The sequence below is a fragment of the Pseudophryne corroboree genome, unplaced genomic scaffold, assembly GCF_028390025.1.
Source record: "Pseudophryne corroboree isolate aPseCor3 unplaced genomic scaffold, aPseCor3.hap2 scaffold_550, whole genome shotgun sequence".
Classification (NCBI taxonomy): Eukaryota; Metazoa; Chordata; class Amphibia; order Anura; family Myobatrachidae; genus Pseudophryne; species Pseudophryne corroboree.
Window position 1 is genome coordinate 351,918 of NW_026970150.1, and position 70,033 is coordinate 421,950.

Consider the following 70,033-nt stretch of genomic DNA (forward strand, 5'->3'; position numbering starts at 1 on the left):
GTATGAGAGCGTCAGTGTGCGGACGTATGAGAGCGTCAGTGTGCGGACGTATGAGAGCGTCAGTGTGCGGACGTATGAGAGCGTCAGTGTGCGGACGTATGAGAGCGTCAGTGTGCGGACGTATGAGAGCGTCAGTGAGCGGACGTATGAGAGCGTCAGTGAGCGGACGTATGAGAGCGTCAGTGAGCGGACGTATGAGAGCGTCAGTGAGCGGACGTATGAGAGCGTCAGTGAGCGGACGTATGAGAGCGTCAGTGAGCGGACGTATGAGAGCGTCAGTGAGCGGACGTATGAGAGCGTCAGTGAGCGGATGTATGAATGTAAGAGCATCAGCGCGCGGTTGTTTGAGAGCGTCAGCGTGCGGATGTATGAGAGCGTCAACGTGCGGATGTATGAGAGCGTCAGGTAAGGATGTATGAGAGCGTCAGGGTAAGGATGTATGAGAGCGTCAGTGTGCGGACGTATGAGAGCGTCAGTGTGCGGACGTATGAGAGCGTCAGTGTGCGGACGTATGAGAGCGTCAGTGAGCGGACGTATGAGAGCGTCAGTGAGCGGACGTATGAGAGCGTCAGTGAGCGGACGTATGAGAGCGTCAGTGAGCGGACGTATGAGAGCGTCAGTGAGCGGACGTATGAGAGCGTCAGTGAGCGGACGTATGAGAGCGTCAGTGAGCGGACGTATGAGAGCGTCAGTGAGCGGACGTATGAGAGCGTCAGTGAGCGGACGTATGAGAGCGTCAGTGAGCGGACGTATGAGAGCGTCAGTGAGCGGACGTATGAGAGCGTCAGTGAGAGGACGTATGAGAGCGTCAGTGAGCGGACGTATGAGAGCGTCAGTGTGCGGATGTATGAATGTAAGAGCATCAGCGTGCGGTTGTTTGAGAGCGTCAGCGTGCGGATGTATGAGAGCGTCAACGTACGGATGTATGAGAGCGTCAACGTACGGATGTATGAGAGCGTCAACGTACGGATGTATGAGAGCGTCAACGTACGGATGTATGAGAGCGTCAACGTACGGACGTATGAGAGCGTCAACGTACGGACGTATGAGAGCGTCAACGTACGGACGTATGAGAGCGTCAGTGTGCGGACGTATGAGAGCGTCAGTGTGCGGACGTATGAGAGCGTCAGTGTGCGGACGTATGAGAGCGTCAGTGTGCGGACGTATGAGAGCGTCAGTGTGCGGACGTATGAGAGCGTCAGTGTGCGGACGTATGAGAGCGTCAGTGTGCGGACGTATGAGTGCGTCAGTGTGCGGACGTATGAGTGCGTCAGTGTGCGGACGTATGAGTGCGTCAGTGTGCGGACGTATGAGTGCGTCAGTGTGCGGACGTATGAGTGCGTCAGTGTGCGGACGTATGAGTGCGTCAGTGCGGACGTATGAGAGCGTCAGTGCGGACGTATGAGAGCGTCAGTGCGGACGTATGAGAGCGTCAGTGCGGACGTATGAGAGCGTCAGTGCGGACGTATGAGAGCGTCAGTGCGGACGTATGAGAGCGTCAGTGCGGACGTATGAGAGCGTCAGTGCGGACGTATGAGAGCGTCAGTGCGGACGTATGAGAGCGTCAGTGCGGACGTATGAGAGCGTCAGTGCGGACGTATGAGAGCGTCAGTATGCGGATGTATGAGAGCGTCAGTGAGCGGCTGTATGAATGTAAGAGCGTCAGCGTGCGGATGTATGAGAGCGTCAGCGTGCGGATGTATGAGAGCGTCAGCGTGCGGATGTATGAGAGCGTCAGCGTGCGGATGTATGAGAGAGTCAGCGTGCGGATGTATGAGAGCGTCAGCGAGCGGACGTATGAGAGCGTCAGTGAGCGGACGTATGAGAGCGTCAGTGTGCGGATGTATGAATGTAAGAGCATCAGCGTGCGGTTGTTTGAGAGCGTCAGCGTGCGGATGTATGAGAGCGTCAACGTACGGATGTATGAGAGCGTCAACGTACGGATGTATGAGAGCGTCAACGTACGGATGTATGAGAGCGTCAACGTACGGATGTATGAGAGCGTCAACGTACGGACGTATGAGAGCGTCAACGTACGGACGTATGAGAGCGTCAACGTACGGACGTATGAGAGCGTCAGTGTGCGGACGTATGAGAGCGTCAGTGTGCGGACGTATGAGAGCGTCAGTGTGCGGACGTATGAGAGCGTCAGTGTGCGGACGTATGAGAGCGTCAGTGTGCGGACGTATGAGAGCGTCAGTGTGCGGACGTATGAGAGCGTCAGTGTGCGGACGTATGAGAGCGTCAGTGTGCGGACGTATGAGAGCGTCAGTGTGCGGACGTATGAGTGCGTCAGTGTGCGGACGTATGAGTGCGTCAGTGTGCGGACGTATGAGTGCGTCAGTGTGCGGACGTATGAGTGCGTCAGTGTGCGGACGTATGAGTGCGTCAGTGTGCGGACGTATGAGTGCGTCAGTGCGGACGTATGAGAGCGTCAGTGCGGACGTATGAGAGCGTCAGTGCGGACGTATGAGAGCGTCAGTGCGGACGTATGAGAGCGTCATTGCGGACGTATGAGAGCGTCAGTGCGGACGTATGAGAGCGTCAGTGCGGACGTATGAGAGCGTCAGTATGCGGATGTATGAGAGCGTCAGTGAGCGGCTGTATGAATGTAAGAGCGTCAGCGTGCGGATGTATGAGAGCATCAGCGTGCGGATGTATGAGAGCGTCAGCGTGCGGATGTATGAGAGCGTCAGCGTGCGGATGTATGAGAGAGTCAGCGTGCGGATGTATGAGAGCGTCAGCGTGCGGATGTATGAGAGCGTCAGCGTGCGGATGTATGAGAGAGTCAGCGTGCGGATGTATGAGAACGTCAGTGTGTGGATGTATGAGAGATGCAGTGTACGGATGCATGAGAGCGTCAGCGTGCGGATGCATGAGAGCGTCAGCGTGCGGATGCATGAGAGCGTCAGCGTGCGGATGTATGAGAGAGTCAGCGTACGGATGTATGAGAACGTCAGTGTGTGGATGTATGAGAGATGCAGTGTACGGATGTATGAGAGCGGCAGTGTACGGATGTATGAGAGCGGCAGTGTACGGATGTAGGGATGTACAGCAGCGCCGTAACTACGTGTGTGCCATTGGTAGTAGTGCCGCTGCAGCAGTCCCCTCTCCTTCAGCATTGGCTGCCCGGCGCTGCTGTGAATGCTGGGATGCGCTTCCCTCATCCCAGCATTCACAGCGGCGGCCAGCCAATACGGAAGGAGAGGGGACTGCTGCAGTGGTCTACTACCAATTACATAGCGCTGCAGCGGCTCCTGTCCCCCTCCCTCCTCCTCCTTCTTCCCAGCAGCTGCCCGGGATCTGCCACCACGAGGAGCCTGACTGCCAGCGAGGAGAGATGGTAAGTATTTATCTCTCTCTCTCTCATATGTCCTAGAGGATGCTGAGGACTCCAAAAGGACCATGGGGTATAGACGGGATCCGCAGGAGACATGGGCACTTTAAGACTTTAAATGGGTGTGAACTGGCTCCTCCCTCTATGCCTCAGTTAGATTCTGTACCCAGAGAGACTGGACACACACTAGGGGAACTTTACAGAGTTTCTCTAGAAAAGACTTTTGTTAGGTTTATTATTTTCAGGGAGCGCTATTGGCAACAGGCTCCCTGCATCGTGGAGCCGCGCCGCCGTCCCCCTCACAGAGCCTGAAGAAAGAAGCCGGGTGAGTAACAGAAGCAAAGAAGACTTCAGTGAAGGCGGCAGAAGACTTCAGATCTTCGGAGGTATCACGCAGCGGTCACGCTGCACGCCATTCCTCCCACACACAAGCGGCACTACATGGGTGCAGGGCGCAGGGGGGGCGCCCTGGGCAGCAATTAAACCTCTTTTAAGGACAGGCACAGCAGTATACAGTGCATAGGCACTGTATACAGACCCCCGCCAGTATAAATAAAAGGGGGACACTAGCGCGCCATTTAGGGGGCGGGGCTTCGTCCTCCAGCTCTAATCAGCGCCATTTTCTCTTCACAGCAAGCTGCAGAGACGCTGGTCATGGCCCTTCACTTCTGTCACAAGTAACAGGGTGCAAAAACAGGGGCGGTGCACAGCAAATTTGGTGTTGTATATATTTATATATAAAAGCGCTGCTAGGTCTGGGACATTGTATATTCCTTCAGACCGGGTGAGGCGCTGGTCGTCAGCTGGCATACTTTCTCTCTGAAGGACCTTACTGTGGGTCTGTCCCCTATAGCCCAGTGTGTTAGTGGGTGTCGGTACGTGTGTGTCGACATGTCTGAGGCTGAATGCTCTTCCCAGGAGGAAGCTGGTGTGGGGGCGGAACAGAATGTGGGAGTAAATCTGTCCGCACCGCCGACTGCTGATTGGGTAGATATCTGGAGTGTCTTAAATGCATGTGTGGCTTTGTTGCATAAAAGATTAGATAAATCTGAGTCTCAGAACCAAGCATGGAGACAATCAATGGGAGATGTTTTGTCACAAACTCAGACCCCCTCGGGGTCACAGAAACGATCGTTTACCCAGATAGCAGACACAGATACCGCCACGGATTCGGACTCCAGTGTCGACTATAGTGATGTCAAATTGAATCCTAAACTGGCTAAGAGCATTCAGTACATGATTGTGGCAATAAGGGACGTATTACATATCCCTGAGACAAGGGTCTGTATGTATAAGGGAAAGAAACCTGAGGTAACGTTTCCTCCCTCTCATGAACTGAACACTCTCTTTTTGAAAGGGCTTGGGAAACTCCTGACAAAAAGTTACTGATTCCCAAGAGAATTTCTATGGCATATACTTTTCCCTCTGAGGATAGGATAAGGTGGGAGTCAACACCCACGGTGGAAAAAGCTCTAGCACGGTTGTCCAAGAAGGTGGTGCTACCGTCCCCTGACACTGCAGCCCTAAAGGATCCTGCGGATCGTAAGCAGGAAACTACCTTGAAATCTATTTATGTCACTATGGGTATGCTGCTCAGGCCGGCCGTGGCATCGGCATGGGTGAGTAGCGCTATTGAAAAGTGGGCAGATACCTTGTCATCTGAAATAGACACCATGGATAGGGATAGCGTGCATTTGAAGCTGGGTCATATTAGGGACGCAGCGGTCTATTTAAAGGAGGCTGCGAGAGATATTGGCCTCTTGGGATCAAGGGCCAATGCCATGGCAATCTCAGCTAGGAGAGCGTTGTGGACTCATCAATGGAATGGTGATGCTGACTCTAAAAAGGCTATGTAGGCTCTGCCCTATAAAGGTGGCGTTTTGTTTGGTGAAGGCCTCGCGGACCTGGTATCTACAGCTACTGCGGGTAAGTCATCTTTTCTACCTTTTGTCCCTCCACAGCAAAAGAAAACGCCTCCGTATCAGATGCAGTCCTTTCGGTCTAATAAATTCAAAAAAGGACGAGGGTCCTCCTTCCTTGCCGCTAGAGGTAAGGGAAGGGGAAAAAGATTGCCGGCTGTGGCAAGCCCCCAGGAGCAGAAGTCCTCCCTGGCTTTTACCAAGTCCACCGCATGACGCTGGGGATTCGCTGCGGGAGTCCACACCAGTGGGGGCACGTCTTCAGCTCTTCAGTCGGATCTGGGCTCACTCAGGCATGGATCCTTGGGTGCTGGAAATTGTGACCCAAGGGTACAAACTGGAGTTTCAAGACGTGCCCCCTCACCGATTTTTCAAATCGGTCTTGCCAGCTTCTCTTCTGGAAAGGGAAGTAGTGTGCGCTGCAATACAAAAGCTATGTCAACAACAAGTCATTGTCGCGGTACCCCCGTCACAACGGGGAGAAGGGTTTTATTCACGCCTGTTCGTGGTCCCAAAGCCGGATGGCTCGGTCAGACCGATTCTGAACTTAAAATCCCTCAATCTGTATTTGAAGGATTCAAATTCAAAATGGAATCTCTCCAAGCAGTGATATCCAGTCTGGAAGGGGGGATTTTATGGTGTCAGTCGATGTTAACCTACATGTCCACATATATCCTCCACATCAATCTTACCTGAGGTTTGCTGTTCAGGATTGTCATTACCAATTTCAGACGTTGCCGTTTGGGCTTTCCATGGCTCCGAGGATTTTCACTAAAGTAATGGCGGAAATGATGGTGCTCCTGCGAAAGCACGGTGTCACAATTATCCCGTACTTGGACGATCTCCTGATAAAGGCGAGATCAAAGGAGCAGTTACTAAGAAATGTTGCGCTCTCCCTGACAGTGCTGCAACAACATGGTTGGCTCCTGAATTTGCCAAAGTCACAGTTGGTTCTGACAACACGGCTGTCATTCTTGGGCATGATTCTGGACACGGACCTGCAGAGAGTTTTTCTCCCGGTGGAAAAAGCTCTGGAAATCAAGAACATGGTCAAAGGGATTCTGAAACCGGCAAGAGTGTCGATTCATCAATGTACTCAGGTGCTGGGGAAGATGGTGGCGGCCTACGAGGCCATTCCGTTTGGCAGGTTCCATGCCAGGGTGTTTCAGTGGAACCTGTTGGACAAGTGGTCCGGGTCTCACCTGCACATGCACTGGAAAACAAGCCTATCTTCCAGGACCAGAGTTTCTCTCCTGTGGTGGCTCCAAAGTTCTCACCTCCTAGGGGGACGCAGGTTCGGGATCCAGGATTGGATCCTGGTGACCACGGATGCAAGTCTCCGAGGCTGGGGAGCGGTCACACAGAGGGAAATTTTCCATGGAAAATGGTCAAGCCAGGAAGCTTGTCTGCACATAAACATTCTGGAATTAAGAGCCATCTACAACGGCCTTCTACAAGCGGAACATCTCCTGTTGGACAACATAACAGCAGTGGCGTACATAAACCACCAAGGCGGAACAAGAAGCAGAGCAGCGATGGCGGAGGCCACAAGAGTTCTCCGCTGGGCGGAAAAACATACAGGCGCTCTCTCGGCGGTCTTCATTCGAGGCATGGACAACTGGGAAGCAGATTTCCTCAGCAGACACGATCTCCATCTGGAGAGTGGGGTCTTCATCAAGAGGTCTTTGCAGAAGTGACAAGTCATTGGGGAATTCCTCAAATAGACATGATGGCGTCTCGCCTCAACAAGAAACTTCAGAGATATTGTTCCAGGACGAGGGACCCTTAAGCCAGTGCGGTGGACGCCCTGGTGACGCCCTGGGTGTTTCAGTCGGTCTATGTGTTTCCTCCACTACCACTCATTCCAAAGGTGATAAGCCTCATAAGAAGAACAGGGGTTCAGGCGATACTCTTTGTTCCAGATTGGCCACGGAGGGCCTGGTATCCGGATCTTCAGGAACTGCTAATAGCAGATCCCTGGCCTCTTCCTCTAAGAGAGGATCTGTTACAGCAAGGGCCGGTTGCGTTTGACGGCATGGCGGTTGAACGCCAGATCTTAGCCCGGAAGGGTATTCCCGGTGAAGTCATCCCTACACTGCTTAAATCAAGAAAGGAGGTAACGACGAAGCATTATCACTGTATTTGGAGAAAATATGTGTCTTGGTGTGAAGCCAAGAAGGCTCTTACGGAAGAATTTTAGCTGGGTCGTTTTCTACATTTTTTGCAGGCCAGTGTGGATGCGGGCCTAAAGTTGGGCTCCATTAAAGTCCATATTTCGGCCTTATCGATTTCCTTTCAAAAAGAATTGGCCTCCCTTCCGGAAGTTCAGACTTTCGTGAAGGGTGTACTGCACATCCAACCTCCATTTGTGCCCCCGGTGGCACCATGGGACCTTAACGTGGTGTTGCAGTTCCTTATGTCACATTGGTTTGAACCTTTACAGAAGGTTGAGTTAAAATTCCTCACTTGGAAAGTGGTCATGCTATTGGCCTTGGCATCTGCAAGAATTAGTGGCCTTGTCTCACAAGAGTCCCTATTTGATCTGCCATGTGGATAGAGCGGAATTACGAACTCGTCAACAATTTCTACCAAAGGTGGTTTCTTCATTTCACATGAACCAACCTATTGTGGTGCTTGTGGCTACTGAAGCTTTGGCTGATTCAAATTCTCTCGATGTAGTCAGAGCTTTAAAGATTTATGTCGCCAGAATAGCTCGTATTAGGAAAACAGAGCCACTGTTTGTCCTGTATGCTCCCAACAAGATTGGGGCTCCTGCTTCTAAACAGACTATTGCACGTTGGATATGTAATACGATTCAGCATGCGCATTCTATGGATGGATTGCCGTTACCGAAATCGGTGAAGGGCCATTCTACCAGAAAGGTGAATTAGGATGGAGGCTGCGCTCACAATAGGAAAAAAGCTGCTATGAGTGCTGCTGGACCTGGAGGCGTCCTTCCTCCTATTGACTTGTATGATTTGGGATGGTCAGCGCGCTCTGGGGGGGATATAAGGGAAAAATGGGAATATAGGGTATTGCGGGATGGGAGTGGTACTTGGATAAGTGATTGTGTTGACTGTTTGCGTCTGATTGTAGGTTTTGCACCAATGATCAATCTGATATGGTTTCTATCTGAACTCTTTATTTGTAAATTAGATATGATTAGGTCAGCATCCTAATTTCAATATTGTGTTTGGTCCTTGTCCCACAGTTCCTTCACCACTGTCAGGTGTGTCCTGCAGACTACCCGTTGCAAGGTATACCTTCCTATTGGTATACCGATTGGACCCCAGCTCAGGTAAATGTCAGGTGTACCCTGTGGGTCACCTTTACCATAGGTGTGGTGGATGCCTATGTGCCCTCTGAACTGCGTCCTATTTGAATGTTTGGGGTATGACTAGTGCGGCGTCCCGCCTGTCAGTCCCCTCTCATGTGCGGCTCTGGGTTGTGTGGTCATAGGCTGTGTGTCTTACACTTACCGCCGGGGGCAGGTAACTACCTGCCGCCGGTGACCGCGTCTCTTCCTTCCACAACCTCAGGCCTGGTCCTCTGTGTCCGCGTCCTCCGTCTCCTTCAGTCCGCTGCGTCTTCCTTCTCCTTCAGTCCGCGCGCTTCTCCTGCAGCAGCCGGTCTCCTCCGTTCCCGGGTCCCGTTCTGCCACTTCCTGGTTCGCGCGTCACGTGCGATGTCACGTGAGCGCGCTGTCTGTGGTGAATGCCGCTGTGTCACCTTCTCCAGCCGGAGAAGGGAAGCTGTAAATGGTAATGGTGCGCGAACCAGGAAGTGGCAGAACGGGACCCGGGAACGGAGGAGACTGGCTGCTGCAGGAGAAGCGCGCGGACTGAAGGAGAAGGAAGACGCGGCAGACTGAAGGAGACGGAGGACGCGGACACAGAGGACCAGGCCTGAGGTTGTGGAAGGAAGAGACGCGGTCACCGGCGGCAGGTAGTTACCTGCCCCCGGCGGTAAGTGTAAGACACACAGCCTATGACCACACAACCCAGAGCCGCACATGAGAGGGGACTGACAGGCGGGACGCCGCACTAGTCATACCCCAAACATTCAAATAGGACGCAGTTCAGAGGGCACATAGGCATCCACCACACCTATGGTAAAGGTGACCCACAGGGTACACCTGACATTTACCTGAGCTGGGGTCCAATCGGTATACCAATAGGAAGGTATACCTTGCAACGGGTAGTCTGCAGGACACACCTGACAGTGGTGAAGGAACTGTGGGACAAGGACCAAACACAATATTGAAATTAGGATGCTGACCTAATCATATCTAATTTACAAATAAAGAGTTCAGATAGAAACCATATCAGATTGATCATTGGTGCAAAACCTACAATTAGACGCAAACAGTCAACACAATCACTTATCCAAGTACCACTCCCATCCCGCAATACCCTATATTCCCATTTTTCCCTGATATCCCCCCCAGAGCGCGCTGACCATCCCAAATCATACCAGAAAGGTGGGCTCATCTTGGGCGGCTGCCCGAGGGGTCTCGGCGTTATAGCTTTGCCGAGTAGCTACTTGGTCGGGTTCAAACACTTTTGCAAAATTCTACAAGTTTGATACCCTGGCTGATGAGGACCTCGTGTTTGCTCAATCGGTGCTGCAGAGTCATCCGCACTCTCCCGCCCGTTCTGGAGCTTTGGTATAATCCCCATGGTCCTTTTGGAGTCCCCAGCATCCTCTAGGACATAGGAGAAAATAGGATTTTAATACCTACCGGTAAATCCTTTTCTCTTAGTCCATAGAGCATGCTGGGCGCCCGTCCCAGTGCGGACTCTGGGGGTCATTCCGAGTTGATCGCTCGTTGTTTTTTTTCCGCAACGGAGCGATCAGTCGCTAACGCTGACAATGCTAAATTCCTTTGTCGTATAAACAACCCTTTATGAAGCTAAGAACACTGTACGCTGTTTACTTAAGAAGTACCGTAATGGTACGCTAGTTGCGTAACGATCGCTCAGCCGTAGGCGAGACGCTCAAGCGTCACGTTCGCTCACGGCCCAGGGATCACAGGACAGAATGATTCGCTATGGCGTAGCGGTTCGCTCGAGACCTCGAGGAGATCACCAGCGGCGCAGACGCTCACAACGCTATACCTTTATGATAAAACCTTATACCAATGAAATACACTGAATACCTTAATGTGAGTACAGGGTGTAAGTGCAACCTTGTGTAACCTGACTAACTACAAAGCTGCTTGAGCGTCACCGACGCTCAAGTGAACACTTAACACTATAGGAAATACACAGATGCTGGTTTAGGTTCCAAAGCCTATTAACTGTATTATATCTAATATACTTGTAAAAGGGGATAACAGTACAAATGATACACTACAATATAACAGAGACTTCCTAACCACAGAACTAAACAATAAATACAAAAAGACAATACTACACTGACCTAAATGCAATACAACACAATACTATCTAATACAATACAATACTAGCCTAGTCTAGGGGAGATATGAGAGAACAGAACAGAGAGAGAGAGAGAGAGAGATGAGATGAGATGAGAGAAATTGGCTCACAGAAAGACAATGATAACGGAGAGAAACTTACGCACAAAGGGTATGATCGCCTGCGCCTCGATATCCAGCTCCCGGCTATCAGCAGATAACCGTTGATGAGAGAGTGAGAGCTGGATGTGGTCGGCCTGCCTATTTATGCCCCACACACAATGCAATCTCCTGGTCCTACAATCCCATTGTCCATTGGCCGAAGGAATTCGGCCCTGTATCATAACAAAAGGTCATAGGGTGATTCATACAGGTGGGCTGTGACGATTTCCAACAGCTCAGGTGGGTGGGAAACTGGGTTTCCCGCCGCATACCTGAGTATGTGTAAATAATAGAAATGGACATAAACTTCTTATGTCCATAACTATTCGCACGAGCGATTAATACGCTCCAAACCAACACCGGAATATTGCTAATTAAATACTCTTCCGATGGGTACCAAACACTGCTGTATGATTCCTGTTAGACCCTTTGTACGATATAAAGAGGGATTCCTCAGCTCTGGGACATTGTATTTTAACCAAACTTTCAGAATCTATCAAAGGGACCATGATCTATAAACTACATTAATTGTGAACATTTGTAACGAATGAGTCGCACGCTACGACTACATAAACTCTACCGTAAATACGCATACCGCGCCTGCGAGTGCACGTTATTGCGGGTATGCGAATCCACGGGAGAGCGCATGCACGCGCAGCGCGGACCAGTGTGCGGTGCAAATATGGCAACGTGCATTGAGACATTTTTCTGACTTTGACAGTCCACCCTTTGGCAGTCAATAATAACTGCCACAAAACATTTAAGGAGAAAAATGTAAGTCAGGGGTTAATTGATTTCCATGGTTGGGTAGGGGAGGAGAGAGGAGAAGGTGTGAAGAGGGTATGACCTAGTGAGATAGCAGAAGCATGTGTGTATGAATCCATGTTTGGGGGGTCATGTATCATCGTGCCGTACGTGTTGTAAATCAAGCTTCGAGGTATTGCGAAGTATACATTTGAATTCCTTCTTATCCTGTGGTACAGGTCTGTGGATGGGCTGTCAAACTCTACCGAGCTCATTTCGGCTGTGGTTGTAACAAAATGGGGATGCACATTTTAGTTGATGATACATGAATGGGGGAGGTATGTGGTTGCTGATATCTGTGCCTGTATTCCCTATCGTCTATGTGTGTCATTACCTGAGGGTTGTAGAGATGAAGATAAAGAACACTTACGAAAAATGCAATAATATTCTATGTCAGGGAAATGTACATCTGTTGTTGAAGTTGTGTTCGGTATCTGTTGAGAGTCGTCTTCTTTGCGCTGTTTTGCTCCTTAGGCATGAGCAACAAGCTTTGTCAGTGCCATCAGATTTACAAAAAATGTTGGGCTAGCGTGAGTTTAAAGATACTAGGGAAACTGGGGATCCATGGCAAAGTTCATCAAGTGTCCATATTTAAAGTTGTCAAATCTTCTTCTTTGGTGCTTGTCTGTTGTCTGTATACATCTCGTCTCGTCAGCTTCCTCGTCCAAGGGGGTCTTTGTATCTTGGAGAAAAGCAGAAAAACAGGTGAAAGAAACGGACCGTATAATCGCATTTTCATCACATCCTGGTTTCTATCATTGGGTCATAAATCAAATCCAGGTTAATTACAGTTTCCTCACTCCTCAAGCTCATCACTTTTGTACTTTGTTTGCACCTCATTAAAGCCTGCCCGCATCTAAATATCAATCCAATCGATATAACGACACCCAAGATACATAGTAGAAACTTTCCAACATCCATTATGACTCCTTGAGCCCAGTCTCCTAAACCGGAGAACCAATTTCGCGGGTTCAACCATGACACCCAACCAGTCAGCTCATTACCTACAGCAGCAAGGGTGAGATTGTGTTTTCGACGAAATTCCCACTTCAATTGGAGAATATCGTCCATCTTTTGGTCTATGACCTCTACCGGATCCTCGGTGCTATTTGTGATATACGTGCAACACTTTATGCCGTACTGTGTTGCCAATGTAACACAATATCCGCCTGTTACTGCTGTAAGGTAATTAAGAACCATCCTATGCTGAACTAGTTCTGTTTTGTAAGCTTGAAGTTCTCTTCCAGTGTATCTAAACGTGTCATCATACATTTCGGTGATATTATCTAACAAATTGGCGAGTGCGGAAATGTATTTATAATTCATCACTCCTCGAGCGGTACGAGCGAAATCTAACGCTACCAGAACCTGAATCCCGGTGGATTCATGGATAAGATCAGAGGCCGGATGCTCTAACCTTTCTGACAGTTGTCTTTTAACCCGGTGCTTGTAGTGAGTGTGAGTATAAGGAGCTTGGGCACCACGGTGTATGTCCTTCATTTTGTCATGTGTAACAGTCATCACTTCAGGCAATACTTTTCCAATATAACACAATCCTTCAGAGTTTGGGGCAAGCCACTTGTACGCCTTTCTCCCGCATATGAAATATGCATCATCGGGGAGAACATAAGGGACGGAGAAGGACATGACCATGTTACAAACCTTCCAGGTGAAATCTCCTGACCCTAATTCTTCCATCTGCCTAATGCACGTATCAGTTTGTATGACATGTGCACAGTATCCTGGTGATACCTCTCCAACTCTAGTAATCCTATTTCCTAAGGTATATCGATACCGAAAAGATTTTCCTCTACTGGCTATGTGGCGTACCAGCTCTGTATCTGTAGGCATTCTATCTGCTCTGTGTGAAAAGGTCATGGTAAGGTTGCTCCATGACACTTCCCAATTTCCCGGTTTTCTGGGATTGGAGATGTTAAAACATATGAGGGACCTATCCACATGGTATTGGTGGAGCTTCAAACTAGGAGGGCTGGAGATATTAAACCTCCGGTCCACCGGTCTCCCACCACTTAGCTCAAGTACCTCCCCTAACGTTAAAGGAAATGGTACTAGCCCTGATTTGCTGTGTCCCTGAGGTACTTGAGAGCATACCCAACAATCGGTCTTATTTAACACATTACCCACTAAGGAGTGATAGTCACTCAATGGATGCCGGTCCATATGGATATTAAAACTGGATTGGCATTATTGTTACAGAGCCTACGGATACAGTTTTCTTTTTAACTAACAATCCTTCACAATTGTTTACAAATAACATGGTTGTTAGATCGTGCCCGGTACTCGCCTTTGCTTGGTGATTGGGTTGCTATTGGAAATTTACACCTCCGTCTCAGTCATCAGGACCTTTCTGGATCCTTTCTCGACCTCACTGGTACTCTCACCGAAACAGACTGCTCTGGTCAACATCATGGTTAACGGGAAAATCCATATCACAGTCTCTTGGGGCAAGTCCATCTTACAGGAGGAGAAAAGAAGAAATTTGTAAATGGGGTATAAGAAAACAGTTTGAGGGGGAGAGAACTTGTTACGATAATAAGTTCTCTCGTCTTGTCGTTCTTCTTGTTCTGCTGTCCTCTCAAAAGGTGCTGTCTCTTCAGTCTTCCGAATGAACCTTCTGGTGATGTAATCTTTCTTCCTAACTAGCGATCTTTCTGTGTAGAGCAAAAATCTGGCATTACCATTGGTCCAACTGAGGGGTGACATACCATCTTTAAATCATGGAAACATGAGTGAGAAGAGAGAGAAAATAAAAAACAAGAGATAGAGAACAATTCATGTGCATATATACATTACATAACTCGACAATAACCATCAATAAGAGAAGAGAAACAAAGCATTTTTAAACATTGTCAACATTAAGAAAACATTGTCAGACTATTAGGCTGTCGTATCTACGTGTCTAATGGTTTCCTTGAGCAGTCCCTCCCCACCAGCACTTGCATTATTCCACTGTCTGTATCTGGCCAGAATACATTGTGGTGGATAGGTCATGCTGGGGTTTGGTAGACTTCTGCAAGGACCAAGCGAATATGCAATGTTTGAATTCTTACCAATGATCGTCAGAGATGGGGATAGAGAGAGAGAGAAAAAACATTTTTCACAAATACATTTACAACGTTTAACCTGGTCATTCCTGTGTCTTCAGTGAATGACCTCCCAATTTACTAACCATTACCTCAGGCTTACCATCAGTCCTAATGATCACCTTTCCTAACTATATATTATGGGTGTGGCCCAAAATTCTTCCTATATGATCCCTGCTTGTAATTTGGTGTGTCATAACTTTTGCTCATTTTCATGTCTAGGGGGTCTGATTTTATGTGGGCTGTTGCAGTTACTGGCATAATGCCCTTCTCTTTTGCACAGATCGCAAATCCTTAAGTTCCTCCATGTGCCAATGGCCTGGGGTTTTGGTTGATTTGATGCCTCCTCAAACGCTCGGATGTTCATCATCATCAATCGTTTCCCCTGTACTTCCCTGATTCTTTGGTTTTTATGATTATGGTGTTGTTTTTCTCTTGACCTACAATCTCTTGCAATGTGTCCCTTTTTATGACAACTGTAACAGACTTTCATATCTGGATTTCTCGCAGGGGTGTGTGGCTTTTGTTGGGGTGGTCTTGTGGTTTGGGCCTGAATATTTGCTGCCATTAACTTATCTTTTAGTGACTCTCTGTACCTGGTGCTATTCTGATCATGATTAATGACGGCCTCTCTTAGTGCGGCCACCGAGATCTCTCTCCAGTTTGGGTTGGTGGTCTGTACCCTTGTTTTTAATTCATCCTTTAAACCATTCATTAATACCTTAACCGCTATTCCTTTATGTTGTGCATTTGTCTTGATGTCTGCGATCCCAGTGTTCCTAGCCATTATTTGCAGTGCTCGATTGAAATAATTAGAAACATTTTCCTTTTCGTTTTGCCTTATGGAGAAAATTTCACTCCACTTGACAGTGGTTGGGAAATATATTCCTAACTGTCGGTTAATCTGCCTAATACATTCCTGATTGTGTTCCTCCATACAGGGTACCTCCATGTTTAATTTACAATCAGCAATGAATTTTTCAGGGTCAACCCTGGAGGGCAAACATGCCCTCAGCACTGTCCGCCACTCTTTGTTGGTGGGTTCTGTGGCGTTTCCTAGTTCTTTAATAAACCTTTGGCATTTGGCTAGATTTTTCCCAGGATCAGGAAATTCGGACATAATTGATCTCAATTCGGTCCGGGACAAGAGACAGCGCATTGCACTGTCCTTGACGGGAATGATTCCCTGATCGTCAGTCTTCCCATTGGGGACTGAGATCACCCTGGCCAGATCGAGCTCAGTTACATCATCTTGTGTTGGTCTTACAATATGGGGTACCTCTGTTTGTGCGTGATATGAAACATTGTACGTACCTGTGGACACGACCTCACCTGACCCTCTGTTAGGGGGTTCGATTATTGCCTTTACCAATTTGGTCGCGTCCACCTGGATGTCTTGTAGGATGGCTTCTGGAAGAGGTGCCGACATCGTTCTGGGCTCACTTTCTTGTTTGTATTCCTGAGGGAGGTTTGACATGGGGTGCAGCTTGCACAGGTTAATAGTTGTACATTCAACAGTATTACAATAATCATGGTTACATTTATTACACTTATCCTTATAATCTATATTACAGTTGCTAAGAGCGTTTTTATTGTTCCACCTTTGTGCTTTTCTCTCCACAATCAACTCCTCTCCTGCTGCCATATCTCTCCTCTCAAGATAAGAGTCAGAAAAGTCAATAGACTCTTTTTGTAATTCACTTTCCTGTTGCCATAACTGTAAATATTCATAATGTTTATTTTGTCTCTTCGTTGGTTCAATGAGACTTATCCTCCTCCTTAAATTTTGTAACACGTCTGGACTGAAGCTACCTATTCTTGGGAATTTGTCCCTGTCTTGTACAGTCATTCTCTCCCATTCATCACATAAAACTTAAGCGTGATTTCCATATTTCTTACACATCACATATCGTGCCGACCCGATGGATCGGTTCTCTGAATCAACCCGAACCGAGGTTGATCGCCCCCTACCTGAACAACTGGCCCCCATAATCTGCAGGCGTTGCTTATTCCTCCTTGAATATCAAGGCTTTCAGCGAACCCTTACAAACAAACCAAGAAGTCCTTGGGCAGGCCGGCGGTGGTGGTTTATCAAGTACCCCACTTACTTCTCGCCCACGTTGGCCTGTGCTGCAATCACTGTAGCCAGAGCTGCTGTACCCAACCTAGGGCCCCTGTAAACCTTTATTTACTGGGGCGTGCTGGACCTACCAGTCCCCAGTAAGTATCGGTTGTTGGATAGTTCCCGAGTGACCAGCGAACTTCCCTTCCAAAAATAAAAAATTACACAAATCACGTCAGAATGTACAAATAGCGTTTGTGACCACTTTACTCTAATGGTATTAGGTCAGATTACTAACTACTGCACACAATTACGTGCGGTCCAATCGTTCAGTACACGAGCACTACTTGTCATGTACTGAAAGATCAATGGAATCTATGTTTCCGGCTGCGATTCCTTCAGCCAGAGCTTGTATGGCCTATATGGGTTCTGCACCAACACCCCAGGCGTTGTGCCACTGGACTTTTATAGCGGACCTTTTACCTTACGACCTCCTGGTCTTGTTACCTTATGACCTCCTGGTCTTGTTACCTTATGGTCCGCTATACTCTAATGCTCAAATATTATTTAACCAGGGATGCCTCCCTGGCCACCGTATATGTCACTTACACGTATGTCCCTTGACGAGTACCCGGCTTTCCTTTTGGTTCCACCTTAAAGTTATATAAACTTTTGTATACAAAACACACTCACTCAACACAAGTACACTTTTGTTTCTATATCTATTTCTGCGCAGAAATTGTCTTTAGGCCAAAAGTGTTACCAATTAGGAGCAGGATCTGTTAAACTAAATTTCAGATTTTCCAAAAATAGATTTGCGTTATTTACCGCTTCGCGTTATCTACCGCTGTGCGTTAATTATCGCCTTTGCGTTACTTCACTTTATCACAACTTGAGCTACGTGGGCGTAACCGGACGCTACGTTGCGTAATGAACGCTGCGTGCGTCTGCCTTTTGGATTGCGTACGCTAGTCTTTGTTAGCGACACGTGTACGCAATGCAAAGGATCCACCGTAACACAATATTTTTTTATCAATGTAAATGATCCCTGATCATCTACCGCAATCCACACTGACTGCCTTGTATCTCAGACAAACCGTGTGTTTGTTCTATACTTTAACTATCACCTCTACTATGAAATAACAGCAAATCTCTTTTTAGCACTTTCTATCAACTATAAAATTGGCAAACAGGAATAGTGATATACGAAAATGAAACAGAAATGCAGATATATGCGTGCGTACGCAAGACAAAAGAAAAATAAACAGTTTTAAAAAAGACACAAGCGTTTTGTTCTTACTTCCGGTTCCCGGATTCCTTCAGCATTCTTTATCTAAGCGAAGCAGACGCTTATCCCGTCAGCACTGTGAGACAACCTCCCACCCTTTGCTGGAGGGATAATGTCTGCTGATCTACCTAGTGCAGATATGAGAAGGATAGGACGAGTCCCCAATTGACAATGCTAAATTCCTTTGTCGTATAAACAACCCTTTATGAAGCTAAGAACACTGTACGCTGTTTACTTAAGAAGTACCGTAATGGTACGCTAGTTGCGTAACGATCGCTCAGCCGTAGGCGAGACGCTCAAGCGTCACGTTCGCTCACGGCCCAGGGATCACAGGACAGAATGATTCGCTATGGCGTAGCGGTTCGCTCGAGACCTCGAGGAGATCACCAGCGGCGCAGACGCTCACAACGCTATACCTTTATGATAAAACCTTATACCAATGAAATACACTGAATACCTTAATGTGAGTACAGGGTGTAAGTGCAACCTTGTGTAACCTGACTAACTACAAAGCTGCTTGAGCGTCACCGACGCTCAAGTGAACACTTAACACTATAGGAAATACACAGATGCTGGTTTAGGTTCCAAAGCCTATTAACTGTATTATATCTAATATACTTGTAAAAGGGGATAACAGTACAAATGATACACTACAATATAACAGAGACTTCCTAACCACAGAACTAAACAATAAATACAAAAAGACAATACTACACTGACCTAAATGCAATACAACACAATACTATCTAATACAATACAATACTAGCCTAGTCTAGGGGAGATATGAGAGAACAGAACAGAGAGAGAGAGAGAGAGAGAGAGAGAGAGATGAGATGAGAGAAATTGGCTCACAGAAAGACAATGATAACGGAGAGAAACTTACGCACAAAGGGTATGATCGCCTGCGCCTCGATATCCAGCTCCCGGCTATCAGCAGATAACCGTTGATGAGAGAGTGAGAGCTGGATGTGGTCGGCCTGCCTATTTATGCCCCACACACAATGCAATCTCCTGGTCCTACAATCCCATTGTCCATTGGCCGAAGGAATTCGGCCCTGTATCATAACAAAAGGTCATAGGGTGATTCATACAGGTGGGCTGTGACGATTTCCAACAGCTCAGGTGGGTGGGAAACTGGGTTTCCCGCCGCATACCTGAGTATGTGTAAATAATAGAAATGGACATAAACTTCTTATGTCCATAACTATTCGCACGAGCGATTAATACGCTCCAAACCAACACCGGAATATTGCTAATTAAATACTCTTCCGATGGGTACCAAACACTGCTGTATGATTCCTGTTAGACCCTTTGTACGATATAAAGAGGGATTCCTCAGCTCTGGGACATTGTATTTTAACCAAACTTTCAGAATCTATCAAAGGGACCATGATCTATAAACTACATTAATTGTGAACATTTGTAACGAATGAGTCGCACGCTACGACTACATAAACTCTACCGTAAATACGCATACCGCGCCTGCGAGTGCACGTTATTGCGGGTATGCGAATCCACGGGAGAGCGCATGCACGCGCAGCGCGGACCAGTGTGCGGTGCAAATATGGCAACGTGCATTGAGACATTTTTCTGACTTTGACAACGCGCATGCGCAATGTCCGCAGTGCGACTGCGCCAAGTAATTTTGCTATGCAGTTAGGTATTTTACTCACGGCATTACGAGGATTTCTCTTCGTTCTGATGATCGGAGTGTGATTGACAGGAAGTGGGTGTTACTGGGCGGAAACTGAGCGTTTTATGGGTGTGTGTGAAAAAACGCTGACGTATTTTTGAAAAACGCGGGAGTGGCTGGAGAAACGGGGGAGTGCCTGGGCGAACGCTGGGCGTATTTGTGACGTCAAACAGGTACGATACTGACTGAACTGATCGCAATGGCAGAGTAAGTCTCGAGCTACTCAAACTGCTAAGAAGTGTGCTAATCGCAATATTGCGAATCCGTCGTTCGCAATTCTAAGAAGCTAAGATTCACTCCCAGTAGGCGGCGGCTTAGCGTGTGCAATGCTGCTAAAAGCAGCTTGCGAGCGTACAACTCGGAATGACCTCCACTATCTGCAGTTCTTGCTATAGTTATTGCTTATGTTACACAAAAGTTGTGTTTCAGTTGTGATCAGCCTGTTGCTGATTTTGGTTCATTCCGTTAACTGGTATTTGGTTATGTAGTATACTGAGCACCACAAGACAATGAGCAGTGATACGGAGCACTGATGAGATTACTAGAACTGACACTGAGCAGCCAGATGCAGCACTGGACTATTAGTAATGTTCTGTAGTATACTGAGCACCACAATGCAGCACAAAACAATGAGCAGTGATACTGAGCACTGATGAGGATACTAGAACTGACACTGAGCAGCAAGATGCAGCACTGGACTATTAGTAATGTACTCTAGTATACTGAGCACCACAATGCAGCACAAGACAATGAGCAGTGATACTGAGCACTGATGAGGATACTACTGAGAACTGACACTGAGCAGGAGAGACACACTACAATTTCATCTTGCGCCTCTTTTTTTATTTATCTTTGCATCATGTGCTGTTTGGGGCTATTTTTTTAAGTGCCATCCTGTCTGACACTGCAGTGCCACTCCTAGATGGGCCAGGTGTTTGTGCTGCCCACTTGGGTCGCTTAGCTTAGTCATCCAGGGACCTTGGTGCAAATTTTAGGACTAAAAATAATATTGGGAGGTGTGAGGTGTTCAGAATAGACTGGAAAGGAGTAGAAATTATGGTTATTGAGCTTAATACTATAGGATCAAAATTACCCCAAAATTCTATGATTTTAGCTGTTTGAGGTTTTAAAAAAAAATCACCCGAATCCAAAACCCAAAAGGGTGGTTTTGCCAAAACGCGTCCGTATCCAAAACACAACTGCGGATCCGAAACCAAAACCAAAACATGAAACACGAAAAATGCCCGCTGCACATCTCTAGTTAGGGGAGAAGCATGTAGCCTTGTAGACTATGCACAGCTATATCTAGAAAAATATACGATCTAATCTTTAACCAACCAATGCAAGAAAGTATTTAATGTGAAAATACGAAACACTAGACTAATTGGAGGTGCGCCCTAAAGCAAATTACAATGTTAGGATTAGGGGGTTCGGAAAGACCTCTAGTGTATACTAGAGATGAGCGGGTTCGGTTTCTCTGAATCCGAACCCGCCAGAACTTCATGTTTTTTTTCACGGGTCCGAGCGACTCGGATCTTCCCGCCTTGCTCGGTTAACCCGAGCGCGCCCGAACGTCATCATGACGCTGTCGGATTCTCGCGAGGCTCGGATTCTATCGCGAGACTCGGATTCTATATAAGGAGCCGCGCGTCGCCGCCATTTTCACACGTGCATTGAGATTGATAGGGAGAGGACGTGGCTGGCGTCCTCTCCGTTTAGACACTTGATTTACTAATTTTGGGGAGCATTAGGAGTACTCAGTAGTGTACAGTGCAGAGTTTTGCTGATAGTGACCAGTGACCACCACTTTTATTTATAATCCGTTCTCTGCCTGAAAAAAGCGATACACAGCACACAGTGACTCAGTCACATACCATATCTGTGTGCACTGCTCAGGCTCAGGCCAGTGTGCTGCATCATCTATATATATTATATATCTGTCTGACTGCTCAGCTCACACAGCTTATAATTGTGGGGGAGACTGTGGAGCACTACTGCAGTGCCAGTTATAGGTTATAGCAGGAGCCAGGAGTACATAATATATTATATAGTGAGTGACCACCAGACACACAGTGCAGTTTATTTAATATATCCGTTCTCTGCCTGAAAAAAGCGATACACACAGTGACTCAGTCAGTCACATACCATATCTGTGTGCACTGCTCAGGCTCAGGCCAGTGTGCTGCATCATCTATATATATTATATATCTGTCTGACTGCTCAGCTCACACAGCTTATAATTGTGGGGGAGACTGGGGAGCACTACTGCAGTGCCAGTTATAGGTTATAGCAGGAGCCAGGAGTACATAATATTATATTAAAATTAAACAGTGCACACTTTTGCTGCAGGAGTGCCACTGCCAGTGTGACTAGTGACCAGTGACCTGACCACCAGTATATAATATTAGTAGTATACTATCTCTTTATCAACCAGTCTATATTAGCAGCAGACACAGTACAGTGCGGTAGTTCACGGCTGTGGCTACCTCTGTGTCGGCACTCGGCAGCCCGTCCATAATTGTATATACCACCTAACCGTGGTTTTTTTTTCTTTCTTTATACATACATACTAGTTACGAGTATACTATCTCTTTATCAACCAGTCTATATATTAGCAGCAGACACAGTACAGTGCGGTAGTTCACGGCTGTGGCTACCTCTGTGTCGGCACTCGGCAGCCCGTCCATAATTGTATATACCACCTAACCGTGGTTTTTTTTTCTTTCTTTATACATACATACTAGTTACGAGTATACTATCTCTTTATCAACCAGTCTATATTAGCAGCAGACACAGTACAGTGCGGTAGTTCACGGCTGTGGCTACCTCTGTGTCGGCACTCGGCAGCCCGTCCATAATTGTATATACCACCTAACCGTGGTTTTTTTTTCTTTCTTTATACATACATACTAGTTACGAGTATACTATCTCTTTATCAACCAGTCTATATATTAGCAGCAGACACAGTACAGTGCGGTAGTTCACGGCTGTGGCTACCTCTGTGTCGGCACTCGGCAGCCCGTCCATAATTGTATATACCACCTAACCGTGGTTTTTTTTTTCTTTCTTTATACATACATACTAGTTACGAGTATACTATCTCTTTATCAACCAGTCTATATATTAGCAGCAGACACAGTACAGTGCGGTAGTTCACGGCTGTGGCTACCTCTGTGTCGGCACTCGGCAGCCCGTCCATAATTGTATATACCACCTAACCGTGGTTTTTTTTTCTTTCTTTATACATACATACTAGTTACGAGTATACTATCTCTTTATCAACCAGTCTATATATTAGCAGCAGACACAGTACAGTGCGGTAGTTCACGGCTGTGGCTACCTCTGTGTCGGCACTCGGCAGCCCGTCCATAATTGTATATACCACCTAACCGTGGTTTTTTTTTCTTTCTTTATACATACATACTAGTTACGAGTATACTATCTCTTTATCAACCAGTCTATATATTAGCAGCAGACACAGTACAGTGCGGTAGTTCACGGCTGTGGCTACCTCTGTGTCGGCACTCGGCAGCCCGTCCATAATTGTATATACCACCTAACCGTGGTTTTTTTTTCTTTCTTTATACATACATACTAGTTACGAGTATACTATCTCTTTATCAACCAGTCTATATATTAGCAGCAGACACAGTACAGTGCGGTAGTTCACGGCTGTGGCTACCTCTGTGTCGGCACTCGGCAGCCCGTCCATAATTGTATATACCACCTAACCGTGGTTTTTTTTCTTTCTTTATACATACATACTAGTTACGAGTATACTATCTCTTTATCAACCAGTCTATATATTAGCAGCAGACACAGTACAGTGCGGTAGTTCACGGCTGTGGCTACCTCTGTGTCGGCACTCGGCAGCCCGTCCATAATTGTATACTAGTATCCAATCCATCCATCTCCATTGTTTACCTGAGGTGCCTTTTAGTTGTGCCTATTAAAATATGGAGAACAAAAATGTTGAGGTTCCAAAATTAGGGAAAGATCAAGATCCACTTCCACCTCGTGCTGAAGCTGCTGCCACTAGTCATGGCCGAGACGATGAAATGCCAGCAACGTCGTCTGCCAAGGCCGATGCCCAATGGCATAGTACAGAGCATGTCAAAACCAAAACACCAAATATCAGTAAAAAAAGGACTCCAAAACCTAAAATAAAATTGTCGGAGGAGAAGCGTAAACTTGCCAATATGCCATTTACCACTCGGAGTGGCAAGGAACGGCTGAGGCCCTGGCCTATGTTCATGGCTAGTGGTTCAGCTTCACATGAGGATGGAAGCACTCAGCCTCTCGCTAGAAAAATGAAAAGACTCAAGCTGGCAAAAGCAGCACAGCAAAGAACTGTGCATTCTTCGAAATCCCAAATCCACAAGGAGAGTCCAATTGTGTCGGTTGCGATGCCTGACCTTCCCAACACTGGACGTGAAGAGCATGCGCCTTCCACCATTTGCACGCCCCCTGCAAGTGCTGGAAGGAGCACCCGCAGTCCAGTTCCTGATAGTCAGATTGAAGATGTCAGTGTTGAAGTACACCTGGATGAGGAGGATATGGGTGTTGCTGGCGCTGGGGAGGAAATTGACCAGGAGGATTCTGATGGTGAGGTGGTTTGTTTAAGTCAGGCACCCGGGGAGACACCTGTTGTCCGTGGGAGGAATATGGCCGTTGACATGCCAGGTGAAAATACCAAAAAAATCAGCTCTTCGGTGTGGAGGTATTTCACCAGAAATGCGGACAACAGGTGTCAAGCCGTGTGTTCCCTTTGTCAAGCTGTAATAAGTAGGGGTAAGGACGTTAACCACCTCGGAACATCCTCCCTTATACGTCACCTGCAGCGCATTCATAATAAGTCAGTGACAAGTTCAAAAACTTTGGGTGACAGCGGAAGCAGTCCACTGACCAGTAAATCCCTTCCTCTTGTAACCAAGCTCACGCAAACCACCCCACCAACTCCCTCAGTGTCAATTTCCTCCTTCCCCAGGAATGCCAATAGTCCTGCAGGCCATGCCACTGGCAAGTCTGACGAGTCCTCTCCTGCCTGGGATTCCTCCGATGCATCCTTGCGTGTAACGCCTACTGCTGCTGGCGCTGCTGTTGTTGCCGCTGGGAGTCGATGGTCATCCCAGAGGGGAAGTCGTAAGCCCACTTGTACTACTTCCAGTAAGCAATTGACTGTTCAACAGTCCTTTGCGAGGAAGATGAAATATCACAGCAGTCATCCTACTGCAAAGCGGATAACTGAGTCCTTGACAACTATGTTGGTGTTAGACGTGCGTCCGGTATCCGCCGTTAGTTCACAGGGAACTAGACAATTTATTGAGGCAGTGTGCCCCCGTTACCAAATACCATCTAGGTTCCACTTCTCTAGGCAGGCGATACCGAGAATGTACACGGACGTCAGAAAAAGACTCACCAGTCTCCTAAAAAATGCAGTTGTACCCAATGTCCACTTAACCACGGACATGTGGACAAGTGGAGCAGGGCAGGGTCAGGACTATATGACTGTGACAGCCCACTGGGTAGATGTTTGGACTCCCGCCGCAAGAACAGCAGCGGCGGCACCAGTAGCAGCATCTCGCAAACGCCAACTCTTTCCTAGGCAGGCTACGCTTTGTATCACCGCTTTCCAGAATACGCACACAGCTGAAAACCTCTTACGGCAACTGAGGAAGATCATCGCGGAATGGCTTACCCCAATTGGACTCTCCTGTGGATTTGTGGCATCGGACAACGCCAGCAATATTGTGTGTGCATTAAATATGGGCAAATTCCAGCACGTCCCATGTTTTGCACATACCTTGAATTTGGTGGTGCAGAATTTTTTAAAAAACGACAGGGGCGTGCAAGAGATGCTGTCGGTGGCCAGAAAAATTGCGGGACACTTTCGGCGTACAGGCACCACGTACAGAAGACTGGAGCACCACCAAAAACTACTGAACCTGCCCTGCCATCATCTGAAGCAAGAAGTGGTAACGAGGTGGAATTCAACCCTCTATATGCTTCAGAGGTTGGAGGAGCAGCAAAAGGCCATTCAAGCCTATACAATTGAGCACGATATAGGAGATGGAATGCACCTGTCTCAAGTGCAGTGGAGAATGATTTCAACGTTGTGCAAGGTTCTGATGCCCTTTGAACTTGCCACACGTGAAGTCAGTTCAGACACTGCCAGCCTGAGTCAGGTCATTCCCCTCATCAGGCTTTTGCAGAAGAAGCTGGAGGCATTGAAGAAGGAGCTAAAAGGGAGCGATTCCGCTAGGCATGTGGGACTTGTGGATGCAGCCCTTAATTCGCTTAACAAGGATTCACGGGTGGTCAATCTGTTGAAATCAGAGCACTACATTTTGGCCACCGTGCTCGATCCTAGATTTAAAGCCTACCTTGGATCTCTCTTTCCGGCAGACACAGGTCTGCTGGGGTTGAAAGACCTGCTGGTGACAAAATTGTCAAGTCAAGCGGAACGCGACCTGTCAACATCTCCTCCTTCACATTCTCCCGCAACTGGGGGTGCGAGGAAAAGGCTCAGAATTCCGAGCCCACCCGCTGGCGGTGATGCAGGGCAGTCTGGAGTGACTGCTGATGCTGACATCTGGTCCGGACTGAAGGACCTGACAACGATTACGGACATGTCGTCTACTGTCACTGCATATGATTCTCTCAACATTGATAGAATGGTGGAGGATTATATGAGTGACCGCATCCAAGTAGGCACGTCACACAGTCCGTACTTATACTGGCAGGAAAAAGAGGCAATTTGGAGGCCCTTGCACAAACTGGCTTTATTCTACCTAAGTTGCCCTCCCACAAGTGTGTACTCCGAAAGAGTGTTTAGTGCCGCCGCTCACCTTGTCAGCAATCGGCGTACGAGGTTACATCCAGAAAATGTGGAGAAGATGATGTTCATTAAAATGAATTATAATCAATTCCTCCGCGGAGACATTGACCAGCAGCAATTGCCTCCACAAAGTACACAGGGAGCTGAGATGGTGGATTCCAGTGGGGACGAATTGATAATCTGTGAGGAGGGGGATGTACACGGTGATATATCGGAGGGTGAAGATGAGGTGGACATCTTGCCTCTGTAGAGCCAGTTTGTGCAAGGAGAGATTAATTGCTTCTTTTTTGGGGGGGGTCCAAACCAACCCGTCATATCAGTCACAGTCGTGTGGCAGACCCTGTCACTGAAATGATGGGTTGGTTAAAGTGTGCATGTCCTGTTTTGTTTATACAACATAAGGGTGGGTGGGAGGGCCCAAGGACAATTCCATCTTGCACCTCTTTTTTCTTTTCTTTTTCTTTGCATCATGTGCTGATTGGGGAGGGTTTTTTTGGAAGGGACATCCTGCGTGACACTGCAGTGCCACTCCTAGATGGGCCCGGTGTTTGTGTCGGCCACTAGGGTCGCTAATCTTACTCACACAGTCAGCTACCTCATTGCGCCTCTTTTTTTCTTTGCGTCATGTGCTGTTTGGGGAGGGTTTTTTGGAAGGGACATCCTGCGTGACACTGCAGTGCCACTCCTAGATGGGCCCGGTGTTTGTGTCGGCCACTAGGGTCGCTAATCTTACTCACACAGCTACCTCATTGCGCCTCTTTTTTTCTTTGCGTCATGTGCTGTTTGGGGAGGGTTTTTTGGAAGGGACATCCTGCGTGACACTGCAGTGCCACTCCTAGATGGGCCCGGTGTTTGTGTCGGCCACTAGGGTCGCTAATCTTACTCACACAGCTACCTCATTGCGCCTCTTTTTTTCTTTGCGTCATGTGCTGTTTGGGGAGGGTTTTTTGGAAGGGACATCCTGCGTGACACTGCAGTGCCACTCCTAGATGGGCCCGGTGTTTGTGTTGGCCACTAGGGTCGCTAATCTTACTCACACAGCTACCTCATTGCGCCTCTTTTTTTCTTTGCGTCATGTGCTGTTTGGGGAGGGTTTTTTGGAAGGGCCATCCTGCGTGACACTGCAGTGCCACTCCTAGATGGGCCCGGTGTTTGTATCGGCCACTAGGGTCGCTAATCTTACTCACACAGCTACCTCATTGCGCCTCTTTTTTTCTTTGCGTCATGTGCTGTTTGGGGAGGGTTTTTTGGAAGGGCCATCCTGCGTGACACTGCAGTGCCACTCCTAGATGGGCCCGGTGTTTGTGTCGGCCACTAGGGTCGCTAATCTTACTCGCACAGCTACCTCATTGCGCCTCTTTTTTTCTTTGCGTCATGTGCTGTTTGGGGAGGGTTTTTTGGAAGGGACATCCTGCGTGACACTGCAGTGCCACTCCTAGATGAGCCCGGTGTTTGTGTCGGCCACTAGGGTCGCTTATCTTACTCACACAGCGACCTCGGTGCAAATTTTAGGACTAAAAATAATATTGTGAGGTATTCAGAATAGACTGAAAATGAGTGTAAATTATGGTTTTTGAGGTTAATAATACTTTGGGATCAAAATGACCCCCAAATTCTATGATTTAAGCTGTTTTTTAGTGTTTTTTGAAAAAAACACCCGAATCCAAAACACACCCGAATCCGACAAAAAAAATTCGGTGAGGTTTTGCCAAAACGCGTTCGAACCCAAAACACGGCCGCGGAACCAAACCCAAAACCAAAACACAAAACCCGAAAAATTTCAGGCGCTCATCTCTAGTGTATACACTACTATAATAAGAATTTACTCACCGGTAATTCTATTTCTCGTAGTCCGTAGTGGATGCTGGGAACTCCGTAAGGACCATGGGGAATAGCGGGCTCCGAAGGAGGCTGGGCACTCTAGAAAGATCTTAGACTACCTGGTGTGCACTGGCTCCTCCCACTATGACCCTCCTCCAAGCCTCAGTTAGGTACTGTGCCCGGACGAGCGTACACAATAAGGAAGGATTTTGAATCCCGGGTAAGACACATACCAGCCACACCAATCACACCGTACAACTCGTGATATGAAACACAGTTAACAGTATGAAACAATAGAGCCTCTCAACAGATGGCTCAACAATAACCCGATTTAGTTAACAATAACTATGTACAAGTATTGCAGATAAACCGCACTTGGGATGGGCGCCCAGCATCCACTACGGACTACGAGAAATAGAATTACCGGTGAGTAAATTCTTATTTTCTCTAACGTCCTAGTGGATGCTGGGAACTCCGTAAGGACCATGGGGATTATACCAAAGCTCCCAAACGGGCGGGAGAGTGCGGATGACTCTGCAGCACTGAATGAGAGAACTCCAGGTCCTCCTCAGCCAGGGTATCAAATTTGTAGAATTTTGCAAACGTGTTTGCCCCTGACCAAGTAGCTGCTCGGCAAAGTTGTAAAGCCGAGACCCCTCGGGCAGCCGCCCAAGATGAGCCCACCTTCCTTGTGGAATGGGCATTGACAGATTTTGGCTGTGGCAGGCCTGCCACAGTATGTGCAAGCTGAATTGTACTACAAATCCAACGAGCAATAGTCTGCTTAGAAGCAGGAGCACCCAGCTTGTTAGGTGCATATAGGATAAATAGCGAGTCAGATTTTCTGACTCTAGCCATTCTGGAAACATATATTTTCAGTGCCCTGACAACGTCTAGCAACTTGGAGTCCTCCAAGTCCCTAGTAGCCTAGGCACCACAATAGGCTGGTTCAGGTGAAACGCTGACACCACCTTTGGGAGAAACTGGGGACGAGTCCTCAATTCTGCCCTATCCATATGGAAAATCAAATAAGGGCTATTACAAGACAAAGCCGCCAACTTTGATACTCGCCTGGCAGAAGCCAAGGCCAATAACATAACCACCTTCCACGTGAGATATTTCAGATCCACGGTTTTTAGTGGTTCAAACCAATGTGATTTTAAGAAACTCAACACCACGTTGAGATCCCAAGGTGCCACAGGAGGCACAAACGGGGGCTGACTCTGCAGCACTCCTTTTATAAATGTCTGAACTTCAGGTACTGAAGCTAGTTCTTTTTGAAAGAAAATCGACAGAGCCGAGATCTGTACCTTAATGGAACCCAATTTAAGGCCCATAGTCACTCCTGCTTGCAGGAAATGCAGAAATCGACCTAGTTGAAATTCCTCTGTTGGGGCCCTTTCGGCCTCACACCATGCAACATATTTTCGCCATATGCGGTGATAATGAGTTGCTGTAACCTCTTTCCTGGCTTTAGTAAGCGTAGGAATGACTTCCTCCGGAATGCCCTTTTCCTTCAGGATCCGGCGTTCAACCGCCATGCCGACAAACGCAGCCGCGGTAAGTCTTGGAACAGACAGGGCCCCTGCTGCCGCAGGTCCTGTCTGAGTGGCAGAGGCCATGGGTCCTCCGATATAAATTCTTGAAGTTCTGGGTACCAAGCTCTTCTTGGCCATCCACGAGAGAAGGCTGGTTACTGATAGTCTGGTGTGATGTGATGTCCTGACGTATGGAGTCAATTTTGGATGTGAAGTAAGTGGCAAAGTCAAGAGCAGAGAGTGAGGAAGGGAGACGAGGTGGAGGTGGGCAGAGGAGTGAGTTGAGAGTGGCAAAGAGGCGCCGGGGGTTGGAAGACTGGGAGGAGATGAGGTTCTTGAAGTATGACTGTTTAGCAAGAGAAAGGGCAGCACTGAAGGATGAGAGCATAAGTTTGAAATGGAGGAAGTCTGCCTTAGAGCGTGATTTCCTCCAGTGTCGCTCAGCCGTACGTGAGCATTTTTGCAGATATCTGGTGCATTTGGTGTGCCAGGGTTGAGGTGTTAATTTGTGAGGGTGAATAGTGGTTGGTGGAGCAACAGAGTCAAGAGCAGAAGTAAGGGAAGCATTGTATGTGGAAGTGGCTTGTTCACGGCATGAGAGAGAGAGAATAGGAGAGAGAAGTGAGTCAAACAGGGAGGAAAGGAATGTGGTGTCAATAGCTTCAATGTTACGCTTAGTGATGGTAGCCTTAGGAGGTAGAGATGGGGAAGTCGAGAGAGATAGGTTGAAGGAGAGCAGGTGGTGGTCAGAGAGGGGAAATGGGGAGTTGGAAAAATCAGAAATATCACAGCGGTGAGTGAAGACCAGATCCAGTGAGCTCCCATTCACATGGGAGGGTGAGGAGGTCCACTGGGAGAGACCAAGTGAAGAGGTGAGGTTAAGGAGTTTAGAGGCAGGGGATTGTGTGGGGATGTCAATAGGGATGTTGAAATCGCCTAGGATAATGGTGGGAATGTCAGAAGAGAGGAAGTGAGGAAGCCAGGAAGCAAAGTTGTCGATTAATTTGGAAGCAGTGCCAGGGGGGCGGTAAATGACAGCTACTCTAAGATGGACTGGTTGGAAGAGGCATATGGCGTGGACCTCAAATGTAGAGAATATAAGGGATGGTTCTGGTGGTATGAGTTGGTAGGAGTAACTAGAAGGTAAAAGGACCCCAACACCACCCCCATGGCGACCCCCAGGTCGGGGTGTGTGTGTGAATGTAAGGCCCCCAGCAGAGAGAGCAGCAGCAGAAGTAGTGTCAGAGGGCGTAATCCAAGTTTCAGTAATGGCTAGTAGGTGTAGGGAGTGGGAAATGAAAAGGTCATGAGTAGGGACCAGTTTGTTATAAACAGATCTGGCATTCCAGAGGGCACAGGATAGGGGGTATGAGTTTGTGGGAGAGATGTGAATTAGATTTTCAGGGTTGCTGTAGCGATGAGGTGGGATTAAGTTTGAGGGCAGGGATGATGAGAGAGTAGTGATGGTACGGGTGCCGGAGCTAGGAGGGGAAACTGCAGGAGGTGGGCAGGGAGGGAGGTCAGTGTGATGTGGATGGGGGTGTGGGGAGGTGACAGGGAAGGGAGAGAGGGAGCAGGGCTGAGTTGTGGGGTAGCAGGACCATGGGGCAGAGGTGAATGAAAGTGGGGTAACAGGAAAGGTGGGGGAAGGAAACAGAGGGATGGAGGGGAGACAGAGGAGGGGAGAGAGGAGGAGGTGGAGGAGACTAGGGGGGAAGGCTAAAGATACATTATTAGGTAGACACTGAGTGATGTGGGGAGTATAAGAAAACCTTGACATAGTGTTAAGTAGGTAAATAGGTTGAGGGAAAGTGGAAGTAGGAGAGGAGACTGTAAGGCAATCCGAGCAGAAGAATTGCAGAAATGCAGGTGAGAAAAGCAGTGTAGGCTCAAGGGGTGTAGATTTAGTATGAAATGAGTCAAAAGCGTAGATAAAGTGGGTGCAGAAAAGTATTTAGAGTGTAAGAAATGAAAGGATTGTGAGAGGTTTAAGAAGCAATGGTAATTATGTTAGATGTTTTAAGTGTTTGCAGGTAAAATTGCATTGGTGCAGCTGTGCTTAAAAAACAAAATTACAATAATACAGATACAGGCATTTGTAGGTGAAATGGATGGTTTATGAAATGTCCAAGTAAGGTAGTTCTGTGCTATGTAATCAGATGCAACAATCAGGAGGTGAGTGATCTGAGGAGTAAGTGACTCACATTTGTTATTAGTTCTTCAGTTTTCTTTGTTTTGTTAGATTGGTGTGCTTCTGTTTTCCTTCTTTTTCACTTCGATTGAACGCTGATTGAACACTGCTGTTATGTGTCAATTTTATCACGCTTTGATAAAAATGCACGCTTAGATCAATAAATGCACAGCCAAATGGCTTTGCACAGCCTACACCATTGGACTTAAGTAGAAGACTATTACAAGTGAAACCAATAATTGAAATCTGTAACCACACCCCACCCCCTCAAATGCCAGGCAATAAATTACCTTAAAAACAACAACCAGGCATTCCACAAAGATTAAACTGGGTCTATATCATTCAAAACTTTAAAAAAGTACTTCAAAATCACATACTATGCAATAATGTTTCAATTTGCATTACCCAGCAGAATTAGCTTCGCATATATAGATATAGTGCAGCAGAATATATTGGTGGTTGTAGTCAATTGTAATTACTCAGCAGAATTAGCTTTGCATATATAGATATAGTGCAGCAGAATATATTGGTGGTTGTAGTCAATTGTAATTACCCAGCAGAATTAGCTTTGCAAATATATAGTGCAGCAGAATATATTGGTGGTTGTAGTCAGTTGTAATTACCCAGCAGAATTAGCTTTGCATATATATAGTGCAGCAGAATATATTGGTGGTTGTAGTCAATTGTAATTACCCAGCAGCAGCTCTACTGCACTCAACATCACCAGTGCTCACAATATATATAATGCTATATACTATGCCATAGTGGTGCTTACTATATAACACCTCCTACTGCGTTCCCCCTGGCAATGAGCATGACACCCAGAGAGTGAAACCCCTGGCAATGAGCATGACACCCAGCATGTGAAACTCTTGGCATTGAGCAGTTTTTGTAAAAGTAATTAGAAGCTTTACTGTAGGGCATAGTGTATCACAGATATTGTGGTGAGTGACATAATATGTTCCAAAGGGCATTAATGTGTGGGGCTTAACATGGTGGAAATTACTGTACTTTTTTCCCTGTGGTGGCCGAGGTCAGTTGGTGCAGGGTCAAGAACTGGGGTGTAAGGTAGTCTTTGCCTGCAAGGCTACGCCCATTTTATGGAGACCATACCCATTTTTGCGAGGTCACGCCCCCCCCATCCCGTCCGGAGCGCTCACGCAAATATAGTTTTTTTTTTATATATATATATATATATATATATATGGGGGAGGGGCACAATTTTTAATGCCAATGGTGGCGGGGGGCACGCATTTGAAGCCAAATTGTTTAGAAACACCCCTGCAAGAAAATATCTGTAAATCCAATGTTACCATAAGTGTGGCATATACCTGCGCTTGCTCGCGGGGTGAGAACATCTCCCTAATTGAATTCAGCGATATGAATAGAGGTTGTGCAGCAGCCACAGAAAGGGTTAATCTCTGCAGCTTGTCACTAAATTACATTGTTGCAATTTTAGCTGGGAGCTGCAATAATTACTCTAATATATAACACAGCCAACACTTCTATATTCACACAATATACTGCATGGTGAATATAGAAGTGGTGCTTACTAAACAGCACCTCCTACTGCATTCCACATCACCGCTGGTCACACTCATATCAGGCCCATAATGCTGTATACTATGCCATAGTGGTGCTTACTATATAACACCAGGTGCTGTGCAGTGGTCAAAACACACTAACTGGTCCCATGCTGTTGTTGAACTAAAGGCCTATACACACGATGAGATTCGGTCTATGCTAATAGGTTTAAAAAGGTTACATAAAAGCTACTTTATGTATTTATTCATTAAAGTTTTTAAGTTGTATTTTACAACCATACAATGATATGATATATAATGTATCGTATAATCATTACATAATGTTGATGGCATTGAATTGTCTCTGCCTTGACTAGTGGCAGCAGCTTCAGCACTAGGTGGAAGTGGATCTTGATCTTTCCCTATTTTACCCTCCACCTTTTTGTTCTCCATTTTTTAATGTGTGGAATTATATGCCAGTAATATATCTGGAATTAGACGGTGGTAATGTCTGGAATTAGATACCACTAGATAGATACCAGATATCACTGCATACCCTCCAACATTTTACACACAAAAATTGGTACAAATTAGAAAAAGGGGCGTGGTCATGGGTAAAGGGGGCGTGGTCACGCCCCTTTTCCTATACTTTCAATGGAAGTTTGGAGAGCCAAAAATAGGTACAGACCATGAAAAAAAGGTACTGTACCTATTAAAAAGGTACAGTTGGAGGGTATGTCACTGTGACTGGAATGATGACATATGCACAGTGACAGGACACTACCACAGCACCCTACAGCAGCCATATGCGGCACAAGACACTGGAGTATTAGTAATGTACTGTAGTATACTGAGCACCACAAGACAATGAGCAGTGATACGGAGCACTGATGAGATTACTAGAACTGACACTGAGCAGCCAGATGCAGCACTGGACTATTAGTAATGTTCTGTAGTATACTGAGCACCACAATGCAGCACAAAACAATGAGCAGTGATACTGAGCACTGATGAGGATACTAGAACTGACACTGAGCAGCAAGATGCAGCACTGGACTATTAGTAATGTACTCTAGTATACTGAGCACCACAATGCAGCACAAGACAATGAGCAGTGATACTGAGCACTGATGAGGATACTACTGAGAACTGACACTGAGCAGGAGAGACACACTACAATTTCATCTTGCGCCTCTTTTTTTATTTATCTTTGCATCATGTGCTGTTTGGGGCTATTTTTTTAAGTGCCATCCTGTCTGACACTGCAGTGCCACTCCTAGATGGGCCAGGTGTTTGTGCTGCCCACTTGGGTCGCTTAGCTTAGTCATCCAGGGACCTTGGTGCAAATTTTAGGACTAAAAATAATATTGAGAGGTGTGAGGTGTTCAGAATAGACTGGAAAGGAGTAGAAATTATGGTTATTGAGCTTAATACTATAGGATCAAAATTACCCCGAAATTCTATGATTTTAGCTGTTTGAGGTTTTAAAAAAAATCACCCGAATCCAAAACCCAAAAGGGTGGTTTTGCCAAAACGCGTCCGTATCCAAAACACAACTGTGGATCCGAAACCAAAACCAAAACATGAAACACGAAAAATGCCCGCTGCACATCTCTAGTTAGGGGAGAAGCATGTAGCCTTGTAGACTATGCACAGCTATATCTAGAAAAATATACGATCTAATCTTTAACCAACCAATGCAAGAAAGTATTTAATGTGAAAATACGAAACACTAGACTAATTGGAGGTGCGCCCTAAAGCAAATTACAATGTTAGGATTAGGGGGTTCGGAAAGACCTCTAGTGTATACACTACTATAATAAGAATTTACTCACCGGTAATTCTATTTCTCGTAGTCCGTAGTGGATGCTGGGAACTCCGTAAGGACCATGGGGAATAGCGGGCTCCGAAGGAGGCTGGGCACTCTAGAAAGATCTTAGACTACCTGGTGTGCACTGGCTCCTCCCACTATGACCCTCCTCCAAGCCTCAGTTAGGTACTGTGCCCGGACGAGCGTACACAATAAGGAAGGATTTTGAATCCCGGGTAAGACTCATACCAGCCACACCAATCACACCGTACAACTCGTGATATGAAACACAGTTAACAGTATGAAACAATAGAGCCTCTCAACAGATGGCTCAACAATAACCCGATTTAGTTAACAATAACTATGTACAAGTATTGCAGATAAACCGCACTTGGGATGGGCGCCCAGCATCCACTACGGACTACGAGAAATAGAATTACCGGTGAGTAAATTCTTATTTTCTCTAACGTCCTAGTGGATGCTGGGAACTCCGTAAGGACCATGGGGATTATACCAAAGCTCCCAAACGGGCGGGAGAGTGCGGATGACTCTGCAGCACTGAATGAGAGAACTCCAGGTCCTCCTCAGCCAGGGTATCAAATTTGTAGAATTTTGCAAACGTGTTTGCCCCTGACCAAGTAGCTGCTTGGCAAAGTTGTAAAGCCGAGACCCCTCGGGCAGCCGCCCAAGATGAGCCCACCTTCCTTGTGGAATGGGCATTGACAGATTTTGGCTGTGGCAGGCCTGCCACAGTATGTGCAAGCTGAATTGTACTACAAATCCAACGAGCAATAGTCTGCTTAGAAGCAGGAGCACCCAGCTTGTTAGGTGCATATAGGATAAACAGCGAGTCAGATTTTCTGACTCTAGCCATTCTGGAAACATATATTTTCAGTGCCCTGACAACGTCTAGCAACTTGGAGTCCTCCAAGTCCCTAGTAGCCTAGGCACCACAATAGGCTGGTTCAGGTGAAACGCTGACACCACCTTTGGGAGAAACTGGGGACGAGTCCTCAATTCTGCCCTATCCATATGGAAAATCAAATAAGGGCTTTTACAAGACAAAGCCGCCAACTTTGATACTCGCCTGGCAGAAGCCAAGGCCAATAACATAACCACCTTCCACGTGAGATATTTCAGATCCACGGTTTTTAGTGGTTTAAACCAATGTGATTTTAAGAAACTCAACACCACGTTGAGATCCCAAGGTGCCACAGGAGGCACAAACGGGGGCTGACTCTGCAGCACTCCTTTTATAAATGTCTGAACTTCAGGTACTGAAGCTAGTTCTTTTTGAAAGAAAATCGACAGAGCCGAGATCTGTACCTTAATGGAACCCAATTTAAGGCCCATAGTCACTCCTGCTTGCAGGAAATGCAGAAATCGACCTAGTTGAAATTCCTCTGTTGGGGCCCTTTCGGCCTCACACCATGCAACATATTTTCGCCATATGCGGTGATAATGAGTTGCTGTAACCTCTTTCCTGGCTTTAGTAAGCGTAGGAATGACTTCCTCCGGAATGCCCTTTTCCTTCAGGATCCGGCGTTCAACCGCCATGCCGACAAACGCAGCCGCGGTAAGTCTTGGAACAGACAGGGCCCCTGCTGCCGCAGGTCCTGTCTGAGTGGCAGAGGCCATGGGTCCTCCGATATAAATTCTTGAAGTTCTGGGTACCAAGCTCTTCTTGGCCATCCACGAGTATCGTTCTTACTCCTCGCCTTCTTATTATTCTCAGTACCTTTGGTATGAGAGGCAGAGGGGAGAACACATAAACCGACTGGTACACCCACGGTGTTACCAGAGCGTCCATAGCTATCGCCTGAGGGTCCCTTGACCCGGTGCAATATCTTTTATAGCTTTTTGTTGAGGCGGGACGCCATCATGTCCACCTGTGGCCTTTCCCAATGGTGTACAATCCTATTGGAAGACTTCTGGAGGAAGTCCCCATTCTCCCGGGTGGAGGTCGTGTCTGTTGAGAAGATCTGCTTCCCAGTTGTCCACTCCGGGAATGAACACTGCTGACAGTGCTAACACATGATTTTCCGCCTATCGGAGAATCCTTGTGGCTTCTGCCATCGCCATCCTGCTTCTTGTGCCGCCCTGTTGGTTTACATGGGCGACTGCCGTGATGTTGTCTGATTGGATCAGTACCGGCTGGTTTTGAAGCAGAGGACTTGCCGGCCTCAGGGCATTGTAAATGGCCCTCAGGTCCAGAATATTTATGTGTAGGGAAATAACCTGACTTGACCAAAGTCCCTGGAAATTTCTTCCCTGTGTGACTGCCTCCCAGCCTCAAAGGCTGGAATCCATGGTCACTAGGACCTAGTCCTGTATGCCGAACCTGCGGCCCTCTTGAAGATGGGCACTCTGCAGCCACCACAGTAGAGATACCCTGGTCCTTGGAGACAGGGTTATCAGCCTATGCATCGGAAGATGCGATCCGGACCACTTGTCCAACAGGTCCCTCTGAAAAGTTCTTGTATGGAACCTGCCTAATGGGATTGCTTCGTAGGAAGCTACCATTTTTCCCAGGACTCGCGTGCAATGATGCACCGCTACCTATTTTGGCTTCAGGAGGTCTCTGACTAGAGATGACAACTCCTTGGCTTTCTCCTCCGGGAGAAACACTATTTCTGGTTTATGTCCAGAACCATCCCCAGGAACAGTAGACGTGTCATAGGAACCAGCTGTGACTTTGGACTGTTTAGAATCCAACCATGCTGTTGTAGCACTTTCCAAAATAGTGCTACCCCGACTACCAACTGCTCCTTGGACCTCGCCCTTATAACAAGATTGTCCAAGTACGGGATAATTACAACTCCCTTTTTTTTGAAGGAGTATCAACATTTCGGCCATTACCTTAATAAAACACCCTCGGTGCAATGTACAGTCCAAACGGCAGTGTCTGGACTTGGTAATGGTAATCCTGTACCACAAATCTGAGGTACTCCTGGCGAGGATGGTAAATGGGGACATGCAGGTAAGCATCCTTGATGTCCCAGGATACCATGTAATCCCCCTCGTCCAGGCTTGGAATAACCGCCCTGAGCGATTCCATCTTGAACTTGAATTTTTTTGTTCAAGGATTTTAAATATAAAATGGGTCACACCGAACCATGCGGTTTCGGTACCCCAACCCGTGTGGAATAGTAACCCCGTCCTTATTGAAGTAGGGGCACCTTGAGTATTACCTGCTGGGAATACCGCTTATTAATTGCCTCTAGCACAGCCTCCCTGCCTGAGGGAGTTGTCAGCAAGGCATATTTTAGGAAACGGCTGGGGGGAGACATCTCGAATTCCAGCTTGTACCCCTGGGCGTGCAGGGCATGGCGGCCTTTTGCGGCAATTGGATGTCCCCTAGTTCGCATTAAACACCTCCACCCTCCTTCGGTGTGGGGCTCATGTTGGCTATGCCCCAGCCCCTGAAGAATTCAAGCTGATTTCTTGCAGCAGCTAGGCACTGTAACAGCTCCAGAGCTGCTCTGTAAGGCAAGTAAAAGGGCTTGGGCCCTGCAGCACTACCTGTAGTTCGCATTGTGCGCTGGAAGGCACAAATTAAGCAGACGAGAGAAGTCAGGATAGTGCGCAAGGGCATAGAATGGAGCGGCTCAAGAAAAAAGAAGTGTAAACAGACAGCAAACTAGGCTGGAGAGAGACATGAGACAAAGAGATCTGAATTATACGAGAGCCGACCAGGGGAAACACAAATTATGCAGTCAAGTTTCCCACATTTGGGGGAATCGCAGGAGCAGCACACCCAGAGTGCAATTGGTGAGCCTTGCCCTGGGAGAAGCACATTCATGATCATAGTATCTTACCTAGCAGGTAAGAAGGAGTTGGGCTAGAGCTGGGGAGGGTCGCTGCTCGGGCACCCCCCTGTCAAGTGAAGGAGATCCAACTGAGGCAGCACAAGGGAACTCTCGAAAGAAGAACAAGGCTAGAGGAAGATCTGAGACAAAGAAATCTGACTTTTACCAGAGCTGACCAGAGGAAAGCACAAACACAGTCCCCCACTACCACAAATAATGCTGTCAAGTTTACAACATTTGGGGAAATAACAGGGGTCAGCATACCCAGAATGCAATGAATGAACCTCACCCTGGGAGAACAATCTTCATGACCATGGTATCTCCTATGCAAAATAAGTATGATTTGGGATAGGGCTGGGGAGGGCCGCTGCTCAGGCACATCTCTGTCAAGTAAAGGAGATTCAACTGAGGCAGCACAAGGGAACTCTCATCTGGGGACAACAACTGCAGGAGGTACACATATTTTCAGATGAACATGGGAGGGCAGAAGGCTGCCTAATACTGAAGCACCCCCAAACAACAAACCAAATGCAACAACTAGTGCAAGCATTCCTGGGGGAAGGCCTGCAGCAGATGGATTTGCATATGGTGATGTCATCCAAGCAGTGGGTCAAAGTTGGCTTCAACCCTCGTCTGCATATGAAAAGAGAAAATTGGCATGCAGGGCATGGCGGCCTTTTGCGGTGCTTGGATGACCCCTAGTTCGCATTAAACACCTCCACCCTCCTTCGGTGTGGGGCTCATGATGGCTATGCCCCAGCCCCTGAAGCATTCAAGCTGATTTCTTGCAGCAGCTGGGCACTGTAACAGCTCCAGAGCTGCTCTGTAAGGCAAGTAAAAGGGTGTGGGCCCTGCAGCACTACCTGTAGTTTGCATTGTGCGTTGGAAGGCACAAAGTAAGCAGACGGGAGAAGTCAGGATAGTGCGCAAGGGCATAGAAGGGAGCAACTCAAGAAAAAAGAAGTGGAAACAGACAGCAAACTAGGCTGGAGAGAGACCTGAGACAAAGAGATCTGAATTATATGAGAGCTGACCAGGGGAAACACAAATTATGCAGTCAAGTTTCCCACATTTGGGAAAATCGCAGGAGCAGCACACCCAGAGTGCAATGGGTGATCCTTGTCCTGGGAGAAGCAACTTCATGATCATAGTATCTCACCTGGCAGGTAAGTGGAGTTGGGCTAGAGCTGGGGAGGGTCGCTGCTCGGGCACCCCCCTGTCAAGTGAAGTAGATCCAACTGAGGCAGCACAAGGAAACTCTCGATAGAAGAACAAGGCTAGAGGAAGATCTAAGACAAATAAATCTGACTTTTACCAGAGCTGACCAGAGGAAAGAACAAACACAGTCCCCCACTACCACAAATAATGCAGTCGAGTTTCCCACATTTGTGGAAATCACAGGGGTCAGCAAACCCAGAATGCAATGAATGAACCTCACCCTGGGAGAACAATCTTCATGACCATGGTATCTCCTATGCAAAATAAGTATGATTTGGGATAGGGCTGGGGAGGGCCGCTGCTCAGGCACATCTCTGTCAAGAATTTATAAAGTCTATACATATATATAACCAAATGTCAATATATATATAGAACCCAGTGCTCCTATCAAAACTTATCTATTTCACCAATTTGTTGCTTATTTAATCTTTATACATCTATTAATTTTCACCATATATTATAAAATGGTGCTCCCATAGGTAGTACTGTTCTACTAATAATAAACCAAATTTTAAAGATAATCACACTTGTTATCAAGGGAGCGCAAAAAATAAAATATACAAGCTCTTTATTTTTAAAAAATATATATAGACAGAAGAAACCCACATTCAATAAAATACAATGGAGTCAACATATATAGGCACCACTATCCATATCTAAATGTAATCAGGATCTATTTCATATTGCCCTTGATGACAACGGAATGTTTATTAAAGTGTCCAAAAAATCCTCCTGGATACAGCTGTTGTAATTTAATCGTTACTTTCCAATTGTAATTGATACATTAAATTCCTTCTTGTGGATGAACAGCAACAGTTGTAACCAACGCCTCTTATTTACTGCAGTTAAAGTTCATATGTAACTCACGTGAGTAATGAAAGAAAACAGGGGGAGAGCGCTGTGATGGTTGGTGAAACACAGCGGTATGCTACGACCCCCGTTAACCGTGGCTGGATCTTATTGGCACTCGCGGTCGGGATATTTCTTCCTGCCGTGGGTAGAGACCTCCTTTTGCTCGGTCTCAAATTGCTTTTTCCCCTTCACCGCTGTCTTTACATCAGACGTCCGCCGTGATGTAGCTCGTTCATGAACGGGCTTATATCTCAGCAATCAGAGTGTCCGGTAATCACCTTCTTACGCGTTTCTCCGCTGTTATCCAAGAGCGGTTTCGTCAGAGGATACATCAGCAGCCTAGCAGGCTCTTTTTAAAATGCACCGGACCAATAGTATTACTAATTAGTTGATTGGATACATACATGTACTAATTGGATGCATACATGTAATGACTCACATATGGAACAACTTTCTAATTGCATTTGCACATATAAAGGCATTTCATAATATAAAAATAAGCAACATGGTGATTAAAAATAATAAAATAAGCAACAAGGTGGTTTAAAAAATAACAGAAAATATATAATCTATATACAGATTAACCTATAATCTTTCAATCAATACCTCATATCTATAATCACATATACATAATTCAGAGACTCAGCACTAAGGATCCCCATTTACTTATATAAAACCTTTTAGGGTAACATAAATCCAGGCCACTACTAAAGCAGTTCTTGTGGCGCAGGGGAAACATCACCTGCATTCTATGCAGCTAGTCCCATGTTCGAATCCAACCCGCTCAGCTTAACATCAATATTATTTATTTACTTTTAATGGGATCATTCTATCAATTCATTTTTACCTTTAATTTTTGTTAATATTATTTCTATATTTCATTATTTTAACCCCTGGAATAATTACATTGCTGTTTAAACAACAAAAAGAATTGAAGAAAAAATAAATATTAAACAGACAATTTAAGGATTCGAAGATTTAAATATTTAAAGATTTTAAAATTTAAAACAGGGAGGGGGGGGGGGGAGGGGGGCCTTTTGGGAGAAGGAGGGGAAAATAATAAAAATAGAAAAAAAAATATATATATAGAACCAAGAGAAAGTGTAAAAAGAGGATGGAGGAAGAAATCTGATGTTCATCATTACTAGTGGATTTTACTAAGGAACTTTAAAGAAATACACACAACAGGGTTATACAGTTTCATCCTAAGAGGAAAGCTGTTTCCAAAATAGCTACTTCTAATAATTTTGTTTATTTATTAAACATACAATAAATGGATATTCAATAAATAATATATTAGGTAAATCAATAGATAAAATCTTCAGAGACTGCCAATGTTGTTCTGTTCGATGCTCTCATTCAGACCATCAGGTGTAAGGGTACCCAAAGAAAAAATCCAAAATGCCTCCCTTGTCAAGTAAAGGAGATTCAACTGAGGCAGCACAAGGGAACTCTCATCTGGGGACAACAACTGCAGGGAGAACACATATTTTCAGATGAACATGGGAGGGCAGAAGGCTGCCTAATACTGAAGCACCCCCAAACAACAAACCAAATGCAACAACTAGTACAAGCATTCCTGGGGGAAGGCCTGCAGCAGATGGATTTGCATATGGTGATGTCATCCAAGCAGTGGGTCAAAGTTGGCTTCAACCCTCGTCTGCATATGAAAAGAGAAAAGGGGCGTGCAGGGCATGGCGGCCTTTTGCGGCACTTGGATGACCCCTAGTTCGCATTAAACACCTCCACCCTACTTCGGTGTGGGGCTCATGTTGGCTATGCCCCAGCCCCTGAAGCATTCAAGCTGATTACTTGCAGCAGCTGGGCACTGTAATAGCTCCAGAGCTGCTCTGTAAGGCAACTAAAAGGGTGTGGGCCCTGCAGCACTACCTGTAGTTCGCATTGTGCGTTGGAAGGCACAAAGTAAGCAGACGGGAGAAGTCAAGATAGTGCGCAAGGGCATAGAAGGGAGTGGCTCAAGAAAAGAGAAGTGTAAACAGACAGCAAACTAGGCTGGAGAGAGACATGAGACAAAGAGATCTGAATTATACGAGAGCCAACCAGGGGAAACACAAATTATGCAGTCAAGTTTCCCACATTTGGGGAAATCGCAGGAGCAGCACACCCAGAGTGCAATTGGTGAGCCTTGCCCTGGGAGAAGCACCTTCATGATCATAGTATCTTACCTAGCAGGTAAGAAGGAGTTGGGCTAGAGCTGGGGAGGGTCGCTGCTCGGGCACCCCCCTGTCAAGTGAAGGAGATCCAACTGAGGCAGCACAAGGGAACTCTCGAAAGAAGAACAAGGCTAGAGGAAGATCTGAGACAAAGAAATCTGACTTTTACCAGAGCTGACCAGAGGAAAGCACAAACACAGTCCCCCACTACCACAAATAATGCTGTCAAGTTTACCACATTTGGGGAAATAACAGGGGTCAGCATACCCAGAATGCAATGAATGAACCTCACCCTGGGAGAACAATCTTCATGACCATGGTATCTCCTATGCAAAATAAGTATGATTTGGGATAGGGCTGGGGAGGACCGCTGCTCAGGCACTTCTCTGTCAAGTAAAGGAGATTCAACTGAGGCAGCACAAGGGAACTCTCATCTGGGGACAACAACTGCAGGAGGTACACATATTTTCAGATGAACATGGGAGGGCAGAAGGCTGCCTAATACTGAAGCAACCCCAAACAACAAACCAAATGCAACAACTAGTGCAAGCATTCCTGGGGGAAGGCCTGCAGCAGATGGATTTGCATATGGTGATGTCATCCAAGCAGTAGGTCAAAGTTGGCTTCAACCCTCGTCTGCATATGAAAAGAGAAAATTGGCATGCAGGGCATGGCGGCCTTTTGCGGTGCTTGGATGACCCCTAGTTCGCATTAAACACCTCCACCCTCCTTCGGTGTGGGGCTCATGATGGCTATGCCCCAGCCCCTGAAGCATTCAAGCTGATTTCTTGCAGCAGCTGGGCACTGTAACAGCTCCAGAGCTGCTCTGTAAGGCAAGTAATAGGGTGTGGGCCCTGCAGCACTACCTGTAGTTTGCATTGTGCGTTGGAAGGCACAAAGTAAGCAGACGGGAGGAGAAGTCAGGATAGTGCACAAGGGTATAGAAGGGAGGGGCTCAAGAAAAAAGAAGTGGAAACAGACAGCAAACTAGGCTGGAGAGAGACCTGAGACAAAGAGATCTGAATTATATGAGAGCCGACCAGAGGAAACACAAATTATGCAGTCAAGTTTCCCACATTTGGGGAAATCGCAGGGGCAGCACACCCAGAGTGCAATGGGTGAGCCTTGCCCTGGGAGAAGCAACTTCATGATCATAGTATCTCACCTGGCAGGTAAGTAGGAGTTGGGCTAGAGCTGGGGAGGGTCGCTGCTCGGGCACCCCCCTGTCAAGTGAAGGAGATCCAACTGAGGCAGCACAAGGGAACTCTCGAAAGAAGAACAAGGCTAGAGGAAGATCTGAGACAAAGAAATCTGACTTTTACCAGAGCTGACCAGAGGAAAGCACAAACACAGTCCCCCACTACCACAAATAATGCAGTCGAGTTTCCCACATTTGGGGAAATCACAGGGGTCAGCATACCCAGAATGCAATGAATGAACCTAACCCTGGGAGAACAATCTTCATGACCATGGTATCTCCTATGCAAAATAAGTATGACTTGGGATAGGGCTGGGGAGGGCCGCTGCTCAGGCACATCTCTGTCAAGTAAAGGAGATTCAACTGAGGCAGCACAAGGGAACTCTCATCTGGGGACAACAACTGCAGGGAGAACACATATTTTCAGATGAACATGGGAGGGCAGAAGGCTGCCTAATACTGAAGCACCCCCAAACAACAAACCAAATGCAACAACTAGTGCAAGCATTTCTGGGGGAAGGCCTGCCGCAGATGGATTTGCATATGGTGATGTCATCCAATCAGTGGGTCAAAGTTGACTTCAACCCTTGTCTGCATATCAAAAGAGAAAAGGGGCGTGCAGGGCATGGCGGCCTTTTGCGGCGCTTGGCTGACCCCTAGTTTGCATTAAACACCTCCACCCTCCTTCGGTGTGGGGCTCATGTTGGCTATGCCCCAGCCCCTGAAGCATTTAAGCTGATTTCTTGCAGCAGCTGGGCACTGTAACAGCTCCAGAGCTGCTCTGTAAGGCAAGTAAAAGGGTATGGGCCCTGCAGCACTACCTGTAGTTTGCATTGTGCGTTGGAAGGCACAAAGTAAGCAGACGGGAGAAGTCAGGATAGTGCACAAGGGCATAGAAGGGAGCGGCTCAAGAAAAGAGAAGTGGATCAGACAGCAAACTAGGCTGGAGAGAGACATGAGACAAAGAGATCTGAATTATACGAGAGCCGACCAGGTGAAACACAAATTATGCAGTCAAGTGTCCCACATTTGGGGAAATCGCAGGGACAGCACACCCAGAGTGCAATGGGTGAGCCTTGCCCTGGGAGAAGCAACTAAGTAGGAGTTGGGCTAGAGCTGGGGAGGGTCGCTGCTCGAGCAGCCCCCTGTCAAGTGAAGGAGATCCAACTGAGGCAGCACAAGGGAACTCTCGAAAGAAGAACAAGGCTAGAGGAAGATCTGAGACAAAGAAATCTGACTTTTACCAGAGCTGACCAGAGGAAAGCACAAACACAGTCCCCCACTACCACAAATAATGCAGTCGAGTTTCCCACATTTGGGGAAATCACAGGGGTCAGCATACCCAGAATGCAATGAATGCACCTAACCCTGGGAGAACAATCTTCATGACCATGGTATCTCCTATGCAAAATAAGTATGATTTGGGATAGGGCTGGGGAGGGCCGCTGCTCAGGCACATCTCTGTCAAGTAAAGGAGATTCAACTGAGGCAGCACAAGGGAACTCTCATCTGGGGACAACAACTGCAGGGAGAACACATATTTTCAGATGAACATGGGAGGGCAGAAGGCTGCCTAATACTGAAGCACCCCCAAACAACAAACCAAATGCAACAACTAGTGCAAGCATTCCTGGGGGAAGGCCTGCCGCAGATGGATTTGCATATGGTGATGTCATCCAAGCAGTGGGCCAAAGTTGGCTGGAACCCTCATCTGCATATGAAAAGAGAAAAGGGTTATGCAGGGCATGGCGGCCTTTTGCGGCGCTTGGATGACCCCTAGTTCGCATTAAACACCTCCACCCTCCTTCGGTGTGGGGCTCATGTTGGCTATGCCCCAGCCCCTGAAGCATTTAAGCTGATTTCTTGCAGCAGCTGGGCACTGTAACAGCTCCAGAGCTGCTCTGTAAGGCAAGTAAAAGGGTATGGGCCCTGCAGCACTACCTGTAGTTTGCATTGTGCGTTGGAAGGCACAAAGTAAGCAGACGGGAGAAGTCAGGATAGTGCACAAGGGCATAGAAGGGAGCGGCTCAAGAAAAGAGAAGTGGATCAGACAGCAAACTAGGCTGGAGAGAGACCTGAGACAAAGAGATCTGAATTATACGAGAGCCGACCAGGTGAAACACAAATTATGCAGTCAAGTGTCCCACATTTGGGGAAATCGCAGGGACAGCACACCCAGAGTGCAATGGGTGAGCCTTGCCCTGGGAGAAGCAACTAAGTAGGAGTTGGGCTAGAGCTGGGGAGGGTCGCTGCTCGAGCAGCCCCCTGTCAAGTGAAGGAGATCCAACTGAGGCAGCACAAGGGAACTCTCGAAAGAAGAACAAGGCTAGAGGAAGATCTGAGACAAAGAAATCTGACTTTTACCAGAGCTGACCAGAGGAAAGCACAAACACAGTCCCCCACTACCACAAATAATGCATTCGAGTTTCCCACATTTGGGGAAATCACAGGGGTCAGCATACCCAGAATGCAATGAATGAACCTAACCCTGGGAGATCAATCTTCATGACCATGGTATCTCCTATGCAAAATAAGTATGATTTGGGATAGGGCTGGGGAGGGCCGCTGCTCAGGCACATCTCTGTCAAGTAAAGGAGATTCAACTGAGGCAGCACAAGGGAACTCTCATCTGGGGACAACAACTGCAGGGAGAACACATATTTTCAGATGAACATGGGAGGGCAGAAGGCTGCCTAATACTGAAGCACCCCCAAACAACAAACCAAATGCAACAACTAGTGCAAGCATTTCTGGGGGAAGGCCTGCCGCAGATGGATTTGCATATGGTGATGTCATCCAAGCAGTGGGTCAAAGTTGACTTCAACCCTTGTCTGCATATCAAAAGAGAAAAGGGGCGTGCAGGGCATGGCGGCCTTTTGCGGCGCTTGGCTGACCCCTAGTTTGCATTAAACACCTCCACCCTCCTTCGGTGTGGGGCTCATGTTGGCTATGCCCCAGCCCCTGAAGCATTTAAGCTGATTTCTTGCAGCAGCTGGGCACTGTAACAGCTCCAGAGCTGCTCTGTAAGGCAAGTAAAAGGGTATGGGCCCTGCAGCACTACCTGTAGTTTGCATTGTGCGTTGGAAGGCACAAAGTAAGCAGACGGGAGAAGTCAGGATAGTGCACAAGGGCATAGAAGGGAGCGGCTCAAGAAAAAAGAAGTGGAAACAGACAGCAAACTAGGCTGGAGAGAGACCTGAGACAAAGAGATCTGAATTATACGAGAGCCGACCAGGTGAAACACAAATTATGCAGTCAAGTGTCCCACATTTGGGGAAATCGCAGGGGCAGCACACCCAGAGTGCAATGGGTGAGCCTTGCCCTGGGAGAAGCAACTTCATGATCATAGTATCTCACCTGGCAGGTAAGTAGGAGTTGGGCTAGAGCTGGGGAGGAGTCGCTGCTCGAGCAGCCCCCTGTCAAGTGAAGGAGATCCAACTGAGGCAGCACAAGGGAACTCTCGAAAGAAGAACAAGGCTAGAGGAAGATCTGAGACAAAGAAATCTGACTTTTACCAGAGCTGACCAGAGGAAAGCACAAACACAGTCCCCCACTACCACAAATAATGCAGTCGAGTTTCCCACATTTGGGGAAATCACAGGGGTCAGCATACCCAGAATGCAATGAATGCACCTAACCCTGGGAGAACAATCTTCATGACCATGGTATCTCCTATGCAAAATAAGTATGATTTGGGATAGGGCTGGGGAGGGCCGCTGCTCAGGCACATCTCTGTCAAGTAAAGGAGATTCAACTGAGGCAGCACAAGGGAACTCTCATCTGGGGACAACAACTGCAGGGAGAACACATATTTTCAGATGAACATGGGAGGGCAGAAGGCTGCCTAATACTGAAGCACCCCCAAACAACAAACCAAATGCAACAACTAGTGCAAGCATTCCTGGGGGAAGGCCTGCCGCAGATGGATTTGCATATGGTGATGTCATCCAAGCAGTGGGCCAAAGTTGGCTGGAACCCTCATCTGCATATGAAAAGAGGAAAGGGTTTTGCAGGGCATGGCGGCCTTTTGCGGCGCTTGGATGACCCCTAGTTCGCATTAAACACCTCCACCCTCCTTCGGTGTGGGGCTCATGTTGGCTATGCCCCAGCCCCTGAAGCATTCAAGCTGATTTCTTGCAGCAGCTGGGCACTGTAACAGCTCCAGAGCTGCTCTGTAAGGCAAGTAAAAAGGTGTGGGCCCTGCAGCACTACCTGTAGTTCGCATTGTGCGTTGGAAGGCACAAAGTAAGCAGACGGGAGAAGTTAGGATAGTGCGCAAGGGCATAGAAGGGAGCTGCTCAAGAAAAGAGAAGTGGAAACAGACAGCAAACTAGGCTGGATAGAGACCTGAGACAAAGAGATCTGAATTATACGAGAGCCGACCAGGGGAAACACAAATTATGCCGTCAAGTGTACCACATTTGGGGAAATCGCAGGAGCAGCACACCCAGAGTGCAATGGGTGAGCCTTTCCCTGGGAGAAGCACCTTCATAATCATAGTATCTCACCTGGCAGGTAAGTAGGAGTTGGGCTAGAGCTGGGGAGGGTCGCTGCTCGGGTACCCCCCTGTCAAATGAAGGAGATCCAACTGAGGCAGCACAAGGGAACTCTCGAAAAAAGAACAAGGCTAGAGGAAGATCTGAGACAAAGAAATCTGACTTTTACCAGAGCTGACCAGAGGAAAGCACAAACACAGTCCCCCACTACCACAAATAATGCAGTCGAGTTTCCCACATTTGGGGAAATCACAGGGGTCAGCATACCCAGAATGCAATGAATGAACCTCACCCTGGGAGAACAATCTTCATGACCATGGTATCTCCTATGCAAAATAAGTATGATTTGGGATAGGGCTGGGGAGGGCCGCTGCTCAGGCACATCTCTGTCAAGTAAAGGAGATTCAACTGAGGCAGCACAAGGGAACTCTCATCTGGGGACAACAACTGCAGGGAGAACACATATTTTCAGATGAATATGGGAGGGCAGAAGGCTGCCTAATACTGAAGCACCCCCAAACAACAAACCAAATGCAACAACTAGTACAAGCATTCCTGGGGGAAGGTCTGCAGAAGACGGATTTGCATACGGTGATGTCATCCAAGCAGTGGGCCAAAGTTGGCTGGAACCCTCATCTGCATATGAAAAGAGAAAAGGGGTATGCAGGGCATGGCGGCCTTTTGCGGCGCTTGGATGACCCTTAGTTCGCATTAAACACCCCCACCCTCCTTCGGTGTGGGGCTCATGTTGGCCATGCCCCAGCCCCTGAAGCATTCAAGCTGATTTCTTGCAGCAGCTTGGCACTGTAACAGCTCCAGAGCTGCTCTGTAAGGCAAGTAAAAGGGTGTGGGCCCTGCAGCACTACCTGTAGTTTGCATTGTGCATTGTAAGGTACAAAGTAAGCGGATGGGAGGAGAAGTCAGGATAGTGCACAAGGGTATAGAAGGGAGGGGCTCAAGAAAAAAGAAGTGGAAACAGACAGCAAACTAGGCTGGAGAGAGACCTGAGACAAAGAGATCTGAATTATATGAGAACCGACCAGGGGAAACACAAATTATGCAGTCAAGTTTCCCACATTTGGGGAAATCGCAGGGGCAGCACACCCAGAGTGCAATGGGTGAGCCTTGCCCTGGGAGAAGCAACTTCATGATCATAGTATCTCACCTGGCAGGTAAGTAGGAGTTGGGCTAGAGCTGGGGAGGGTCGCTGCTCGGGCACCCCCCTGTCAAGAGAAGGAGATCCAACTGAGGCAGCACAAGGGAACTCTCGAAAGAAGAACAAGGCTAGAGGAAGATCTGAAACAAAGAAATCTGACTTTTACCAGAGCTAACCAGAGGAAAGCACAAACACAGGCCCCCACTACCACAAATAATGCAGTCAAGTTTCCCACATTTGGGGAAATCACAGGGGTCAGCATACCCAGAATGCAATGAATGAACCTAACCCTGGGAGAACAATCTTCATGACCATGGTATCTCCTATGCAAAATAAGTATGATTTGGGATAGGGCTGGGGAGGGCCGCTGCTCAGGCACATCTCTGTCAAGTAAAGGAGATTCAACTGAGGCAGCACAAGGGAACTCTCACCTGGGGACAACAACTGCAGGGAAAACACATATTTTCAGATGAACATGGGAGGGCAGAAGGCTGCCTAATACTGAAGCACCCCCAAACAACAAACCAAATGCAACAACTAGTGCAAGCATTCCTGGGGGAAGGCCTGCCGCAGATGGATTTGCATATGGTGATGTCATCCAAGCAGTTGGTCAAAGTTGGCTTCAACCCTCGTCTGCATATGAAAAGAGAAAAGGGGCGTGCATGGCATGGCGGCCTTTTGCGGAGCTTGGCTGACCCCTAGTTTGCATTGAACACCTCCACCCTCCTTCGGTGTGGGGCTCATGTTGGCAATGCCCCAGCCCCTGAAGCATTCAAGCTGATTTCTTGCTGCAGCTGGGCACTGTAACAGCTCCAGAGCTGCTCTGTAAGGCAAGTAAAAGGGTGTGGGTCCTGCAGCACTACCTGTAGTTTGCATTGTGCATTGGAAGGCACAAAGTAAGCAGACGGGAGGAGAAGTCAGGATAGTGTACAAGGGTATAAAAGGGAGGGGCTCAAGAAAAAAGAAGTGGAAACAGACAGCAAACTAGGCTGGAGAGAGACCTGAGACAAAGAGATCTGAATTATACGAGAGCCGACCAGGTGAAACACAAATTATGCAGTCAAGTGTCCCACATTTGGGGAAATCGCAGGGGCAGCACACCCAGAGTGCAATGGGTGAGCCTTGCCCTGGGAGAAGCAACTTCATGATCATAGTATCTCACCTGGCAGGTAAGTAGGAGTTGGGCTAGAGCTGGGGAGGGTCGCTGCTCGAGCAGCCTCCTGTCAAGTGAAGGAGATCCAACTGAGGCAGCACAAGGGAACTCTCGAAAGAAGAACAGGGCTAGAGGAAGATCTGAGACAAAGAAATCTGACTTTTACCAGAGCTGACCAGAGGAAAGCACAAACACAGTCCCCCACTACCACAAATAATGCAGTTGAGTTTCCCACATTTGGGGAAATCACAGGGGTCAGCATACCCAGAATGCAATGAATGAACCTAACCCTGGGAGAACAATCTTCATGACCATGGTATCTCCTATGCAAAATAAGTATGATTTGGGATAGGGCTGGGGAGGGCCGCTGCTCAGGCACATCTCTGTCAAGTAAAGGAGATTCAACTGAGGCAGCACAAGGGAACTCTCATCTGGGGACAACAACTGCAGGGAGAACACATATTTTCAGATGAACATGGGAAGGCAGAAGGCTGCCTAATACTGAAGCACCCCCAAACAACAAACCAAATGCAACAACTAGTGCAAGCATTCCTGGGGGATGGCCTGCCGCAGATGGATTTGCATATGGTGATGTCATCCAAGCAGTGGGTCAAAGTTGGCTTCAACCCTCGTCTGCATATGAAAAGAGAAAAGGGTTATGCAGGGCATGGCGGCCTTTTGCGGCGCTTGGCTGACCCCTAGTTTGCATTAAACACCTCCACCCTCCTTTGGTGTGGGGCTCATGTTGGCTATGCCCCAGCCCCTGAAGCATTCAAGCTGATTTCTTGCAGCAGCTGGGCACTGTAACAGCTCCAGAGCTGCTCTGTAAGGCAAGTAAAAGGGTGTGGGCCCTGCAGCACTACCTGTAGTTTGCATTGTGCGTTGGAAGGCACAAAGTAAGCAGACGGGAGAAGTCAGGATAGTGCGCAAGGGCATAGAAGGGAGCGGCTCAAGAAAAGAGAAGTGGAAACGGACAGCAAACTAGGCTGGAGAGAGACCTGAGACAAAGAGATCTGAATTATACGAGAGCCGACCAGGGGAAACACAAATTATGCAGTCAAGTTTCCCACATTTGGGGAAATCGCAGGAGCAGCACACCCAGAGTGCAATGGGTGAGCCTTGCCCTGGGAGAAGCACCTTCATGATCATAGTATCTCACCTGGCAGGTAAGTAGGAGTTGGGCTAGAGCTGGGGAGGGTCGCTGCTCGGGCACCCCCCTGTCAAGTGAAGGAGATCCAACTGAGGCAGCACAAGGGAACTCTCGAAAGAAAAACAAGGCTAGAGGAAGATCTGAGACAAAGAAATCTGACTTTTACCAGAGCTGACCAGAGGAAAGCACAAACACAGTCCCCCACTACCACAAATAATGCAGTCGAGTTTCCCACATTTGGGGAAATCACAGAGGTCAGCATACCCAGAATGCAATGAATGAACCTCACCCTGGGAGAACAATCTTCATGACCATGGTATCTCCTATGCAAAATAAGTATGATTTGGGATAGGGCTGGGGAGGGCTGCTGCTCAGGCACATCTCTGTCAAGTAAAGGAGATTCAACTGAGGCAGCACAAGGGAACTCTCATCTGGGGACAACAACTGCAGGGAGAACACATATTTTCAGATGAACATGGGAGGGCAGAAGGCTGCCTAATACTGAAGCACCCCCAAACAACAAACCAAATGCAACAACTAGTGCAAGCATTCCTGGGGGAAGGCCTGCAGCAGATGGGTTTGCATATGGTGATGTCATCCAAGCAGTGGGTCAAAGTTGGCTTCAACCCTCGTCTGCATATGAAAAGAGAAAAGGGGCGTGCAGGGCATGGCGGCCTTTTGCGGCGCTTGGCTGACCCCTAGTTTGCATTAAACACCTCCACCCTCCTTCGGTGTGGGGCTCATATTGGCTATGCCCCAGCCCCTGAAGCATTCAAGCTGATTTCTTGCAGTAGCTGGGCACTGTAACAGCTCCAGAGCTGCTCTGTACGGCAAGTAAAAGGGTGTGGGCCCTGCAGCACTACCTGTAGTTTGCATTGTGCATTGGAAGGCACAAAGTAAGCAGACGGGAGAAGTCAGGATCGTGCGCAAGGGCATAGAAGGGAACGGCTCAAGAAAAGAGAAGTGGAAACAGACAGCAAACTAGGCTGGAGAGAGACCTGAGACAAAGAGATCTGAATTATACGAGATCCGACCACGGGAAACACAAATTATGCAGTCAAGTTTCCCACATTTGGGGAAATCGCAGGAGCAGCACACCCAGAGTGCAATGGGTGAGCCTTGCCCTGGGAGAAGCACCTTCATGATCATAGTATCTCACCTGGCAGGTAAGTAGGAGTTGGGCTAGAGCTGGGGAGGGTCGCTGCTCGGGCACCCCCCTGTCAAGTGAAGGAGATCCAACTGAGGCAGCACAAGGGAACTCTCGAAAGAAAAACAAGGCTAGAGGAAGATCTGAGACAAAGAAATCTGACTTTTACCAGAGCTGACCAGAGGAAAGCACAAACACAGTCCCCCACTACCACAAATAATGCAGTCGAGTTTCCCCCATTTGGGGAAATCACAGGAGTCAGCATACCCAGAATGCAATGAATGAACCTCACCCTGGGAGAACAATCTTCATGACCATGGTATCTCCTATGCAAAATAAGTATGATTTGGGATAGGGCTGGGGAGGGCCGCTGCTCAGGCACATCTCTGTCAAGTAAAGGAGATTCAACTGAGGCAGCACAAGGGAACTCTCATCTGGGGACAACAACTGCAGGGAGAACACATCTTTTTTAGATGAACATGGGAGGGCAGAAGGCTGCCTAATACTGAAGCACCCCCAAACTAAAATTCTAGTTTCTCTAATGTCCTAGAGTATGCTGGGGACTCCGTAAGGACCATGGGGATAGACGGGCTCCGCAGGAGACATGGGCACTTTAAGAAAGACTTTAGTTCTGGGTGTGCACTGGCTCCTCCCTCTATGCCCCTCCTCCATACCTCAGTTTGATACTGTGCCCATTTGAAACTGGGTGCTTTTCAGGAGCTCTCCTGAGCTTTCTGACAGAAAGTATTTTGTTAGGTTTTTAATTTTCAGGGAGCACTGCTGGCAACAAACTCCCTGCATCGAGGGACTGAGGGGAGAGAAGCAGCCCTACTCTCTGAGTTGCAAGGTCCTGCTTCTTAGGCTACTGGACACAATTAGCTCCAGAGGGATTGGTACGCAGGATCTCACCCTCGCCGTCCGTCCCAGAGCCGCGCCGCCGTCCCCCTTGCAGATTCAGAAGATAGAAGCCGGGTGAGTATGAGAAGAAAAGAAGACTTCAGAGGCGGCAGAAGAGTTCATGATCTTCACTGAGGTAACGCACAGCACTGCAGCTGTGCACCATTGCTCCCATACACCTCACATACTCCGGTCACTGTAAGGGTGCAGGGCGCAGGGGGGGCGCCCTGGGCAGCAATATAAACCTCTTTTTGGCAAAAATATAACATATATACAGCTGGGCACTGTATATGTATGAGCCCCTGCCAATTTTACAGTTTAAGCGGGACAGAAGCCCGCCGCCGAGGGGGCGGGGCTTCTCCCTCAGCACTCACCAGCGCCATTTTTTCTCCACAGCACCGCAGAGAGGAAGCTGCCCGGACTCTCCCCTGCTTATACCATGGTAGACAAGAGGGTTGAAAAGAGAGGGGGGGCACATAATTCGGCGCAAATGACATACAGCAGCGCTACTGGACAAACATTAAGTTACTGTGTTATTCCTGGGTTATATAGCGCTGGGGTGTGTGCTGGCATGCTCTCTCTCTCTGTCTCTCCAATGGGCCTTGTGGGGAAACTGTCTTCAGAAAAGCATTCCCTGTGTGTGTGTGGTGTGTCGGTACACGTATGTCGACATGTCTGAGGAAGATGGCTATATTAGAGAGGAGCGGGAGCAAATGAATGTGGTGTCTCCGCCGACACCTGATTGGATGGATATGTGGAATGTTTTAAATGCTAGTGTAAACTCATTGCACAAAAGATTAGACAAGGCTGAAGCTTTGGGACAGTCAGGGTCTCAACCCATGCCTGATCATATGTCGCAGGGACTGTCAGGGTCTCATAAGTGCCCACTATCCCAGATTGTTGACACAGATACCGACACGGATTCTGACTCCAGTGTCGATTACGTTGATGCAAAGTTACAGCCAAAATTGGCAAAATCCATTCGATATAGGATTATGGCAATAAAAGATGTTTTGCACATCACAGAGGAACCCCCTGTCCCTGACAAGAGGGTACATATGTACAAGGGAAAGAAGCCTGAGGTAACCTTTCCCCCCTCACACGAGCTGAACGAGTTATGTGAAAAAGCTTGGGAATCTCCAGATAAAAGACTGCAGATTTCCAGAAGGATTCTTATGGCGTATCCTTTCCCATCAACGGATAGGTTACGATGGGAATCCTCCCCTAGGATGGACAAAGCATTAACACGCACAGCTACAGCTGGAAAATCAAATTTTTTACCTTATGTTCCCTCACAGCATAAGAAAGCTCTGCATTATCAAATGCAGTCCTTTCGGTCACAAAGAAACAAGAAAGTGTGAGGTGCGTCCTTTCTTGCCAGAGGTAGGGGCAGAGGAAAAAAGATGCACAACACAGCTAGCTCCCAGGAACAGAAGTCCTCCCCGGCCTCTACAAAATCTACTGCATGACGCTGGGGCTCCACTGGCGGAGTCCGGCCCATGAGATGTCATGCAGCCGCTCTGACCACGCCTCCTGTTTCTCCGTTGCCGACCCAATATTGAAACCCTGCCCCCGCACCGCTCCATCTCTGACTTGGGAATGGAGTGTTGTTGACCCCCCTCCCCCCCCCTGCACCGATTGACTGGCAGAGGCGATCGCATTATCTGCAGGCGGATGCGTATGCTCTTAGCAATTTTTGCAGTTGGATTGCTTATTGCGATTGCAATCCAACCCGAATCAGGCCCTATTACCTATCACAATGCACTGCGGGTAGTACAATATGGGGTTAATATAGGAGAAAACCCCCCAGAGCTGTGCTCCTTAACTGTCCCTGGTGGCTAGTGGAGCAGCTGCCCAGTAATCAGTGTCCACGCCAGTGCGCACACGGCCCGCCCCCTACAGCCACGCTGGATCACAGTATAAAGCGGGCACAGAAGACCCTTACCACCCTTTCATCAGCGGCCTCGTGATCCCGGAGGGCGGTGTGTGTGTGACTGACCTTAGGAAGAAACCGGAGCCTCCGCTGCAGTGACCCAGCAACCGGGGCACTGGAGTATACTGTGCCGCTGGGAGTGATGGAGCTGCAGTAAATATGTCTATTAGACCTAGCCTGCTGCAGCCCTTGTAGATTCTTATTAAAAAAGTTCTTCTTTTCTTGTCAAAATTAATAGCTAAGAATAGGATGCCTGAGGCAGCCCCCTGTTAAGTGGCCTGCTACTGAAGGCACCAACTACAAACTGAGCTCCCTGTTCATGGAAGCGAGGTTATAGAGGAGGGGGCGCTGAGTATCTTGTGAACAGTCAAAAGCTTTGAGCTTGTTGGTGCCTCAGATCAAGATCCTACTCTACACCCCAATATGAATCCTTGTGGAGTCCAGTGTACCCCACAGAAGAAAAAAATGTGTCACAACCATTGGCAGCAACATAAGAATAGCTGCTGATGGGCACAATTGAGAAAGGAAGGGGGAAAACATTTGAATCCAGCACATATATGTAATTCGAATATGTAATTTGTACCTTCCTACTTTAAAATGTAATGGATGAACCTCACCCTGTGAGAACTATCTTCATGATCAAGAGATCTCATATGCAAGATAAGTATGTGTTGGGATAGGGCTGTGGAGGGCGGCTGCTCGGGCACACCCCCGTCAAGTTAAGGAGATTCAACTGAGGAAGCACAAGGGAACTCTCATCTGGGGACAACAACTGCAGGGAGAACACATTTTCAGATGAATGTGGGAGGGCAGAAGGCTGCCTAATACTGAAGCACCCCCAAACAACAAACCAAATGCAACAACTAGTGCAAGCATTCCTGGGGGAAGGCCTGCAGCAGATGGATCCAATAACAGCTCCAGAGTTGCTCTACAAGACAAGTAAAAGGGTGTGAGCCCTGCAGCACCACCTGTACTTTGCATACACACATATAGGACAGCATCTCTTATATGCCCCAGGGTCAATAAAATAGTATCCTTATCTAGGGTATCCATCCCCTCAGATAAGGTATCCGTCCATGCTGCTACAGCACTACACACCCAGGCCGACGCAATTGCCGGTCTGAGTAAGGTACCCGAATGTGTATAAATGGACTTCAGGGTTATCTCCTGTTTGCGGTCAGCAGACTCTTTGAGGGTAGCCGTATCCTGGGACGGGAGGGCTACCTTCTTGGATAAGCGTGTTAATGCTTTGTCCACCCTAGGGGAGGATTCCCATCTTAACCTATCCATTGATGGGAAAGGATACGCCATAAGAATCCTTCTGGAAATCTGCAGTCTTTTATCTGGAGATTCCCAAGCTTTTTCACATAACTCGTTCAGCTCGTGTGAGGGGGGAAAGGTTACCTCAGGCTTCTTTCCCTTGTACTTATGTACCCTCTTGTCAGGGACAGGGGGTTCCTCTGTGATGTGCAAAACATCTTTTATTGCCATAATCCTATATCGAATGGATTTTGCCAATTTTGGCTGTAACTTTGCATCATCGTAATCGACACTGGAGTCAGAATCCGTGTCAGTATCTGTGTCAACAATCTGGGATAGTGGGCGCTTATGAGACCCTGACAGTCCCTGCGACATAGGATCAGGCATGGGTTGAGACCCTGACTGTCCCGAAGCTTCAGCCTTGTCTAATCTTTTGTGCACTGAGTTTACACTAGCATTTAAAACATTCCACATATCCATCCAATCAGCTGTCGCAGAGACACCACATTAATTTGCTCCCGCTCCTCTCTAATATAGCCTTCTTCCTCAGACATGTCGACACACGTGTACCGACACACCACACACACAGGGAATGCTTTTTCTGAAAACAGTTTCCCCACAAGGCCCTTTGGAGAGACAGAGAGAGAGAGTATGCCAGCACACACCCCAGCGCTATATAACCCAGGAATAACACAGTAACTTAATGTTTGCCCAGTAGTGCTGCTGTATGTAATTTGCGCCGAATTATGTGCCCCCCCCCCTCTTTTCAACCCTCTTGTCTACCGTGGTTTCAGCAGGCGAGAGTCTGGGGAGCTGCCTCAGCGGTGCTGTGGAGAAAAAATGGCGCTGGTGAGTGCTGAGGGAGAAGCCCCGCCCCCTCGGCGGCGGGCTTCTGTCCCGCTTAAACTGTAAAATTGGCGGGGGCTCATACATATATACAGTGCTCAGCTGTATATATGTTATATTTTTGGCAAAAAGAGGTTTATATTGCTGCCCAGGGCGCCCTGCACCCTTACAGTGACCAGAGTATGTGAGGTGTATGGGAGCATTGGCGCACAGCTGCAGTGCTGTGCGTTACTTCAGTGAAGATCATGAAGTCTTCTGCCACCGCTGAAGTCTCTTTTCTTCTCATACTCACCCGGCTTCTATCTTCCGGCTCTGCGAGGGGGACGGCGGCGCGGCTCTGGGACGGACGGTGAGGGTGAGATCCTGCGTACCAATCCCGCTGGAGCTAATGGTGTCCAGTAGCCTAAGAAGCAGGACCTTGCAACTCAGAGAGTAGGGCTGCTTCTCTCCCCTCAGTCCCTCGATGCAGGGAGTCTGTTGCCAGCAGTGCTCCCTGAAAATTAAAAACCTAACAAAATACTTTCTGTCAGAAAGCTCAGGAGAGCTCCTGAAAAGCACACAGTTTCCACTGGGCACAGTATCAAACTGAGGTATGGAGTAGGGGCATAGAGGGAGGAGCCTCTGCACACCCAGAACTAAAGTCTTTCTTAAAGTGCCCATGTCTCCTGCGGAGCCCGTCTATCCCCATGGTCCTTACAGAGTCCCCAGCATCCTCTAGGACGTTAGAGAAAATAGGATTTTAATACCTACCGGTAAATCCTTTTCTCTTAGTCCGTAGAGGATGCTTGGCACCCGTCCCAGTGCGTACTGTGTCTGCAGTTATTAAATGGCCCTTAACTCCAGAACATTTATGTGGAGACAACTTTCCCGACTTGACCATCTTCCTTGGATGTTTTCCCCCTGTGTGACTGCTCCCCAGCCTCGGAGGGTTGCATCCGTGGTCCCTAGGATCCAGTCCTGGATCCCGAACCATCGCCCCTCTAGGAGGTGAGAACTGTGCAGCCGCCAATGGAGTGATATTCTGGTCTTGGAAGACAGGATTATCCTCCGGTGCATGTGTAGGTGGGATCCGGACAACTTGTCCAACAGGTCCCACTGGAACACTCTAGCATGGAACCTGCCAAACTGAATGGCCTCGTAGGCCGCAACCATCTTCCCCAGCAACCGAATGCTATGGAGGCTATGGAGATCCAGAGTCTGGTCAAACAAATTCTGAAACCAGCAAGAGTGTTAATCCATCAATATGGATTAACACTCTTGCTGGTTTCAGAATTTGTTTGACCAGACTCTGGATCTCCATAGCCTTTCCACTGGAAGAAAACCTCTTCTGTGTCCAGTATCACTCCCAAAAACAACAACCGCGTCATTGGGACCAACTGCGATTTTGGCAAGTTTAGGAGCCAACCATGTTGTTGAAGAACGGTCAGGGAGAGTGCAATGTTTTGCAACAACTGGTCCCTGGGTCTCGCCTTTATCAAGAGATCATCCAAGTATGGGATAATTGTGACTCCTTGCTTGCGAAGGAGAACCATCATTTCCGCCATCACCCTGGTGAAAATCCTCGGAGCCGTGGACAGACCAAACGGCAACGTCTGAAATTGGTTTTGACAATACTGAATTGCAAACCTCAGGTAGCTTGATGCAGTGGCTAAACGGAACATGTAAGTAGGCATCCTTATGTCTACCAAAACCATGAAATCTCCTTCCTCCGGACTGGAGATCCCTACCCTGAGAGATTCCATCTTGAAATTGAATTTCTTTAGGTAGAAATTGAGGGATTTCAGATTTCAGATTGGTCTGACTGAGCCTTCCGGCTTCGGGACCACGAAGAGGCTTGAATAAAAGCCTTCTCCCTGCTGACTAAGGCCGATTTGAACAATCGGTGAGGGGGAACGTCTTGAAACCCCAGTTTGTACCCTTGGGACACTATTTGTAAAACCCACGAGTCCAGGTCCAAATTAATCCAGAACTGACTGAAGTGTTTTAGACGTGCCCCCACTGGTGTGGGCTCCTGCAAGAGAGCCCCAGCGTCATGCAGTGGATTTGGCAGAAGCAGAGGACGATCTCTGCTCCTGCGATCTTGAAGAGGCTACAGACCTCTTCCCTCTTCTCCTTCCTCTACCTGCAAAGAAAGGGGAATCTTAACTTCTTGCATATCTATTGGGCCAAAATGACTGCGTTAGATAATGATGCGTCTTCATCCGTTGAGAGGGAACATAGGGCAAGAAGGTTGACTTACCTGCGGGAGCTGCCGAGATCAAATTAACTAGGCCGTCGCCAAACAAGGCTTCACCTTCATAGGGAAGAAACTCCCTTTCTTCTTGGAGTCAGCATCAGCATTCCCTTGGTGAATCCACAATGCCCTCCTATCCGAGACTGCCATGAAATTGGCCCGTGAACTCAAGAGTCCAATATCCCTTGCAGTCTCACACTGGTTGAGAAATCCCCTGCAGAATCTTGGAGATCCGTCAAATTTTGCTGGCGTTGGAAGATGAAGACGTGGAGCAGAAATGGGTAAGGTGGGTGGGGTTATAGCTGGAGTCACTGTGGTTGACGCACCAGACGCGCCTGATCCACGGAGAGTTGTCTGAATCCCATCCAGCCGAGTAGAGAGATCCTGGAGACAGCGGATGATGTGGCCCTGTGCAGCCTCCTGATGTTCTAGTCGGGCTGCCAGTTCTTGCATCAGCCTGGCAATGGGTGAGCCTTGCCCTGGGAGAAGCAACTTCATGATCATAGTATCTCACCTGGCAGGTGAGATGAACATGGGAGGGTAGAAGGCTGCCTAATACTGAAGCACCCCCAAACAACAAACCAAATGCAACAACTAGTAAAAGCATTCCTGGGAGAAGGTCTGCAGAAGACGGATTTGCATACGGTGATGTCATCCAAGCAGTGGGCCAAAGTTGGCTGGAACCCTCATCTGCATATGAAAAGAGAAAAGGGTTATGCAGGGCATGGCGGCCTTTTGCGGCGCTTGGATGACCCCTAGTTCGCATTAAACACCTCCACCCTCCTTCGGTGTGGGGCTCATGTTGGCTATGCCCCAGCCCCTGAAGCATTCAAGCTGATTTCTTGCAGCAGCTGGGCACTGTAACAGCTCCAGAGCTGCTCTGTAAGGCAAGTAAAAAGGTGTGGGCCCTGCAGCACTACCTGTAGTTCGCATTGTGCGTTGGAAGGCACAAAGTAAGCAGACGGGAGAAGTTAGGATAGTGCGCAAGGGCATAGAAGGGAGCGGCTCAAGAAAAGAGAAGTGGAAACAGACAGCAAACTATTATCCAAGTACGGGATAATTGTGACTCCTTGCTTGCGAAGGAGAACCATCATTTCCGCCATCACCCTGGTGAAAATCCTCGGAGCCGTGGACAGACCAAATGGCAACGTCTGAAATTAGTAATGACAATCCTGAATTGCAAACCTCAGGTAGCTTGATGCAGTGGCTAAATGGGAACATGTAAGTAGGCATCCTTTAAGTTTACCAAAACCATGAAATCTCCTTCCTCCGGACTGGAGATCACTACCGTGAGAGATTCCATCTTGAAATTGAATTTCTTTAGGTAGAAATTGAGGGATTTCAGATTTCAGATTGGGCTGACTGAGCCGTCCGGCTTCGGGACCACGAAGTGGCTTGAATAAAAACCTTCTCCCTGCTGTCTAAGGCTGATTTGAACAATCGGTGAGGGGGAACGTCTTGAAACCCCAGTTTGTACCCTTGGGACACTATTTATAAAACCCACGAGTCCAGGTCCGAATGAATCCAGAACTGACTGAAGAGTTTTAGACGTGCCCCCACTGGTGCGGGCTCCTGCAAGAAAGCCCTAGCGTCATGCAGTTGATTTGGCAGAAGCAGAGGACAATCTCTGCTCCTGCAATCTTGAAGAGGCTACAGACCTCTTCCCTCTTCTTCTTCCTCTACCTGCAAAGAAAGGGGAATCTTAACTTCTTGCATATCTATTGGGCCGAAATGACTGCATCAGATAATGATGCGTCTTTATCCGTTGAGAGGGAACATAGTGCAAGAAGGTTGACTTACCTGCGGGAGCTGCCGAGATCAAATTAACTAGGCCGTCGCCAAACAAGGCTTCACCTTCATAGGGAAGAGACTCCCTTTCTTCTTGGAGTCAGTATCAGCATTTCCTTGGTGAATCCAGATATACAGGGAATGGGGGGAAGGGGATGTGTTCTGCACCAGCTATTAAATTCTAAATATTTGTATGAAGAGGCCCCAATAAATGTCCATCAGTTATATTAAATATTAATTGTAGGACGTTCGGGGGTGCTACCAGAGACAAGTAATGTTATGCAGGAAAGGAGAAGAGAAAAGAATGTCTCTTTTGCTGGCGCACAAATGATGATTTAAAAATTTACTTTTAATAAATTCGTTAAAATTGTCTAAACACGAGATAAAGTACAATAAGTTTGTATAATGTAATTACCATATATAATAAATGGAAATACATTTATTAATATCAAGGTTCGCTACCTGTGTTGTGTCTTTATTATTGATCCAAATTGACTTTATCAATTAGTCTGATACTGAATTACTGGACACTATGTAATATTAGTTGAATGTATATTAGTAATTCACTTGACAAATGTCAGAACCTGGCAATAGTTCTACATATCATACACTTACAGCACTCTTTCCACAATATTTTCCCTTTATTCCAGATCAAATGGTATAATCCCCCACAGTAATTATTCCTGTTGTAGTATAGTACAGTATGGTTGCTGGGGACGTCTTTAATGAAAAGAGAGGGAACATCTAATGTGTCTTCTTATGGGTAAAATACTTGCAAGCTAAGTGCTATGAATAGCATCAGCATGTAGATAAATGCTGAGTGTTAGGTGAGTAATGCAGATAAATAGGGATATCTAATAATTCTATAGAATAGTGGGTGAATTATTAGATATCCCTATTTATCTGCACCTCTAAGCACACTATTTGACTGTCCACACCCTGCTGTGCCTATTACCCATCTCCTCCACCACCCTCAACACTGACCCACACATCATTCACCCACAAAGATACAATAAAGGTAGTTTGGATAAATTAGCTAAATGAAATGGATTTAACCAATTTATCTAAATGACCATTTTTGGATGTTTTCCAGTGTTTGGGAGCAAATGGTCAATTGTCATTTGCTGCCACATATTAGCATAATTTTGTTTCAACTAGAAAAAAAAATTGGACAGATAATCTAAGTGTGGATCCAGTTTAATGCTGATTTCAGAGCCAACTATAGACTTGATTGAGGTACTGTGTCCCCGGTACCAAATACCAATTAAAATAATATTGTGAGGTGTTCAAAAAAGACTGAAAATGAGTGGAAATTATGGTTATTGAGGTTAATAATACTATGGGATCAAAATGACCCCCAAATTCTATGATTTAAGCTGTTTTTTAGGGTTTTTTGAAAAAAACACCCGAATCCAAAACACACCCGAATCCGACAAAAAAATTTCGGTGAGGTTTTGCCAAAACGCGTCCGAACCCAAAACACGGCCGCGGAACCGAACCCAAAACCCGAAAAATTTCCGGTGCACATCACTACTTAATTAGAACTTCGGTCAATGTGAATTAATTATTGGACTCAACCATGGTTATCCTTAAAACCCAGGGGTCTATTTAAGATCGATCTTAATCGATGTTGGGCTTCCAGGTTGAAAAAAACACACATTTACTAACATTTTAAAATTTATATAAAAAATCATCTGTTCGTAAATGCAGTGCACATGGTTTTGCCCAACTGCTAACAAAATTCCTGCTGCGATCAACTTGGAATTACCCCCATCGATTGATGTTTTCACACTGCTCGTTCCAACCCCAAAAACTATGAAGAGGATGGGGGCATATACGCAGGGTCCATCCTGTGCATGTGCCTACATTTTCTCCGGGTGCTCCGCAGAAAATGTGAATGCCTCTGCCTGTCAATCAATAGAGGGCGTACCTTCGCAGGTATATCGCGATCATGAGCCATGTCTCCCATTTTTGTCATTATAGGTGCTCTGTGAGCTGCTGACCATACCCCAGCCCCTCTGTCTCCCGTGAATAGACATTGGGGCTTATTCAGACCAGATCGCTTCAATTTATTTTCACCCAGCGGGCAATCAGGTCTGCACTGCACATGCGTATGCGCCACAATGCGTAGGTGCGACGGTCCGGAGATCACAAGAAGATTGACAAGAAGAGGGTGTTTGTGTGGGTGGCAACTGAATGTTTCTAGGGAGTGTCCGGAAAAACACTGGAGGGACCCGGCGTTTTGTGGGAGGATTTGTGACGTCACCTCAATGGCTGAGTAAGTGCTGAGCTGTGCAGCTCTTGTGCACATGTGATCACACACCTGCACAGCAAATTTTCCCTTCCGCTGTAGGCGGCAACCACCTGATCACAGGGATGCAAAAAACACACCCTAGCGATCAGGTCTGAATTACCCACAATGTGCATATTTGCAGAGCAACAAGCTACAGGGAGCCTTCCACCCCCCCCTTCCCCATGACTATGGGACACTGGGGGGGGGGGGTTATTTGGGTTAGCTGGACATTCCCAAAAAAAGTGACTGTCCTGCAAAAATTGGGTTAGTTTGGAGGTATGTGCAAATACATTTATTGTTTTGCATGCAGGGTAAATACTGGCTTCTTTGACATTTAGCCACAAATGCTGCACAGTTGAATTACAGTATTACACTGCAATTAACAGTTATGCTAGGACATTCCTTCTCCCAAAATCTACCTCTCTCTGCATGTTACATCTGTCCCACAGTGGCGTGCGGTGAGGTCAGTGGCTAGTGAGGCACTACAGCCATAATGTCCGCCGAATCCTGCCGATGACCCTTAGCCAATGCCCGCTACTGCCTCTGAGCCGATACCCACTGCCACCGCCAATGGCTTACAAACTCTCCCACAATCAACTGACCCAGCCCTCCACCACTAATTTCTATATCAGTCCGATGCCGCCAATGCCCGCTGCCTGCCTGCTCATTGTTCTTGTGATATATTATAAATTTTTAAAGAAAAAAAAATGAGTGTTTGGGACTGGGAAGGGTGAGGGAGGAGGACATGAATGCAATTTTGTTGTCCAGGGCTTCCATTAACTTAAAGGAGAAGGGTCTGAATGGGTTAAAAAAAATGTGTGCGGTCCCCCCTCCTTAGTATAACCAGCCTCTTTGAGCCGGTCCTGGTTATTTAAATACTTGGGGAAAAATTGGACAGAGGTTCCCCGTATTTAGACAACCAGCACCGGGCTCTTAGACGGGTCCTGGTTCCAAAAAATACGTGGGACAAAAGATGTAGGGGTCCCCCATATTTTTAAAACCAGCACCGGGCTCCACTAGCCAGAGAGAGAATGCCACAGCCAGGGGACACTTTTATGTAGGTCCCTGCGGCCCTGGCATTACCCCTCCAACTAGTCACCCCTGGCCGGGGTTCCCTGGAGGAGTGGGGATCCCTTAAATCAAGAGGTTCCTCCCCTCGAGGCACCCAAGGGCCAGGGGTGAAGCCCGAGGCTGTCCCCAGCACCCCTGTGTGGTGGGTGCCGGGCTGATAGCCATATGTGTAAAAAAAGAATATTGTTTTTTTGTTGTGGAACTACAAGGCCCAGCAAGCCTCCCCCACTTGCTGGTACTTGGAGAACCTCAAGTACCAGCAGGCGGGGAAATAACGGGCTCGCTGGTACCTGTAGTTCTACAACAACAAAAAATACCCAAATAAAAACACAAACACACACACCGTGACAGTAAAATTATTGAGACAGGCTGTAGCATGTGGATGCATGTAACCCTATAAAAGTGATGGATTGGGTGACTATTACAATACCCACTGTTGCTGTCTGAAAAATGATGGATATATAGATTGCTCTGCCGAGATATGTTTTTTTTCTAAAATGCACCACAGGTATGGATGGATAGTATACTTGACGACACAGAGGTAGGTAGAGCAGTGGCCTACTGTACCGTACTGCTATATAATATATTATTTATTATTATTATCCTTTATTTATATGGCGCCACAAGGGTTCCGCAGCACCAAATTACAGAGTACATAAACAAATAATCAAACAGGAAAACAGCAACTTACAGTTGATGACAATATAGGACAAGTACAGGGTAAATAAACATAGCTACATCAGCAGATGACACTGGAATAAGTATCAGGTGGCAGAAGACTGCTGGATTTGGTGCAGCTGAAGATTATTAAAGTAAGAAAAGAGTAAGCACATGAGGGAAGAGGGCCCTGCTCATGAGAGCTTACATTCTAAAGGGGAGGGGTAGACAGACAGGGGTGAGACAGATGGGGTACATAGAGAGCGTGGAACAGAGGTTTAGGATGAGATTTGGCTGGGTTTGGTGAAGAAGTGGGTCTTGAGAGCCCATTTGAAGTTTTGTAGAGAGGTGGAGAGTCTGAGGGGGAGAGGTAGGGAATTCCAGAGAAGTGGTGCAGCACGTGAAAAATCTTGGAGGTAGGAGTGGGAGGAAGTAATCCGTAGGCAGGAGAGTCGGCGTGCATTAGCAGAGCGAAGAGGACGGGTGGGAGTGTAAAGCGAGATAAGATCAGAGATGTAGATGGGAGAGGAGTGGGTGAGGGTTTTGTAAGCAAGTGTGAGAAGCTTGAAATGGATTCTGAAAGGGAAGGGGAGCCAGTGAAGGACTAGTAAGAGAGGAGAGGTGGACGTAGTGCATTTGGTGAGGAAAATTAGCCGGGCAGCAGCATTGAGGATAGATTGGAGTGGAGAGAGGTATTTGTCAGGAATGCCAGTCAGGAGGAGATTACAGTAGTCCAGTCTGGAGATGACCAGTGAGTGGATAAGAGTCTTAGTAGCATCCTGGGTCAGAAAGGGTCTGATCCTGGAAATATTTTTTAGATGAAAACGGCAGGTTTGTGAGAGGTGCTGAATGTGTGGTTTGAAGGAGAGGGAGGAGTCAAGGATTACTCCAAGACAGCGCACTTGGGGGGTAGAGGAGATAGTAGTGCCATCAATAGATAATGAGATTGTAGGAGGTGAGGTTATGCGGGAGGGAGGGAAGATGATCAGCTCGGTCTTAGACATGTTAAGTTTAAGAAAGAGCTGGGACATCCAGGAAGAGATAGCAGAGACAGTTGGAGATACGAGTGAGGAGAGTAGGGGAGAGGTCTGGAGAGGAAAGATAGATTTGAGTGTCATCAGCATAGAGATGATATTGGAAACCAAAAGAACTAATGAGCTTACCTAGTGAGGACGTATAGAGAGAGAAGAGGACCAAGGACAGAACCTTGGGGTACCCCTACAGTTAGTGGAAGTGAGGGGGAGGTGGAGTCATGAGAGGAGACAGAGAATGAACGGTCAGAAAGGTAGGACGACAACCAAGAGAGGGCAGTGCTACGCAGACCAATGGAGTGAAGGATTTGCAGTAGGAGAGGATGGTCCACAGTGTCAAAAGCAGCAGAGAGATCAAGTAGAATAAGTAGAGAGTAGTGTCCCTTAGATTTAGCAGCATGGAGGTCATTGCATACTTTTGTAAGGGCAGTTTCAGTGGAGTGGAGAGGACGGAAGCCAGACTGGAATGGGTCAAGCAGTGAGTGTGAGGAAAGAAAGGAAGTAAGGCGGTTGTAGACAATACGCTCAAGGAGTTTGGAGGCAAAAGGGAGAAGAGAGATGGGTCGGTAGTTAAAGAGAGAGTTTGGATCAAGGGTAGGTTTTTTAAGAATAGGAGAGATGAGAGCGTGCTTGAAGGCAGAGGGGACAGTGCCTGATGAGAGGGAGAGATTGAGAAGGTGGGAAAGATGTGAACAAGCAGAAGAAGAGATGTGGCAGAGGAGGCGGGGGGGTTAGGGTCAAGTGGGGAGGTGGTGAGGGAACAGGAACGAATGAGGGCCATGACTTCCTCTCCAGATGCATGGGAGAAAGATGACAGAGTTGGTGCGAGGGATGGGGAGGGTTGGTAAGGGATGGGAGAAGGCTGGTTTCTGATAGTCTGGTGTGATGTGATGTCCTGACGTATGGAGTCAATTTTGGATGTGAAGTAAGTGGCAAAGTCAAGAGCAGAGAGTGAGGAAGGGAGATGAGGTGGAGGTGGGCAGAGGAGTGAGTTGAGAGTGGCAAAGAGGCGCCGGGGGTTGGAAGACTGGGAGGAGATGAGGTTCTTGAAGTATGACTGTTTAGCAAGAGAAAGGGCAGCACTGAAGGATGAGAGCATAAGTTTGAAATGGAGGAAGTCTGCCTTAGAGCGTGATTTCCTCCAGTGTCGCTCAGCAGTACGTGAGCATTTTTGCAGATATCTGGTGCATTTGGTGTGCCAGGGTTGAGGTGTTAATTTGCGAGGGTGAACAGTGGTTGGTGGAGCAACAGAGTCAAGAGCAGAAGTAAGGGAAGCATTGTATGTGGAAGTGGCTTGTTCAGGGCATGAGAGAGAGAGAGAATAGGAGAGAGAAGTGAGTCAAACAGGGAGGAAAGGAATGTGGTGTCAATAGCTTCAATGTTACGCTTAGTGATGGTAGCCTTAGGAGGTTGAGATGGGGAAGTCGAGAGAGATAGGTTGAAGGAGAGCAGGTGGTGGTCAGAGAGGGGAAATGGGGAGTTGGAAAAATCAGAAATATCACAGCGGTGAGTGAAGACCAGATCCAGTGAGCTCCCATTCACATGGGAGGGTGAGGAGGTCCACTGGGAGAGACCAAGTGAAGAGGTGAGGTTAAGGAGTTTAGAGGCAGGGGATTGTGTGGGGATGTCAATAGGGATGTTGAAATCGCCTAGGATAATGGTGGGAATGTCAGAAGAGAGGAAGTGAGGAAGCCAGGAAGCAAAGTTGTCGATGAATTTGGAAGCAGTGCCAGGGGGGCGGTAAATGACAGCTACTCTAAGATGGACTGGTTGGAAGAGACATATGGAGTGGACCTCAAATGTAGATAATATAAGGGATGGTTCTGGTGGTATGAGTTGGTAGGAGTAACTAGAAGGTAAAAGGACCCCAACACCACCCCCATGGCGACCCCCAGGTCGGGGGGGGTGTGTGAATGTAAGGCCCCCAGCAGAGAGAGCAGCAGCAGAAGTAGTGTCAGAGGGCGTAATCCAAGTTTCAGTAATGGCTAGTAGGTGTAGGGAGTTGGAAATGAAAAGGTCATGAGTGGGGACCAGTTTGTTACAAACGGATCTGGCATTCCAGAGGGCACAGGATAGGGGGTATGAGTTTGTGGGAGAGATGTGAATTAGATTTTCAGGGTTGCTGTAGCGATGAGGTGGGATTAACTTTGAGGGCAGGGATGAGA

General features: G+C 47.5%; 20 non-coding genes and 2 pseudogenes across 20 annotated transcripts; all 22 read right to left on the reverse strand.

Moving 5' to 3' along the window:
* Nucleotides 1–39,176: 39,176 nt before the first annotated feature.
* On the reverse strand, nt 39,177–39,339 carry LOC135032613 (U1 spliceosomal RNA). Its single transcript, XR_010228108.1, has one exon. It is a non-coding gene; the product is annotated as a U1 spliceosomal RNA (small nuclear RNA).
* A 152-nt stretch (nt 39,340–39,491) lies between these two features.
* On the reverse strand, nt 39,492–39,655 carry LOC135032638 (U1 spliceosomal RNA). Its single transcript, XR_010228130.1, has one exon. It is a non-coding gene; the product is annotated as a U1 spliceosomal RNA (small nuclear RNA).
* Nucleotides 39,656–40,347: 692 nt separating this feature from the next.
* LOC135032654 (U1 spliceosomal RNA) lies at nt 40,348–40,489 on the reverse strand (annotated as a pseudogene).
* A 151-nt stretch (nt 40,490–40,640) lies between these two features.
* LOC135032629 (U1 spliceosomal RNA) lies at nt 40,641–40,804 on the reverse strand. The gene has a single exon (XR_010228122.1). It is a non-coding gene; the product is annotated as a U1 spliceosomal RNA (small nuclear RNA).
* A 2,619-nt stretch (nt 40,805–43,423) lies between these two features.
* LOC135032612 (U1 spliceosomal RNA) lies at nt 43,424–43,586 on the reverse strand. The gene has a single exon (XR_010228107.1). It is a non-coding gene; the product is annotated as a U1 spliceosomal RNA (small nuclear RNA).
* A 152-nt stretch (nt 43,587–43,738) lies between these two features.
* On the reverse strand, nt 43,739–43,902 carry LOC135032633 (U1 spliceosomal RNA). Its single transcript, XR_010228125.1, has one exon. It is a non-coding gene; the product is annotated as a U1 spliceosomal RNA (small nuclear RNA).
* Nucleotides 43,903–44,576: 674 nt separating this feature from the next.
* LOC135032644 (U1 spliceosomal RNA) lies at nt 44,577–44,739 on the reverse strand. Its single transcript, XR_010228135.1, has one exon. It is a non-coding gene; the product is annotated as a U1 spliceosomal RNA (small nuclear RNA).
* Nucleotides 44,740–44,891: 152 nt separating this feature from the next.
* LOC135032620 (U1 spliceosomal RNA) lies at nt 44,892–45,055 on the reverse strand. Its single transcript, XR_010228113.1, has one exon. It is a non-coding gene; the product is annotated as a U1 spliceosomal RNA (small nuclear RNA).
* Nucleotides 45,056–46,011: 956 nt separating this feature from the next.
* LOC135032625 (U1 spliceosomal RNA) lies at nt 46,012–46,175 on the reverse strand. The gene has a single exon (XR_010228118.1). It is a non-coding gene; the product is annotated as a U1 spliceosomal RNA (small nuclear RNA).
* Nucleotides 46,176–47,131: 956 nt separating this feature from the next.
* LOC135032619 (U1 spliceosomal RNA) lies at nt 47,132–47,295 on the reverse strand. Its single transcript, XR_010228112.1, has one exon. It is a non-coding gene; the product is annotated as a U1 spliceosomal RNA (small nuclear RNA).
* A 671-nt stretch (nt 47,296–47,966) lies between these two features.
* On the reverse strand, nt 47,967–48,129 carry LOC135032648 (U1 spliceosomal RNA). The gene has a single exon (XR_010228139.1). It is a non-coding gene; the product is annotated as a U1 spliceosomal RNA (small nuclear RNA).
* Nucleotides 48,130–48,282: 153 nt separating this feature from the next.
* LOC135032626 (U1 spliceosomal RNA) lies at nt 48,283–48,446 on the reverse strand. Its single transcript, XR_010228119.1, has one exon. It is a non-coding gene; the product is annotated as a U1 spliceosomal RNA (small nuclear RNA).
* Nucleotides 48,447–49,117: 671 nt separating this feature from the next.
* On the reverse strand, nt 49,118–49,280 carry LOC135032653 (U1 spliceosomal RNA). Its single transcript, XR_010228144.1, has one exon. It is a non-coding gene; the product is annotated as a U1 spliceosomal RNA (small nuclear RNA).
* A 152-nt stretch (nt 49,281–49,432) lies between these two features.
* On the reverse strand, nt 49,433–49,596 carry LOC135032617 (U1 spliceosomal RNA). The gene has a single exon (XR_010228110.1). It is a non-coding gene; the product is annotated as a U1 spliceosomal RNA (small nuclear RNA).
* A 674-nt stretch (nt 49,597–50,270) lies between these two features.
* On the reverse strand, nt 50,271–50,433 carry LOC135032643 (U1 spliceosomal RNA). Its single transcript, XR_010228134.1, has one exon. It is a non-coding gene; the product is annotated as a U1 spliceosomal RNA (small nuclear RNA).
* Nucleotides 50,434–50,585: 152 nt separating this feature from the next.
* Nucleotides 50,586–50,749, reverse strand: LOC135032630 (U1 spliceosomal RNA). Its single transcript, XR_010228123.1, has one exon. It is a non-coding gene; the product is annotated as a U1 spliceosomal RNA (small nuclear RNA).
* Nucleotides 50,750–51,423: 674 nt separating this feature from the next.
* LOC135032649 (U1 spliceosomal RNA) lies at nt 51,424–51,586 on the reverse strand. Its single transcript, XR_010228140.1, has one exon. It is a non-coding gene; the product is annotated as a U1 spliceosomal RNA (small nuclear RNA).
* A 152-nt stretch (nt 51,587–51,738) lies between these two features.
* Nucleotides 51,739–51,902, reverse strand: LOC135032618 (U1 spliceosomal RNA). The gene has a single exon (XR_010228111.1). It is a non-coding gene; the product is annotated as a U1 spliceosomal RNA (small nuclear RNA).
* A 671-nt stretch (nt 51,903–52,573) lies between these two features.
* LOC135032642 (U1 spliceosomal RNA) lies at nt 52,574–52,736 on the reverse strand. The gene has a single exon (XR_010228133.1). It is a non-coding gene; the product is annotated as a U1 spliceosomal RNA (small nuclear RNA).
* Nucleotides 52,737–52,888: 152 nt separating this feature from the next.
* LOC135032621 (U1 spliceosomal RNA) lies at nt 52,889–53,052 on the reverse strand. The gene has a single exon (XR_010228114.1). It is a non-coding gene; the product is annotated as a U1 spliceosomal RNA (small nuclear RNA).
* Nucleotides 53,053–53,734: 682 nt separating this feature from the next.
* Nucleotides 53,735–53,886, reverse strand: LOC135032641 (U1 spliceosomal RNA; annotated as a pseudogene).
* Nucleotides 53,887–54,038: 152 nt separating this feature from the next.
* LOC135032627 (U1 spliceosomal RNA) lies at nt 54,039–54,202 on the reverse strand. The gene has a single exon (XR_010228120.1). It is a non-coding gene; the product is annotated as a U1 spliceosomal RNA (small nuclear RNA).
* Nucleotides 54,203–70,033: the final 15,831 nt, after the last annotated feature.